At 36.7% G+C, this 59,402-nt stretch overlaps 4 protein-coding genes and 1 long non-coding RNA gene across 5 annotated transcripts; 2 read left to right on the forward strand and 3 right to left on the reverse strand.

The window, feature by feature from the left end:
• Window positions 1-3,240: 3,240 nt before the first annotated feature.
• On the reverse strand, window positions 3,241-6,446 carry LOC147543747 (uncharacterized). The gene is made up of 2 exons (XR_015223873.1): window positions 5,801-6,446; window positions 3,241-5,711 (listed from the first exon to the last, which is right to left on the reverse strand). It is a non-coding gene; the product is annotated as an uncharacterized LOC147543747 (long non-coding RNA).
• LOC147543748 (deoxyhypusine synthase-like) lies at window positions 4,946-13,589 on the forward strand. The gene is made up of 9 exons (XM_086637076.1): window positions 4,946-5,902; window positions 7,836-8,012; window positions 8,782-9,021; window positions 9,112-9,279; window positions 10,758-10,976; window positions 11,438-11,524; window positions 12,228-12,333; window positions 12,419-12,654; window positions 13,185-13,589. Exons 3-9 carry the CDS (start codon window positions 8,815-8,817, stop codon window positions 13,251-13,253), a joined length of 1,092 nt encoding a protein of 363 aa, XP_086493202.1. The 5' UTR covers window positions 4,946-5,902; window positions 7,836-8,012; window positions 8,782-8,814; the 3' UTR covers window positions 13,254-13,589.
• A 27,422-nt stretch (window positions 13,590-41,011) lies between these two features.
• Window positions 41,012-43,966, forward strand: LOC147543749 (putative caffeoyl-CoA O-methyltransferase At4g26220). The gene is made up of 6 exons (XM_086637742.1): window positions 41,012-41,211; window positions 41,367-41,461; window positions 41,550-41,629; window positions 42,453-42,597; window positions 42,688-42,819; window positions 43,471-43,966. Exons 2-6 carry the CDS (start codon window positions 41,378-41,380, stop codon window positions 43,762-43,764), a joined length of 735 nt encoding a protein of 244 aa, XP_086493868.1. The 5' UTR covers window positions 41,012-41,211; window positions 41,367-41,377; the 3' UTR covers window positions 43,765-43,966.
• Window positions 43,967-47,632: 3,666 nt separating this feature from the next.
• Window positions 47,633-49,762, reverse strand: LOC147543750 (protein FAR-RED IMPAIRED RESPONSE 1-like). Its single transcript, XM_086635502.1, has 3 exons — window positions 49,734-49,762; window positions 48,807-49,582; window positions 47,633-48,672 (listed from the first exon to the last, which is right to left on the reverse strand). The coding sequence occupies exons 1-3, from the start codon at window positions 49,760-49,762 to the stop codon at window positions 47,633-47,635; spliced, it is 1,845 nt and encodes a 614-aa protein (XP_086491628.1).
• Window positions 49,763-52,351: 2,589 nt separating this feature from the next.
• On the reverse strand, window positions 52,352-54,588 carry LOC147543751 (putative caffeoyl-CoA O-methyltransferase At4g26220). Its single transcript, XM_086633525.1, has 5 exons — window positions 54,259-54,588; window positions 53,668-53,747; window positions 53,417-53,561; window positions 53,145-53,279; window positions 52,352-52,790 (listed from the first exon to the last, which is right to left on the reverse strand). Exons 1-5 carry the CDS (start codon window positions 54,298-54,300, stop codon window positions 52,494-52,496), a joined length of 699 nt encoding a protein of 232 aa, XP_086489651.1. The 5' UTR covers window positions 54,301-54,588; the 3' UTR covers window positions 52,352-52,493.
• Between the last annotated feature and the right edge of the window lie 4,814 nt (window positions 54,589-59,402).

Raw genomic sequence — 59,402 nt, forward strand, 5'->3', positions numbered from 1 at the left:
GGAAACCATAGAAGAATCCGACCAAACACAAGAAGAAATCCGGCCAAATGGTAAGATCCAGCCAAATGAGGTGGTGTCCCGGCCGGATGCATCCCAGTCCCGAGCATGCGCATCCATCCGTGCACAGTCCGAGCTCGGGAAGCTTCCCGAGAGTGCTCCACAGCTGCTGGTCCGTGCTGATGCTGCTATGCGTGCTATTGCTGCTGGAGCATCCCGTGTTCCGGTCGGAGCTGCTGTGCGCGTCCCGGAGCATGCTGCTGTTGCGCCCGTGAAAGCTTCCTGCAGCCCGTGCTTTTGTTGTTCCAGCCGGTCCTAGCTTTGGCCGGCCGAGCCATGTTGGCCGACCAAGCTAGAACCGGCAGCCTCTTCTCTCTCAAGCTCCCTCTCTTCAAACTCTTGCCTTGAAACCCTAGAACAAGGAAACCCTAGCCTCCTTTCTCTCTCTCCCTTGGTTGTTTGGGGAAGAAGATGATGAATAGTCTCCTCCTTTGATTCCTTTTTCTCACTTGTGTATACACAACCCTAGACTTAGTCAAACTTGACTAAGTCTTAGACCATTTTGACTTGAACCAAAAAGGTGCCCATAGAATCTCTATTATTCTCTTCCTCTTTGGGCTCTTGGGTTGGGCTTCTTTCTAAAGCAAGGGAGTGCCTTCATAGAATCCTTGTTTCAAGACCGAACCTCGGCTTCTTTCATTCACAACTTCTCCGTCCGAACTCCGAATCGACTTCCGTTTTCACCGTCGGACTCGTCATTGACTTTACTTGTTGTTTGACTTCTGATTTTGACCAAAATGACCAAAATACCCCTGGTGCTATTTTCTTCCCTTTTGCCGCATAAGATGAAAATGTGATAATTCGCTCTCTTTATTCTGAATTACACGCCAAATCCCAAATAAACTACCTAGTAATAAAAACACATAAATAATTAGAAATAAAACTCGAAAAGAACTAACTCATCAAAGTTAAGTGACCTAAATGTGGCATTTTCACGCCACATCACAATGACACTTTTCAATCGGCCTGGCTTCACAGTACCAGATCTTTCTCAGAGAAACTAAGTCAGGTTAAAACCATCATCCACTCTTGGAGCAAGACTGCTTTTGGTATTATTAAGAATAGACTTCTTATTCTCAGGAAACGTCTCAGAGATATTTAATCTCTTACTCCTTCTGATGGTTCCCTTAACATAGAGAGTGAATTACAAGAACAGATCATACATTAAGAGGAGGTACAAAGATTGAAGGCTGAACAAAGAGCCAGATCAAAATGGACTCACAATGGTGACCGTAACACAAAAGCTTTCCATATGGCTATGTCGGCAAGACGACACAAAAACAAAATTCAACACGTCACACTAGCTAATGGAGAGAGAAAGATTTGTCAAGATGAAATAGCGGAAGAATTCATTGGCTATTTTCAGAATTTGTTTCAGGCAGATATGGTCGATTTCCCACCTACCGAGATCCTTAATTCGTACAAGATACTAACGGTCGAACAGTTTGGCTACATCTCTAGGGTTCCGTCGTCTGAGGAGATAAAGCAAGTCGTGATGGATATGCCAGCAATTAAAAACCCGGGTCCCGATGGTTTGCCTCATTTCTTTTTTTAACACAATTGAGATATTATTGGAGCAGATCTCACCACTTATATCCAATCGGCATTTCAATCAGGTTGTATTTCTCCTTCTCTGAATTACACGACTATTACTTTAATTCCCAAAATCAGAAACCCGAGTATGGCCGCAGACTATAGACTGATTTCTCTTTGTAACTCGGTTTACAAATTCATCACTAAATTCATCGCCAACCGTCTGGGCCCATTTTTAGATGAATGTGTGATGTGGACCCAAAATGCCTTCGTACCAGGCAGACAGATCATGGAGAATATTATCATTACACAAGAGCTTCTACACTCAATGCATAAGTCTACTACTAAAAATGGTCATTTCTCACTTAAAATGGACATGGCTAAAGCCTATGACCGTGTTAGCTGGAGCTTTTTAGAAGCAGTTCTCCGTGCCACGGGTATCAATGGTACCCTGTTATCCCTAATTATATCATGCATTACTACTACTCACTTCAACATCCTCCTTAATGGTAATCTGGTAGGGGACTTCACGACCTCTAGAGGCCTTAGGCAAGGTTGTTCGCTTTCCCCGTATCTTTTTATTCTAGCCTCCCAGTCTCTCTCCCTCTAAATTTCTCATTATGAACAACAAGGGAAATTTACAGGTTACAAGGTTAACCAGGACGCCCCTAGTATATCTCACTTATTGTTTGCAGATGACCTGATTATATTTGGTAAAACAACAAAAGAAAACTTGGAATCTACTTTACAAATTATGGATGTTTATTCTAAGTTTTCAGGGCAAAGTGTAAACTTCAGCAAATCATCAATTCACTTCAGCAAAGGAGTTCCAGCCACCACTAGGAATGCATATACCTTACAACTCCAAGCTCCTCTTATGAATGATCAATCTAAATATCTTGGCTCCTTCATCCTCAAGCCGAGCAACAGGATCAAAAGTCATCAATGGTTAGAAAAAATTCACAAAATCCCTATGAACTTGGAAAATGAAATATATAACTCAGGCAGGAAGAACGGTACTCATCAAAACAATTTTATCTTCTTTCAGTACATATCCATTTAGTTTCCAAATTTTACCCCAGACTGTCATTCAAAAGCTAGAAAAAGTAGAAAGGAACTTTTGGTGGGGTCATGACAATTCACATAAATTGTCTTTGGCTAATTGGAGATGGTACAAGCATCAAAATTAAGCTAGACCCATGGATCCCTGGTTTTCAAGGACATCAACTACAGTTTAAACAAGAACTTCCAACCAACATTTATTGGGTAGCGGACTTAATTAAGAGTGATTCAACGCCAAATCAGTGGGATACAGAGATTTTAAACACATACTTTGATGCTTCAACAGTACAGGCTATTACTAATATCGTGCTTCCACAACATCCACAAAATGACAAGCTTATTTGGACATGTGTAGAGAGTGGCAAATTCTCAACAAAATCTTATTATCAACAGATCAAATCCACTCCTATACTATCTGATCAAGCATATAACTTTCCATGGCAGAAATTTTGGAAACAGAAAGAAATGGATCCTAATATTCAAGTTTTTATATGGAAGTTAATTCATGATGGTTTACCAAATCGAACTAACATCAGTAGTACGATTTCCAACATACCTAATCTTTGTATCATGTGTGATAGACGGGAGATCGAAACCAGGGACCATTTGTTCAGTTGCTGCAAAAGTTTCAAAGACTTCATTAGTTATACTAATAATCAAGATCTTCACCACTTAACTACAGATTTAGTTGGAACTTTGAGATCTATGCTTCTAGATGATAAATATGGTAATCATACATGGTAAGAAGCTACTTATCTTCTTTGGAACTGGTGGAAGATGAGGAACGAATTAATCTTTAATCAAACTCCATTAGACATAGCTGGATGTTGGCGAAGAACAAAGGATTCTTTGAGGTTTATGATCCCTAACTTTACTCCTAATGATTCTAACATTTTCGTGCAAGAACAACAATGGCACCCACCTCCTGTGGACAAAATAAAGATCAATTGCGATGGATCTTTTAGATCAATCACGGTTGGTTCTTGTGTTGCGGTTGCAAGGAATAGCTTCGGCGACATTATTGGACAACAAACCAAACTCATCTCACCGGCGACTGCTCTTGAAAGTGAAATGCTTGGAATAACTTTAGGGTTAGAGTTGGCCACTCAACTGGAGGTGGATGATTTTATATTGGAAACTGATTTTAGGGTTATGGTAGACCTTCTTACAACCGTGGATCCTTCAATTCCTTGGAGATTATGGACGGCTATTAACGAGCTTCGTGTGGATATCTCTCACTGACGCGTGGATATCTCTCACAGACTCAAAATTCTACGGAAGAGGTTAACTGATATTCAATCTATAAATCCTACGAATGAGTCTCTTATCTTGGAGCAAATTTTAAAAAGAACTTTTGCATTTAGAGAACCTGCAATGCACACGAGCGGAACAGAGAGCTAAATCCAAATGGGTGAAAAACGGGGATAGAAATACAAAGGCATTCCATGTTGCTATGTCGACTCGGCGACAGAAAAACATGGTACATCAACTTACTCTGCAGTCAGGCCAAGCTTCAAGGGACCCGGACCAAATTGCAAATGAATTTATCAGATATTTTCAGAACATATATAGGGCAGAAACGGTTGACCCTACCCCGACTGAGATCATCAATGCTTTTAAGACAATTACGACTGAACAACTGGACCACATCTCAAGGGTACCATCAACAGAGCAGATCAAAGTTGTGGTTATGGAAATGGGATCGACTAAAAGCCCTGGGCCAGATGGATTACCATGTTTTTTCTTCCAGCATCATTGGGTCATTATCAGGGACGAATTGGTGGCCCACATTCAATCAGCTTTTCAATCAAGTTCAATTGGTGGCCCACGGGAAATTATGGATATATATGCTCGGTTTTCAGGTCAATAGGTAAATTTTAGTAAGTCTTCACTGTACTTCAGTAGAGGGGTGGCCTGCAACATCCGGGACTTATATACTTCCCAACTTCGAGCTCCCATGATGACAAACCAATCCAAGTACCTAGGAGCCCTCCTCCTCAAGGCCGGAAATCGAATACAAAGTCATGAATGGTTAGTTGACAAATTTCAAAATTCACTCTCAGGTTGGAAACAAAAATATATAACACAAGCAGGTAAAATAGTACTTATCAAATCTATTCTTTCTTCTTTCTGTACCTATCCTTGTAGTTATCAAATCCTTCCTATTACTATTATAAACCAACTTGAAAAGATTGAAAGGTGTTTTTGGTGGGGTCATGGCAACAGTGAAAAGAAATTGCATTTTATCAAATGGGAGATTATTACTACACCCAAGAACTTAGGGGGCTTAGGTATAAGATCCATCAGAGAGGTTAATGAATCTCTTATTGCCAAGATGGTTTGGAGGTTCATTACACAACCCCAAGACATTTGGGTGCAACTTTTAAAAGCCAAGTATGTCAAATACGATAATTACTGGTCTGATATAAATTCTTATACTACTTCCAATTTTTGGCAAGCCATGAATACAGTTAAGCCTACAATGAGAAACAATATCCTTTGGATTATTGGTGATGGTACTAATATAAAAATCAGATCGGATCATTGGTTGCCTCATCTCCCTAACAAACTACCTATCATGATCAATGAGTTACCTGCTAATGTCATTTGGGTCTCTGAATTATTTAAGCCTAATACCAGAATGTGGAATACTGACTTGATTAACTTATATTTTAATGATGAGACTATACAGGCTATCAATGAGATAACAATCCCTCAAGATAATCATCATCAAGACAGGTGTCCGACTCCATCAGGAAAATTCTCGGCTAAATCAATACTATAAACAGATCAAGGAGACACCACAATTAACTCAACAACCTCAGCTGTTCCCATGGAAAATTTTTTGGAGAATAAAGAACATGAATCCCCAAGTTCAACAGTTCATTTGGAAACTAATCAATAATGGGATACCAGCATTAAACAATATAGGTAAGAGAGTTCCATATGTACCTCAGATTTGCAAGATGTGCAACACTAATAAAGTGGAAACAATAGATCACTTGTTCAGTTCTTGCCCTAAGTTCCAACTTCTAATCCATCATACAAATATACAAGATCTGCAAACACAACACACAAATCTAATTAGCCTCCTTACAAATCTAGTTCAAGACAAAACTAATGGACATAAAAGATGGTTTACATTCACCTATATCATATGGAAATGGTGGAAACTTAGAAACGACTTCATATTCAGAAATCAGCAACCAGATTTGGTGAGATGTTGGTAGAAGATCAAAGAATCTCTCAGGTATATCCCTAACATTATTCAAACTTCATCTTCTAATCTCGTTTTGCAGGAAAACCATGAAGAACGATGGTGTCCTCCACCTCAAAACCAAATCAAAATTAATTTTGATGGATCTTTTCGAGAGAATGAAGCTTCAGCAGCTGCTATTGCTAAGAACCATGAAGGAAACATTATAGGGAGCAAGACATTAACATTTGAACCGATTTCTCCTTTTCATAGTGAGCTGCTAGGGTTTCGTCTCAGTTTGGAATTAGGAGAAGAACTACAGCTGAGAGGTTTTATAGTAGAAGGTGATGCTAGGGTTATTTTAGACCTAATCTCAGCCGTAGAATTTGATGTTCCGTGGAGATATTGGTACGAGATCAACGACCTCCAGGAACTATCGCGGCAGATGGAAGTCACGTGTATGTATTGCCCCAGATTCTCAAATCAGCCAGCTCACAATCTGGCAGCATCCGTGTTAGCCCTCCAATCTGCTTAAATTGAATATTAATCCTCTTGTTGTTAATTTGTTATTCAGTTTAGTCCCTCTTTTAACTTTATGAGTAGAGAGTGATGAACTTTGTAACCCAGTTCTAGTAATGGATGTTTTAGCTAAAAAAAAAAAAAAAACTATGTAATCCCTTTCGTTTATGGTATTTCCATTCAAAAAAAAAAAGATATGGAAACTTTTAATTAGGGTTTTGGAGCAAGTTTCTAACTGCTGATTCTGTAACCAAATTTGAATTGGGTTTTGGAGGAAGTTCCTATCTTTAGGGGGGGTAGTGGAGCAAGACTTTCGCGGACTCTTGAGAGTCCGCGAAAGTCTGAGGCATTCAAATCCAGACATTTGAGAGTCCACGAAAGTCTGAGGCATTCAAATCCAGACATTTGAGAGTCTACGAAAGTCTGAGGCATTCAAATCCAGACATTTGAGAGTCTATGAAAGTCCGAGGCATTCGATTGTAGACAAAATATGTCTCAGACTTTGGTAGACTTCATAGTTTGATGAATTTGTGAAGGATTTGGGACAAATTTGGAAGCCAAAATGTCTTTCAAAAAACAAGAGACGTTTGAAGTCCATCATGTGATAAAAAAACAATAATAATATTAAAATAATAAATGTCTACCAAATGTCCATCAATGTCCACAAATATTCACAGATGTTTACGAAAGTCGAAAAATATATTTTTGAAATGTTAATATAAATATATTATTTCATGTGATTAAACAATAATAATAATATTAAAATAATAAATGTCTACCAAATGTCCATCAATGTCCACAAATATTCACAGATGTCTACGAAAGTCGAAAAATATATTTTTGAAATGTTAGTATAAACATATTATTTCATGTGATTAAACAATAATAATAATATTAAAATAGTAAATGTCTACCAAATGTCCATCAATGTCCACAATATTTACAGATGTCTACGAAAGTCGAAAAATATATTTTTGAAATGTTAGTATAAATATATTATTTCATGTAATTAAAAAATAATAATAATATTAAAATAATAAATATCTACCAAATGTCCATCAATGTCCACAAATATTCACAGATGTTTACGAAAGTCGAAAAATATATTTTTGAAATGTTAGTATTAATATATTATTTCATGTGATTAAATAATAATAATAATATTAAAATAATAAATGTCTACCAAATGTCCATCAATGTCTACAAATATTCACAGATGTCTACAAAAGTCGAAAAATATATTTTTGATTAGCACAAATATAATATGCATTACACATTTTGTCAATGGACTCAAGATCTTAAAATGTCTCCAGGACATTTTGTCTATGTATCAAATGTCTTGAAATGTCTATAAAGACATTTTGTCTACAAACTCTCAATGTCTTGAAAATGTCTATGAACACATGTTGTCTATAATAACTCATCCGAAATGTCTTGAAATGTCTACGGGACATTTTGTCTATGAAAGTCTGTGAAAGTCCCGCTCCACTACCCCCCCTTAATCTCCACTTTCTTTCTCAAATCTCAAATCTTTATGGTGACGATCGTGTTTGAAGTTGACAATAAGATGAGTTGTGTAGCAACTATTAGGGTTTTAGGGTAGAACTTCAATTGAATCAATTCGTTTGGGAGGCTCCTATTTCTGGTGAGTAGTCAATAGTTACTTTGATTCTAACCATTTTGATGAGTCTATCTGATAATTGTAAATATGATTTAGGTTGTAGCACAACTGTTTGATGAAATTCCTCTCATAAGTTTTTATTGCAGATCAATTGAATTGGATATTTATATTCCTATTATCTTTATTGTTTAGTTGTTAAGGTTGTTTACTTGATGTGCCAGACTACATAAGAAAAATCGAGCTTATGTCCATGTTTGTTATTGTTTAGTTTATGTTTGATAATTAGGTTTGAGATTTTATCTCAGGATATATACCTATTGAATTTTTTAATTACAACTGGGATTTTGTGTCCATCCAGGCATCAGATCTGTAAATATTGATCATATAGTGTTTGAATGAATCCCATGTTTCCGTTTATGATACCCTTTTTTATTAGCTCAACTTTATTCCAGGGGGAAAGAAATTTTTGAAAAAACAAAATAAGGGGAAGCGTTCGAGCTTCGACATCTGTGTGCTTTAGATGTTTCCAAACTCACCCAAGTTAGATAATAGATGTGTTTATATTGGTACGTTTTACCTCATATTTCTAACAGAGTTAACATCTTTGGCACGATATGATTTGGCGAATAAGGTCTGACTATCATAGTTGTTCATTAGATTGTTTCATTTGTTAGGTATTATAAACTTATTTATGTAAATCATCCCCCATTAATTATTTCCAAACAGTAATTTCTAAAACCCAAGTTCTTCTCAAAAGACAACTCTTTCTACTCTCTTTCACTTTCTCTCGTAGTTTCGTTGGAGGAGGAAGCAACGAAAAAAAGATATGGGAGAAGCTGGGGAAGATCATATTATCGCGTCCGTGCGATCCACTGTGTTCAAAGAATCGGAAACCTTAGAAGGAAGTTGCAAGAAGATTGAGGGTTATGACTTCAATCGAGGTGTTGATTATTCTGAGATCCTTAAATCGATGATTACAACTGGTTTTCAGGCTTCTAATCTTGGAGAAGCAATCCAAGTTGTCAACCAGATGGTGAGATTTCTTTCCCCATTCAACTTTATTATTAAAGATTGAACCTTTCTTTTTTCTTGTTTTTAAATGATCTTTCTTGATGATTTGAAGCTAGATTGGAGGCTTTCAGATGAGCCTGTAGCTGAAGATTGTAGTGAAGAAGAAAGAGAACTGAGTTTTAGAGAGTCAATAAGATGCAAAGTGTTCTTGGGTTTTACTTCCAATCTTATTTCATCTGGTCTTCGAGAGACTGTTAGATATCTTGTTGAGCATCATATGGTAAGCCCTAATAAGTTCAAAGTTCTCTCTTTTTTACTTCTCATATACTGTTTTTTTGTATAACTCAGTTGCCCTGCTATTATTTGTTAAATTTTGTATATAGAACTGTGAATGTTTGGTTGGTTTGATTAGCTTTACTTTCAACGTTTCACTCTAAGTGCCTAAAGGAAGCTGAAGCAACTAGGTTTGCGTCAAGGCAAAGTTTGTTAGTGAAGTTCCTTGTTATTATCCGATTTTGTAGCTTAGGATCAACAGTCACAAAGAACATTAGTGGTATAAGACTTCATTACCAACGGATGACCCTAGATATAGTATTGGGTAGTCGCAAATGGACATGCTTTTAGCTAGTTGTGGAAACTGTGGAGCACTCAAGTTAGTGGTATGGGTTTCAGAATCTAAAGTATCCTTCTTGCACTTTTTTGGAATTTGAAATTTGGAAGTTTTTAAGAGGATAAGATAAAACTTTTTTGCTATAGTGTTTACCTCTTGTTCAAACCGCCTGAAATTACGACAACAATGTGTCTACAAGGTTTATGAAGACAATCCCTGAAACCTCAAGATGGATTCCAAGTTTTAATTTGTTGGTTGAATTTATACAATTTTTATATGCTCTATAGTGCACCATGATTTTGATTTGACTTGGTAGAGTTTGTAAATGATCAAATATGGCAACACTATATTAAGCTAAAAATAACAATGTGGTCTCTGATAAATACAGTCTTGTACTATTCAAGCCCGAATGCCCGAGTACTGGTTCTGCTCGAGCTACGTAGTCTAAATTACAACGCAGGTTAGTGTTCAACCCGAACCAAATAATTCAAATTAAATATGGCTTAATAAGCTCATCTCAAGGAAACATGTTAATTGGCTGAACAGATGGAGAAGAAATATTACCATTAAATCTTTCATTACATGGTTTCAAGGAACAGCCACAGATAGAAAATTAACTACAACTCTAGTGCCATGAAATGATTGATCTTTCGGCAGATATGACATTTTATGTCCTTATGTTGCATCGAGACAGTTTGTCTACTAGGTGCTTTCTGGATTCTACTTTGTGCTAAGATCAACTTTTCTGACCCCCTTATTCCCCAAAAGTAAAGAGTGAAGCTCTTGGACCTTTTGTTGCCCTCAACCAGGTAGCTGTTTATTTTACTTGAAGACTCTTAGGACAAGCAAATAACACTCTTATCTTGACACTTATTGTTTCATCAATATGCTCCCATGAAGGAGTGTAAAATTCAGATTGCATAAACAAAATCGGATAGGGTTTTCTGTTCATTGTTCACCATCAGAAAAAGGACAAACTACTAGGCGTTTGATGAACAAGTTTTTTCAGAAGGGTATTTTTTTTTCAGGATGGGCGAGAAAAATATCGTAGCCATATCTAGCATCTGCTGAGATTCAGATTATTTAGCTTTTTTATTTCTATAATTGCGCGTGATATAAGACAAGTCCTACTTGTTATGTAATTTCAGGTAGACGTAGTTGTTACGACGACTGGCGGGATCGAAGAGGACCTTATAAAGTGCCTTGCACCTACATATAAAGGTGACTTTTCTCTACGTGGAGCTTACTTGCGCTCAAAAGGATTGAACCGCATTGGTAACCTATTGATGCCAAATGACAACTACTGCAAATTCGAGGATTGGATTATGCCAATTTTTGACCAAATGCTAGCTGAACAGTTTTCGGAGGTATGTCAGTTATAATTTTTTTCCCATAATTAATAACTGTAGTTGTTTTGTAACGGTCATGATTGCTAAGTTTGTTAGTTACACATAATGAGGTTCTGCTAATGATACTCGGTAAAAATATAGGATTTTTCTTGGATCTCATTTATGTTGTTAGGGTTTCTTTTGCTACTTGAAGAAAGAGGACCAAATTGTATTTGGCTAGGCCCAAATGTGTAGACCTGTCAATAGCTAACATATACTCTAATTAATTAATCGTGCATATTTTGTTGCTTATACCACGAAAATCGTAAAAACAATGTTAAATGATGCAAATCTTATCAATGGGTTAATATTGTTAATCGATGCAACTCCCATTTAGGGAAGCATTGTATTGTAACCTGTTTTCGTTTTCTATTTCATAGTCATACTAATACGTTCCTATTATAAGCTAATGACTTAGCACTTCTATCTTTTCTGTACAGAAAGTACTTTGGACACCATCGAAGCTCATTGCTCGCCTAGGAAAAGAAATAAATAATCCCGCCTCTTATCTTCACTGGGCATACAAGGTAAGTGCTTAATTAAGGAAGCATGTAAACTTTAAAATTGATGAGGAAGTCATAATTAAAGCGTAGAGGTATCATGTTATTTATTAGCAGCAACGTACATTGTCATCATCATTGTTCTTACACTTATTCAATATAAAAAAGATTCTTCCACATTTTTTGAATTTAAAAAGCCTTTAGTCTTACTGGAGGTACTAAATGCATTTGTAAATTGGCGAATTCAAGTTTTACGTATATGATGAATGCATAGGGCAGAAATTTTTTGTGATAAAGACAAAACTTTAATTAGCCAGATCATTAATGTTGTTTGTGGAATTTGTCATCACATTGTGGCGTTTGTATGCACATCATTGTGTTTGAGAGTAACTGACATGAATCACAAGGCAATGAAAATGGAAAATCGTGGAGTTCCTTTAGAGCAAATACTTGTAAAAGTTCTCTAATCTATTGACGATGAAGAAGGAAGTTTGTATTTGATTGCCAACTCATAGTCAGTGAAGATTGAAGATCATTGAGTTAGTTACTCTTTCTAATTCAAGCATATTTATGAACCTACAAACCTTAAGAAAAATGATAATTTCAGTTCTTCAAATGTGCAGATTGTTGTGCTAAAAAATATTCATTTGAAATTCATTCATGCATGCTATAACTACTTACTTTCTTTCACTGTGGCTACTCGATAACTCTCTTTGTTTGCTTCATCCAGAATAACATCCCAGTATTCTGCCCGGGCCTTACAGATGGTTCTTTAGGGGACATGCTGTACTTCCATTCCTTCCGCAAACCAGGTTTAGTTATTGATATCGTGCAAGGTAATTTTTTTTCCAAATATTCGAGGTAATATATTATTACCTAGTATTGGCTGATTTATGTTTCTTTTATCGAACCTTTATATAGATATAAGGGCCATGAACGGGGAAGCTGTCCATGCAAATCTTAGGAAGACAGGCATGATAATTCTTGGAGGAGGGCTTCCAAAGCATCACATTTGCAATGCAAATATGATGCGAAATGGTGCAGATTATGCTGTTTTTATTAATACAGCTCAAGAGTTCGATGGGAGTGATTCTGGAGCTCATCCCGATGAGGCTGTATCATGGGGAAAAATACGTGGGTCTGCTAAAACTGTTAAGGTATACTTCAAAATTCAAATCATATATTTCCGTTTCCTTTTAACTTGTGAAACTTAGCATGATTCCTCTTATAGAGATTCAGGCTTCAAAACCTGAATATCTCATAATTGTTTTTCTAACCACTTATAGATGATGATTAACTCGTTGAACTGCCTGTTGCCTCGATCCCCTATCAAATAAGTATATCTGGTTCTTCTTGATAGTTCATTACTGGTTACTCGGACATCTTCCTCTCTGACATTTGGTTTGGAAAAAAAAATATGTTAAAATGTATTTCAAACTGATGGAATGAAGTTTGATTCCAGTTCTGTTTGATACCCAGTATCTAAAACAGAACTGGTTCCCTAAGTGCAAATAATGTTGAATTAAAATTGACAAACCCACATGGTACCTTTGTTCTCCACTCATTGATGCATCCATTCTGCGTCTTAAGCTAAGTTTCAGTCTTGGGATTTTTTTCTCAAGTTCTAGTAATTGATCAATAATATATTTTAATTATTACTGTACTGTCCATTTTTTTGTTTGACAAGGTACATTGTGATGCAACAATTGCTTTTCCGCTACTGGTTGCTGAAACATTCGCCAAAAACACGAAGTAAACCAAGATTGAAGCCTAACTAGCAATGATGGAGACCATCCACGACTAGATGGGTCTCATGAGCAAGGTTAATGGACCACTCGTCCAAGTCCATGTTTAAAGATAAGTTTCTTTTACTTTAGAAGTTTAATTTAGGTGTTCAGTTATTTCGAAAGTTTAGGTACTTTATTTCTTTCCTACTTCGTGAGAATAGGAAACCAAGGGTTTAGTTATTTAGAAGTTATCTTTTTCCTAATTTATGTTTATCTAGAAGTCCTAAGACTCAATAAAATGGAGTCTAGTATTTTTTGTTATTTAGATCTTCGAATACAATCAATCAAGTTTATTATTTATCAAATTTATTGTTTTGTTGTTTTATCTTAATTATTTTATTATAGTTTTAATGGTGCATTCCATTTAATGCTTCCACAAGATCCTATAATACAGATACAGTGTTGTAGTGTCCATCAATAGCCTTTCCTAAGAGACTAAACACCGAGACATGGTGAGTTGGAGAGTCACCTCTTCTTGAAATTCTATGTTATAGTTTGAGTTTCTCATGTTTTTTTTTGTTGTTGAAAGATTTGAGTTTCAAATACTGGGAGATTAAAATATCCTTTTGTTCCATTAAATTTTGAACTAGTTATTATTTACTAAAGGTTCTTGTTCAACCAAAATTGTTAACATTGATAATGACTAAAATCAAAAGATTCAAACTTGTTTTCAGAAAGGCATAGAGACTTAAGGACTAATTGACAAAAGTCACCTTTTCAGAAAGGCATAAAGACTAGTAATCTATTAGGACTCATACTAGTTATGTAGACATATACGTTTACTTGCAGAAGGTAAAGAAAGCTACTTCAACACGTACCCTGACAAACTTCATGAAGTATGATGGGCCTAAAAAGGTTACCCTAAATAGGTCTACACCCGCAAGTATACGGGCGTCAAGTAATAAGTCCGGTAAGACCGGTTCGTTCCTCAGAGACTAAGTTAAACTAAAATCTAACCTTAAAACTATTGAGATTTAAAAATGGTTTGATTGAGGTAAAATAAAAATAAAACTCAAAAATAAATAAATAAGTCGGTATTCAGAAAAAGGGAACCTAGGGTTTTCGAATCCGTCTTTCTAATAATTCTAACGACAATTTAAGGTTGATCTAATTAGAGAGTTCTTTATATAACTCAGGTTTTAGTCCATGAACGGTCTAAAAACCCGGAAGATTTTATCGTTAAAATGGTAAAAACTTTAATAAATTATCGAGAAAACAATTATTATGACTTCATCTAAAACCCTAGATAAGAAATTTAGTTTCTCATGATGATAGATGGAAGTTTAACTAAATAAATGCTTGGAGAAAAGTAGAAAAAGTTGGATTTCTTACTGATTTTGCAGCCAAACAGAACCATAAGGAATTGATTTCCTTCTGTTTTTCCCGGAAATCTGCCAAACGCACCCTCTGGGAAAACGATTTTCTCGTCTTCCCGGAAATGGTTTCCTCTCTGAGAAAATTATTTTCTCACCTTCCTTAACTCTCTTTCTCTCTCTAAACTTTCTGTTTTCTCTCTCTTTTCTTAATCTCTCTGTATAATCCTTTTCTCTGTATAATCCTTCTCTCTCACAAAGAAAGATAATACAAGAATCAAAAGAAACAAATCGAAAACAAATTTCTTTAAATTCCAATATTCATTAATGGTGGTTCTTGTTTTTTCTCTCTCTACAATGTCCTTCTCTCTCTCTGTTAATTCTCTCTCTATCTCTCTCACAAAGACAGACTAATAAGAAGTAGACAATCAAAAAGATAAAATTAAAATCAAAGAAATACCTCTATGGAAGCTCTCGGTTCTCTCCTGTTCTTCTCTGTCCTTGTTCTCTAAAAAACCGATTCCCTCTCTGTTCTCCTCTCTCTCTTTCTCTAATAATTTCTGTTAGGGTTGAGCTCCGGGAAGATGAACCCCCAGCCGAGAGATCCCTCTACCTCCTGTTCAACCTCTCTTTTTATAATCACCAACCGAGTCTCTCTCTCTCTAACTTTCTCTCTCTCTGATTCGAATTAATCTCCCAAAATCTGAACCACCTTATTCTTCAATCCTTCTCTCTCGGTTTTAATTGATCTTCAATATCTCCAACCGAGAGATCCCTCTACCTCCTGGTTTTCTGCTCTCTCTCTCTACCTTCTGTTTAAATCCCCTCCCTCTCTTTCTCGGTCTTATATGAGACAACTTCCATAAGCATTAGATAGAGACGAGAGAGAGAAGGAGATAATCTGTTTTGATTCTCTCTCTCTCGGTTTCTCTATCTAACTGTTCGAAAATAATGGCAGCTCAACTTTCACGTGAGGAGGGATCAAAATGATCCAGTGTATCGCGGAAGAGTTTAGACCGGTACTGTACTACTTTAGATGTCCACACGTGTCACGTACATGAACCCGGCCATTAGATCCTCACGGGTTACTCCTTTATCTTGGACCGCATCATATGGAATCAAAGACACTAGAAAATCCCGAATGCCATCCTTCCGTACCCGAATGTAGCCCGCGTCTCTCCTGGTTCGTGCGATTGTTTCGTGGATGCATGCCATGTGTCCATCTTGTCATTTAGTCCACTAAGTTTGACTCGAACTTTGACCTTCTCTATTTCGTGGATGCAAGCCAGTCTTCCGAATTTTGGATATATTCAAGAAACAGTTGTTTTCTCACGCAACCTACTCCTTCTAAAGCTAAAGCCATGTAAGAGGATTACAAGATGTAAATTAGCAAATCTGACGCAATTTCTTTAGAAGAAAGTTGGGCTTCACCCAACCGATGAAGAGAACAAAGTGTTTGTTGCTCATGATGGTATCCTTCTAATAATTGGTTCCGAAATGATAATTAGTAGGATAAGTGGGAGGAAAAGTCGAATGCTTCGATCAAGAGCAACAAAACTGTTATATAACAATGGGAGGAAAAGGCATAAACACCTACCTCGTAAAGACGAATGGGGATTCGTCAGAGAACTATCAAGTAGTTGAAAGTTACTCAAAAGGATATAGACCTGCGCAGAGACGGAAACCAACTCGATAGTTGGCTAGGAGTCAATATCTTATGGAATCCTTTTTCGTCAAGATCGGAAACTTCATAATTGGTTAATGGAGGAAAACCATTAGACGAAAATTAGTTTTTTCAAGAAAGAAAACTGAGAAGGATGGAAACATTGGTGTTTCCCAAAACTAGACGAAGAAGATTAAGATTGTGGATTCATACCAAGAGACTATGAATGAGATCCTATATCAGTCTATGTTTAAGTTCATAACTAAACATGAGGAAGTAAAAAACCGTAATTGTCGCTGACTTTAGTGATTAGTAAACAAGCATGCCTCGGAAGATCCATTAAGGGATGAAGCAAGCTAGAGTTGGAATTTACGATTCAAAAGAGGAAATCAAAGGCGTTTGATTCCTAAAGAATGAAGAAAACCTTGAATCTCGGGATTTCAAGATGGCTAGTGGGAGAAGAGCTTTTTTGTGTGCAGTGTACATACCAGAATTGAGAACAACATGGGGATGTTCGACCCAAACCTCATGACGCATAGCTAGGCAAGACTCAGAGTCGGGGGACTCTGATGAGTAAGCACACATGAGAAAGATAATTATGCTATAGGCATATAATCTGTCGTGTAAGACATGATTTACCATTTGCCAAGACATCGTGAATACGAGTATTAAGAGATGTTAACATCCGAACTCAGATAAGACAATCTGAAACCACAACTAACATCCTAAAAGGCTTGTAAAATTTCTAGGATAAGTTTGAGTGGAGAACGTTGAACATGTCAATGCAAACTTCCTGACATGGAAGGGCAGTAGGCAGAAAGTGTTTCTAGCCGGGAACTGTTGCAGACTCTACAAAAGAAAGAATAGGAAGCCTTAACACTAGTAAAGAGTTACTAGAAACTATCAATGGAAAATCAAAGAAATCAACTTTCGATTAGTTGATAATAAGCAAGGTTTAAATGGACTACATCCGTAGTCAACTAAACTGTCACCTAAGACAAAAGTATGAGAATCATACTAAATGTCCAGGGCGTAAGATAATTTCGGAAATAACCTTGACTAGTAAAATTGAGTATGTAAAAGGTGTTTTACGAAAGAGACTAAAAAATTTACAAACTTTCGTTATCGGGATTGGAGAGATTCCTCAAAACATGAGTGTTTCACTCATCTTATGTAGGGAATGCCTGACTTTGGTTCAGCCAAAAGCCGTGCCGTGAAAGGAGGTTATAAATGCGGGAAAGACATGATAGGCATGAAGCTGAGTGGGAGCACAAGAATGGATTGTGTCATCTTAATTACAGTAGGAAAACGTGTCTCAAGGCCGCTTGATGAGTAGCAACTGAAAATGCGTGACCGCGTTCAAATGGATTAAAAGTTAATCATTTGTCTTTGACAGTTGTACTTGGTGTCAAGAAAATCTGAAAGACGTGACGTACTCAATGAGATACAAATGGACACGGGAATCTAGCATTACACTTTGTCTAAGTACAAGTGGGAGTCTGAAGGATATTCCTTTGTAAAGGAAATGTCCTTCGATCAAAGATGAAATGTCCTTTGATCAAAGATGAAATGCGAGCAATTTGTCGGATAGGAAAATTGATGAAGAAGATTATCAAGTCCGGTTGATTTAGGTGTCGTAGTGTTTAGCTAGAAACCAACTATGATCGTCGAATTACGAAGTTATTCGTGGCTAACTTCGACCGGATCCTACACCGGGTTACAGATAAGAATGTCTATTTGATCGGATGATATGACTAGTCGGAATGAGACATATAATCATGGGATAGTCCCATAAATATGTCTCATGGGCCTAAAAGAAGTTTAGGCAAAGATAGCACAAAAGACCCAAAAGAAGGGATTTTGGGCAGGGGCACCAAAAGGGTATTTTGGGCCCAAAAGGTGGACCAACCATGATCAATGAGCTGCCATAACAGCCCGGCCAGATCTGGACATTCCCATGTGTATGGGACGGCAACAACTCAGGGGAATTAGAAAATAAAAACTAGTTTTTATTTTCGGGTATTTCCTTAATCTTATTCAAAAGGGACTTTTAGAAAACCTAATTTGAGTGAGACTCTAATTGAATGCTCTATATAATGTCTCTTAGTGTTTTGAATAAGGTGTGAAATTTCTCAATAAGATTTCTTACTCTACCACATCAAGTATAGAAGAGAAAGTGAACTAATTCCCAAGCTATCTAACTAGTCAATAAAGAAGAAAGTGTTCTTCATATCAAACCACCATTGGAGTTCTAGCTAGCTACAAGGTGGGAGATAAATAGATCATTCGGGTGTCTTGAGTAGAGGAGCAACACGTGGAGCTCTTGGTCTTCGCATTCGAATTGGAAAGGTTAGAGGGAAAACTAGCGATTAAGGTAATCTCTAACTCTTAGTTAATCATTAGCTTATGCATGATGATCTTGGGACGTACTAGTGTTTGACATTAGATGTCAAGTTATCCACATACAACACTAGTAGGAGACTCCACAACCCAACAGAAACCCTAACCACGAACAATGAGAAACTTCCCCAAAACGGTGGATCACAACTGCCTCATCTACACCGTCTATCACAGTCGGTCTAATTCAACCTATAAAAGGGCCCCCCATCGTCTTTCCACAAGACACAACCTGAAAACTAGAGAAGATCACTTACACTGAGTTACCACAACTCGTCCCCCCAAAAGGTTCAATTAATATTCAATCTTTTACTGCAAAGAGTAATGTGACTGTCAGGAGCGTCAGAGCGGTTTCCGAACCCTTTGCAGCCCCCTAGGTTATGAAGAGTAAGGAGCACGAGCACGAGGAAGGGATCTCGCCCAATCTAACATAATATTCTATCATAACGGACGTTGTCGTGCATCAAGTTCATATTTATTGTTCCCTTCGTTGTTTCTTGTTTTCGGATAGGGAACAATGGTTACCCTGAAAATATGTTGTTTTTTTATTATTTTAAAATGTTTAGCTCCTTTGATTAGAATATTACTTTTTCTAGATTTCAATCATTCATGTTTAAATGCACAAGACTAGGTAGCCATTGACATGTGTATGAACTATGAAGAACCATAGTTTAATTTGATTGGAAACAATTATGAGTAGTAATTTATTAATCCCATTTAAGTTCATTTATTAATCCCATTTAAGTTCATTACATCTGCTAATATTATTTCATTGATCTGATTATCTGGTTGTAATTCGTGATTCATAATTTTCAAAGCACTAGCTAGTTTTGTTGCTACAATTTAAGCATCTTTACCAGCAAAAGAAGGAATTGGACTAATGCAAGCTCCTAAAACCGATATTTTTGTCACGACGTTCGTTGCAGGAACTGTAGAACTGTTGTTAAAGCTTTTGAATCTTGAAAAATGTTCTGATTATCTGGTTGTTAAAAAAAAAAAAAAAAAAAAAAAGCAATGACTATTGGTTCTGCTGCATTGGTTGCCGCTTACTGATAATAGGAAGATAGTGGCAGGTGTTGTTCTTGGTTTTATCCACAACTGCATATTGTTGTTCCACGTTGGGGCTCTAGGAGGCCATAAGCTAAAAGCTTATTTTTTTGTTGCAAAAGCTAAAAGTATACTTTTTTTTTTGTTAAGAGGGCTAAAAGTATACTTGGAAAGGTTTTGACTTCACTTAAAAGAGAAAAAGTTTCATGTTAAATAGTTAACAATGCGAGAGTTTTAGAATATATAGGGCAGTCACGTGGATGAAAGACGAGATGTCCACCTACTAGAATGAGGGTTTGATTCCCCTCATGATGACGAGATGTCCACCTACTAGAATGAGGGTTTGATTCCCCTCATGATGATGCGTATGAAGAACTCAAACAGAGAGATGATTTATGTGGGTAACGAGGATTTAAGTTTTTGTTTTTTTTTTTTTTTTGTTAAAGAGTGCTATTTCATTAAGTAATAAGAGTGTCATTACAATACAGTTTCGAAATAAAATAAGGAATTCTACTCCAAGTTTCTGATTTGTGTTTTTTCCGTGCCCTCTTAGCTAGCTTGTCCGCTGCGGCATTAGAAGACCTGCAAGAGAAAGTGAAAGAGACTCTATCCAGCTTGCTTTTAATTTCATGGATTTTTTGGATGTGGGTGCAGGATTGCCATTGAATTCCATTTTTACTGTTTTTGATGTTCTGGATGATATTAAGATTATCACTTTCTATGTTTATAAGGTTATAGTTATGTTCGACCGCCCAGAGCAGGCCTTTTAGAATTGCTATAGCCTCACCTTCTTCGCTTGTTCTACTTCTCACAATGGAGGTGTGAGCTTCTATAAATTTAGCGTCCGAGTCATGAATAATCAGACTCGTACCCGTTATTTCGTGAATATTCATGTAAGATGCATCAACATTCATTTTCAACCATCCACGTTTAGGTGGTGTCCATTTAGATTCCTCTGGTTTGTTTTTATTCAGCTTAATGTTATCATTTCTAGGGAAATTTTGTATCATTTTGATTATATGTGTAAGATCATTAATTTCATGTTGAAAACAGTGGTCACATCTGATTTTCCATATGATCCAAAGGATCGTAGCTAAAAGGTTCTGGATCTCATGATCGTTCAGCGGGGTAGTGTTTTCCCAAGAAAAGATCCAATACGCCACATTCGATATATTCTCAGAGATAATATTGAAAACATCACATCGTCATGAGGAGAAACAAAATACGGGAAAGAAGCATATCGTTATTTGATTTTGAAGACATGTACAGTTCTTTCGTTCATATGAGCAGGAAGAATCATGTGATGTTAGGAAGAAAACAAAGTACAAATATGATGTTAGTGACTAGATTATGTACGGAGTGCATACTTTGCACTATGGACTCATGCAATGTAGAAATGAGCAATAACTTTTTTTTTTTTTTCTGAAGAAGAAACTTGCAAATCCGAGGTTACATTCTCCAACCCAAGTTTTCACTTTACATTCTGCAAATCGAGTTTGAAAAAAATTGCAATCAGTTTTCAGAAAAAACGAAAACAAGAATGTCATTTTTTCTAAGTTTTTATTTGAAAACAGTATTGAAAAAGTGAATCTTGTTAGAAAACTAATAAAACATATTTTCTAAATATATAAATTTTATAGAAATTCGACATCTCAAGAGAAAGATATAGATTTAAGCTTAAAGAAAAATATATAAAAAATTAGTTAAACAAAATGACAAGAGAGTATTTTAGTCTTTATATGTTTTTTTATCTGAATAATAATTATAAAATGTTTTATATTTTTTTTACTTATTTTTTATATTATTTTAACCTATCTGATTAAATCTTCTTTCTAAATTAGGGAGAAGTGGAGAACCTTTTGAAAGAATATTCTATTTTTGGAGAAATAACTAACGCTTGGCGATGGCTGAGCAATAACGAAAATATTACTCCTTTAACTTCCAAGCTCTTCATATATTCCGCAGGAGGGTTTCTTTGTCCGGAATTTCCTCTTGTTTTGTACTATACTAGGCATGACCCGTGCCTTCGGCACGTACTATTTCATATGTAAGTCGTAGAGGAAGAGAATAATTTATGCTTTTGACATGTTAACTTCGTCATTTATTGTTATTCTAAAGACACTCCTAACAATTACAAAATATTTGTTAGCCCAAAAGATAACTTAAACACCTAATTGCGGTTACTGTTCGCATGGTTAGATGTTGAATTACCTTGGTTGTTGTTGTCTGATAATTTCATTTTTAAGTAAATAGGAATGAAACATAAAATAACAAATGCATCAGACCATAATTAGAAATAATTTTACCTTTGTTAGACTGAGTCGATTAGTTCAAAATATTACCATCAATTTTCTTATAATACGGTCGACCACAAATGTAAATATACAACTTTCTTTACGACGTTAGTTACATTTGTCAGAATGAATTTCAAGCTGAAAACCGTATGCTAGAATGAAATTATCGAAAGATGGATTTACAAAAACTAAAAAAATCAAACTCAATAGTATTTACAACAAAAATAGAAACTGATCACCAATAAAACTAACTTATTGGTGTAGAAACGACCTCGGACTTTCAGAATACACTCTTGCTCGGACCTTCAGAATCTGGAAGGCCCTCCTCTGTAACTGGAAAATTTTCTCTGCAGCTGTTGTTGATAGTATTATTGGAAGTTGTCACCCACGAAAATTGCAAATTGTGGCCCTGACAGCATTTACCATTCAAAAACGCCCTCTTAGCTGATCGACGAGTTGTAAAAGCAATACGAGGAGAATGGTTTTCAGATGGCTCTGAACTACTTGTAGTAGCATCTGCATCTTCTAGCTCAACAGTAGAGAGATCACCGAATGGCGAAAAATGATTCTTCAACACATTCATATTTCCTCCTACTATAGCAGCAACCAGGTTAAGTTCGATAATATCTACGTCTAAATATAAAAAATGAAAAAAGAAGAGAACTTACATATGCAAGATCAGTAGGTAACGGAGGAAGAATCTGAAATGTAGTAGGACGATTGTCCAACTTGAACCTATTCATTAAAAAGGGTGTTCCAACTGATGCTAACTGATAACCTGATGGCATTAAACTCCTCGGTGCAGTTGATTTAGTTTTAGAATTAGGAGATAAAAGATTTTCCACAGGGGTGCTCTTATCCTGCTTCTTCTCAGTTACTGGATTAGCTGTAATTTTTACAGGACTGATGGACTTGGGCGTCACAAATGTTGCACCATCTGTCACCTTCCATACTTTCTGTTTCTTAACAACTTGTGTGGCACTTACTTCACCCTTCACAGTGACGGCCTGGAAAAAGTGTAAAGTTTTAGGCTTGTATCCCAAAACTATGCAGAAATTTTTATGTTATAATGACTTAACTTATTGCATAACAATTTCTTACCAGAGTCGATTGAGTGATGTGTGGTATTTAATAAATTCTAAGAAACTTATATGCATCAATGACTATGTACACTCTGTAGCTCCATATGGGAACTTAAATTTACGGCGAGAGAAATTAAGGTTTTACAAGTAACTAATAAATAACGAAATTTAAGCAAAATGTTGAAGAAATAAAATGCGGATAAAAGGTACTACCTTTTTCTCAAGCATATCCAGTTGACGACGGAAGTCATTCCGTTTCTGTTCTAGCATTTGCTGCTTTAAACGAATTTCTTCCTTCGGAAGCTCCAAATTATCCAACTTCTTTTTCGAAGGTGGTTCATTGGGAACATTTGTCACCAGATGCCTTACGTTGACCGCTTCAGGGATAGAAGTGTCCGGATCAGAGATTGCAATATTCTTTGGTGCTAAAGAAGGCAGATTTCCTGTTCCATTTTTATACCATTTGAGGGAATACTATCTCGGTTAGTCCACCATAGCTTAATGAAATGGTTACCCATTACAACATCCGGTGAATTTAAGGCAGATTGTGCTTCTTCTCGTGCGGAAAACTGGACAAAGGCTTGCTTATTGTTAAGTGGTACATAAATATCAATTACCTTCTCAAATTTCTTGAAATGTGAAAGAAGAGCCTCCTTCCTGTTACTTTGTGTGGGAATACCATTGACTAAAAGCAAGGAATGAAACTTCGGTTTCGGTGGAAGTTTCGGTGGGTCCAAATGTGGAAACGTTTCGTGGAAACGTTTCGGTCTGTATGGAAGTTTTACATTTTTGCCGAAATGTTAGATTTATGATGAAATTGTACATAACAAGTCTCTTTAACCATAATTAAGCATAAAAGATGTAATCTTCATTTTAACAATAGTTTATAAGGTAGAATCGTAAATTACTTCCATTTTGTTACATAAGATATTAAACCCAAAATGATCTCCTACCCCCTTCATCACCGTCGTTGTTTGGACGTACATGAGATTCATTTACCATAGTATTGCAATATTCATACCATGACATTCGGTTTCGGAACCAAGTCTGATATTGTTCAATGTATGTCATGTATTGCTCTTGACGAATTCCGCATAGTGGTCCAATTAGGGGATATTGATGCCAGCCTATGTCGCCCGATCTCCCTTTACGTGACATTCTTAAGAAAGAAATAACAAAAGTATGTCAATAATAGGGCTAATTGGCAATATAATATGTTAGTTAGAGGGCTAATCTGTGATATATTCAGTTAATTAGAGGGGCAATTTGCAATAATAAAGTTAATCAGCAATAAAATGTTAATTTAAGGACTAATCTGCAATAATATCAGTTATTTCAGGGATTAAAATAAAACAAAAGAAAAATCAGGGGGTCAAAATAAATGAAATATCAATAATAGGGCTAATTGGCAATATAATATGTTAGTTAGAGGGCTAATCTGTGATATATTCAGTTAATTAGAGGGGCAATTTGCAATAATAAAGTTAATCAGCAATAAAATGTTAATTTAAGGACTAATCTGCAATAATATCAGTTATTTCAGGGATTAAAAAAAAAAATCAGGGGGTCAAAATAAATGAAATATCAAGTTTGATATACCTGTTAAACACCAAAAACTCAAATCAAACCTATTCCCTTCGGTATCGTCTTCTTCAACCAGAGAAGAAATCAAACCTATTCCCTTCTCTCTCTCTAGATTTTTGAAAACCAAACTTCTTTCCTCTTTCTCTATAGATTTTCTTCAACCAAACCTATTTCCTCTCTCTAGATTCTCCTCCAAACAATCAATTGAAGAACTAAAGAAGAAATCAAGAACAATTAAAAAGCAAAAACTAGAGAAGTTGAAGAAAAAATCTAAGGTATGAGTTCTTTGCTCTGTTAATTTTATTTTTATAAATAGAACTCATCAATTCCGACATTGAAACTCGAATCTTATCACTTGGCTGTCCCTTCCCTCAATAATTTTTGCTTTTCTTTAAAGGAAACAGTCGAATCCACTAGGGTTTCTGACTTCTTCTCCAATTTTCGAAATTTCGGTCAGATTTCGGTCGAAATCTGACACGAAAGATGTGTAAGTGTGTTTTTCTTTCGGTTGGGTGAAATTACGAAAAATTTCGACCATGTCGGTCGAAATTTTTCGAAGTTTCATTCCTTGGCTATAATGCTTAGGTACCACTTATCCGAATAAACCATATCAAGTATATAGTAAATGCTTTAACGGCTTAGAGACAAAAGAACACACTTTTTCCAAGCTTTTCCTTCTATTGAACTGAAGTGGAAGTGGTAGCTATGGTTTATTCGGATAAGTGGTACCTAAGCATTACAGCCAAGGAATGAAACTTCGAAAAATTTCGACCGACATGGTCGAAATTTTTCGTAATTTCACCCAACCGAAAGAAAAACACACTTACACATCTTTTGTGTCAGATTTCGACCGAAATCTGACCGAAAATTGGAAAAGAAGTCAGAAACCCTAGTGGATTCGACTGTTTCCTTTAAAGAAAAGCAAAAATTATTGAGGGAAGGGACAGCCAAGAGATAAGATTCGAGTTTCAATGTCGGAATTGATGAGTTCTATTTATAAAAATAAAATTAACAGAGCAAAGAACTCATACCTTAGATTTTTTTCTTCAACTTCTCTGGTTTTTGCTTTTTAATTGTTCTTGATTTCTTCTTTAGTTCTTCAATTGATTGTTTGGAGGAGAATCTAGAGAGAGGAAATAGGTTTGGTTGAAGAAAATCTATAGAGAGAGAGGAAAGAAGTTTGGTTTTCAAAAATCTAGAGAGAGAGAATGGAATAGGTTTGATTTCTTCTCTGGTTGAAGAAGACGATACCGAAGGGAATAGGTTTGATTTGAGTTTTTGGTGTTTAACAGGTATATCAAACTTGATATTTCATTTATTTTGACCCCCTGATTTTTTTTTTTAATCCCTGAAATAACTGATATTATTGCAGATTAGTCCTTAAATTAACATTTTATTACTGATTAACTTTATTATTGCAAATTGGCCCTCTAATTAACAGAATATATCACAGATTAGCCCTCTAACTAACAAATTATATTGCCAATTAGCCCTATTATTGATATTTCATTTATTTTGACCACCTGATTTTTCTTTTGTTTTATTTTAATCCCTGAAATAACTGATATTATTGCAGATTAGTCCTTAAATTAACATTTTATTGCTGATTAACTTTATTATTGCAAATTGCCCCTCTAATTAACTGAATATATCACAGATTAGCCCTCTAACTAACATATTATATTGCCAATTAGCCCTATTATTGACATACTTTTGTTATTTCTTTCTTAAGAATGTCACGTAAAGGGAGATCGGAGGACATAGGCTGGCATCAATATCCCCTAATTGGACCACTATGCGGAATTCGTCAAGAGCAATATATGACATACATTGAACAATATCGGACTTGGTTCCGAAACCGAATGTCATGGTATGAATATTGCAATACTATGGTAAATGAATCTCATGTACGTCCAAACAACGACGGTGATGAAGGGGGTAGGAGAACATTTTGGGTTTAATATCTTATGTAACAAAATGGAAGTAATTTACGATTCTACCTTATAAACTATTGTTAAAATGAAGATTACATCTTTTTATGCTTAATTATGGTTAAAGAGACTTGTTATGTACAATTTCATCATAAATCTAACATTTCGGCAAAAATGTAAAACTTCCATACAGACCGAAACGTTTCCACGAAACGTTTCCACATTTGGACCCACCGAAACTTCCACCGAAACCGAAGTTTCATTCCTTGATTATAGCGGCTCAACCTCTGAATGATGATAAACTGTTAATTGACTGGAGTTACCTAACCAATATATAGGTTGGATGTGATGCTGAAAAAATCAAACCCAACACAACCCTTTCTCTGTATCAGATTTCAACCTTTGGAGTAGAAACGAACAAAGAACCTACGAAGTCCATATATGAACTATCCCATGTGATGTTGTTGAGCAACCTTTTGGTGCTCGTTTTCACGAGACATTTTAAACCGTTCATCAAATGTTTAAGCAGAACTAAATATCTCTAGAAGAAGAAAATTAAGGAGCGACCAGAGATCACTTAGATTGTTCTGCACAAATATGATATCAACTATCAAGTACATTGGGTTCCAATAGAAAATTTTCTGACAAATTGATTTCAACCATCACAAAGCTATTGTTAGTTTATAACCACTTAAAGAAACCTAAAAACTCGTCTCGCATAAAAAACCCAATGGTTCCACACCTAAAATAAGAGAAGGATTATATTCTTACTTGAACCAAGAAGGCACAGACAGGAGGGAAGAAGACATTGTAGAAAGGAAAGAAGGTTTTATATGATTTAAACTAAGGTCAGACTTTCATGAAAATCTGAAAGGGGAAATGGAGAAACAAATTGCTTTTTCTTAAAAGAGTACAGTACCGACATGTACTGACCTAGGACGATTGTCTTCCGAATAATCAGAATTCTGCATCTTTTGCATATGTCCACCATGACCTAAACAATCACGCGCTATTGCCGACACGGGTTATGCATTTAAGTAACAAGTATTATGAAATATAAACCGTATCGTGTAGTTTTTAAGGAGATTTACATGAAGATATAGTAGGGTAGGTTTTACAACATAAAATATAGAAGAACAAACTTTATAGAAAGTTACATAACAGTAACAGCTATTGCTCAACTTCTCCATAACTTAGTCTAGACTACTTCTCGACTTTGCCATAACTTAGTCTATACTATTGTTGAAGTTTGCCATATTCAAAGATTCGTATTTGTAGAACCAAGTGTAGTTCATTTCACATAAATGTATTTACAGAAAAACTACGCACTTTTCAGTATAATCTCAATAAACTAAACCATCAGCTAATCAACTAATTATAATCCTTTAAGGATGTAACCATAGGAAGAATCCTCATTCAATTTCTTTCTGGAAAAGACTTTCTTTGAGAACGTTAGAATAAGCAACTATCCTAGATTGTCACCATAACTTTCAGGGTCAACTATAATAATTTGAGAATATACACCACACATTTAACTTTTAAGATATATAAATAATTAGGAATGAAACTTTGATTCAACCACAAGTTCTAGATTCTTTGTATTTTTCTTTATGAAGTTGAATAACACATAAAAAATTTGTGTACGAATGTTAAATAATGATGCTACAAATTTATACAGAGAGAGAGAGAGAATGTAAATTACCTTTCAAGAGGAGGATGAAAGATGTAACTGATCCCAATTTGAAAGATGAGATTAACATAGAAACAGGCATACCCTAATTATGGAGCTTGTTCTTATAAAAGTGATTTGGTATTTTTGGGGAAAATGTAATGATCAGTTGATTTTCAAACTCTGAAAACAAACATAAATTAAGTCACCAACATGAATGCATGATAGGGTTTCCACATCTCATAAAACTAGACAGGCTTGAGAGAGGAAGAGTTGAAGCAAAGTTTTGAAGAGAGAGGGGCAGAGATAACTTGATTGAACTGATCGACTGAAATTGATGATGTTGTATCAGTCTATCAGACGTTGGATATAGAAGTGAGTTTCTGAGATAGAGAAGTAGAAGAAAAAGAAACGGTTGTGGGAGATCAACTGATCGTGGATGAAAAAGAAGAATCGAGTGGGGGAAGAAGAATAGTTTTGGGTGTCTCATTAATTTTGAAATAAAATCTCACATTAAAAGAGGATGGTTGTGAAATAGGTTGCCCAAGTCACTGTCCACCTCAGCAATAAGACCATTAATTTTGTCTCAGTCAGCTTGTCCTAGTCACAACCTTTCTGTTTTGTTATATAGATATTTTTATTTTAATGTATAATAATCATTATTGGAGGTAGAGAGCAATTAGTTTTTCATCATCTCTTCTTCTTCTCTCTATAATGAGATCCCATCTCTCCAAGCTGCCTCCTTCAGTTACCACTCATGTCTATAATGATCTAGGAAATTAGATAAACCAAGCTTGAGGGAATAATTACAGATGTTAGGTTACCGACAGTTTCAAGCAAAAGGGATTCTGGGAGATAAATAGGGAAGAGAATGGCGGAATTAGTTTGTAGTTTTGAGAGATTTTTCAAGAAAAACAGGCAAAGAAATGGGAATTAGTTAGAAGTTTCTATTAATGGCAGAGGCGGCCCAGGCCCAAAGCGGCTGCTTCGGGCCCCAACCGATTCGAGGGCCTGTTTTATGGGTTTACGGGGGTCAGTTCGGTTTTAATAAACAAAAATAACTAAAATTTTGACAAAAATGACACAATATCTCAGCGGTTTAGAAGTTTGATTGTAAGGTGAAATGTAAGGGTTCGATCTCATCCAATAACATTACTAAGAATTTTTTTTCTTCAATTTCTGCTATAGTGAAGAGGCCCATTTCTTCATTTGGCTTTGGGCCTCAAATATGATAGGGGCTGCCTTGATTAATGGAGGAAGGAAGATTATACATAAACAACAAGAAGATAAAGTCAACCTTCATCTTTGAAATCAAATGTCAATGTCTCCAGTGACATACATAAATTCACTCAACCATAATTCGTCTATACTTGGTTCATCCTGATTAAATATATTTAAGTATAATACAGTTCACGACTTTTAGGGTCCTCTTATTTGTGATCTTTAGGATATTTTTATTTTGTGACATCTAGGGTATGTTTATTTTGTTTTTGCAATGTTATACTCCTTTACCTTCATGTTGTCTTTACTTTTGTAGGTTTCGTGTTGTAATTTACAACAGTAAATCCATGTTGTACTTAAAGGAGTCAAAAGTCTTCAAGCCATGTAATGTATTGGATTTAATTCCTACGTGCGAATGAAAGTTCTGGTTTTATAAAAAAAATTAACGAAAATATCTCATGATCCTATACGGCTGTTGTAGCATTAATTTCGAAAGTAACCAGAGCTTCATAGTTGATCATAGGTTAATTCGTACAAGGAAGAGATAAAATTGATTAGTGGGACTGTGGGAGTAGGAGAAGAGGGGTTGAGGAAAGTGCGGAGCCCTAGGAGCAATGAAAACTCTTTCTCTTTGTCTCTTTCCCTCTTATTTTGTGTGGTGAGCACTCAATGCACATCAATATAAGGTTTTCGTTCTCCCTTCCTCCATATCCCTGCAACTATTAATTTTAGAGACAAGTTAACATGGGAATAATTGGGCCACATTTTTTTTTTATTGAAAGACATAAACTATGTTGATAAGGGAGAAACCAAAGGAGTAAACTAGGAGATTAAAAAATATCAGGCATCCAGTAACTTTTAACTTTTTATAACTCGTCGTACCCCATTAAAGACTAGTATATATTTTGATACACATGTTAAATATTATGATTTATTCTGTCATTTGAAATGAATAAATATTTTATTAATATATTAATATTCATAATATTTTTATGACTAATTTTGAAACAATGTTGTGATATTGTAACCCGTGGTGGAGGTTTGGTGTGCGTTCGCATCGGCCCCTACCAAATAGCGGTTCTCTCCAAAGGTTATGTTCTATAATACATTTGTTATTGATATTAGTTTCAATGCGAGATTGAGCAAATTCTCCTCTTTCAGGGACTAATTCTTTTGCATTGTTGTATTCTTTTTGTCGAGGTTCTAAATTTAGAGCGGGGGATTGCTTAACTCCGAATCCTAACAAGTGAGATATTGATGGTAGAATATCATCCTTAATAGGAGTAAATGGTTAAAGATGTGGGAAGCTAAAATTTATATTTTACATTTGATAAATCAAAGAAGCTTTTTCAATATACAAGTATCCAAATCTCCTACTCCCATCCATTCAGACAACTTTTTTTTTTTTGTTGAAGATCCATTCAGACAACTTGTAGATACATACATAGTTACATGCATACATACATGTGTGTATATTGTGTGTGCCTCTGTGGCTCATTAATGTAGAAATAATTACTTCTATTCAACCATCTCTTACTAAATTTTTTTGAACTTTGATATTATTGTATAGGAGACTCAGTTTAAAATTTTAGTATCGGACCTCGAGATTCTCAACCGCACTCTTGTCACTGTATAATTGTAAGGGAAGTTTTATAAGGCCTCCCCAATTTTGTTAAAAGGTCTCGGGGTGGGAATCGGGCGGGTTCGACGGGTTCGGGCTCACGATTTTCGGGCACTGGTGGGTTCGGGCGGGATAGCAAGCCATCCGATCGGGATATCGGGCGGGTTCGGGCAGGTAAATATGAGCATGTGGGAGCCCGCGGTCCGATTATGCCCGAGTGCCCTTTCGGGCTCTAACGGGCTCGGGCGGGTCGGGTTTCGGGTTTCGTTTATATTAAACTAAATTAAAAATAATATACATAAAAAAACATAATTAAAAATATCAAAAATTAAACTAAATTTCATCTATTATATTTGGTGGTTATGAAGTGGTGGTGTTACTGTTACAGGTGTAGTGGTGGTGGTATATGGTGGATCGGTTGTTCGGGAGTGGTGGTCGTCGGCGGTGAGTGACTGTCAGTGTGAGTGAGGCGGTTTTAGTTTAGGTTTAGGAAGAGTGTTCTTTTGAGAGGGTATATATAGGTTAGATATTTTGATCCAACGGTTGATGATTCTCAACCGTTGGATCATAAAGGGATTAAAGAAATGTGTCTCGGGTAGCGGTTGCGGGTATCGGGCGCGGGTATTGGTTGCGGCGATTGGTCGCAGGTAACGGGTTTAAGTCGCGGGCGGGTAAGAGTTTCGGGCGGTCGGGCTTGAATTTCGGTCGGCCGGGTCGGGCTTGAATTTCGGTCGGGCGGATCGGGCTTGAATTTCGGGCGGTCTGTATGGGCCGGACCTCGGGTAAGACCCCCTACCCGATGTCCGCCCACGCCCGCCCGCCCGAAATTTCGGGCCGGGTAAAATCCGCGTCGGATCTCCTTCGGTCTCCGGGTCGCCTCGGATCGGGCGGTTAGGGCCGGGTTTCAGATTCTCGGACTGTTTTCCCGTCCCGGGCCTCCCCATGAACCATTTTACTTGGTAAATTATCATTGAGGGGGGGCCTTTTAACAAAAATGAAGGGGCCCTATAAAATCTCCCTAATTGTAATCGTAAAGTTGAAGATATCAACTTTGAAAATGTGGAAGCGATTTTAGTACCTAAGATCACATAAATCAGTAAAAACTATTAAATTGAAGAGAACAATGAAAAAATTAAAAATAAATTATGTAATATTGGATTCAATAGAGCATTCAAACACAGGTAGATAGTGTAACTAACTAAGGACATCAAAGATTCAAAATAGGTCGTAAGAGGAATACCATTTGAAGTTTGGCACCATATCCCGAATTCTAAACCAGGCCTTTGTACTTAAGTCAGCTAATTGACTTCTAGTTGTGAAGTTTATTTAGAATTTGGTTCCTATCGTTTTATTTATAAGCATCTTATAACAAAGTATATAAATTAGTCATGTATTATCAAATTAACTTTTAAGTTAATTGGTGTTGTCAAAAGGTTCTTCTTGTTTATCTAGCAAAACTTTATTAGATGCTATTTTAGAGAAAAGAAGATTAGGTAGGAGGATACAGGAAGTACCAAACTTCAAACTTGAATTTTTCGTTCATCCGGATTTGAATTCGAGTGATTCTTGGCTCTAAGTTTTAGAGTTCGATGAGACGAACGCAATGTCGCATTCCATTTCTGAGTAATTTACTGAAAATGTCCCTATGGCCTCTATTTCTTTTTTAAGTCTGTTTACGTTAACATTTCTAATTTTATTTTGCCATTATGTGCAGTTAATAACATTTCTAATCCATTTTGTGAAACGATAAATACCTATGTGTGATAGCTCGGATGAAGCCAAGGTATGGAGGAAGCACTCGGGTGGAAACCGAGAGAGATGAAGTGATTGAGTAAGCTCTCGGTTGAAACCCGAGGAGGAAGATGACGACAAGCTCTCGGCTATGACCGAGCTTGACTGCTTGAGGCTCTCGGGTATGACCGAGAGTTGATGATGGCGTCTCTTGGTTATGACCGAGAGAGATGATGATGGTGAGGCTTGAGTGAACCGAGAGATGAAGATGATAGAGAGTTGATAGTGAGAGAGAGATAGGTAAATACCTTGTTTATTAACACTTACAACTTGATGATTACATTGTCTATAGAGATACATATTTATAGGTTTACAACTTAGGAGTCTTGTAAAATCGAAAAACTAAACTCTATCTTTATCTAGTGTAATCCTAATAGAACTAGGACTAATAATCCTAATAGAATTAGGACTTAGTGGAGACCGACCCACTCGGTTGTGACCGAGTGGAATTGACTCTCTAACACTCCCCCTCAAGTTAGAGCGGGAATGGAAGTAACGCCTAACTTGCCAATAATGTTTTTGAACGGTTCTACCCCGAGTGGTTTGGTGAAGATATCTGCAAGCTGAGAGTCTGAACTTGTAAAGCGCGTGGCAATGACGTTATCTTTGATCTTCTCACGAACGATGTGGCAATCTATCTCAATGTGTTTGGTACGTTCGTGAAATACTGGATTATCAGCAATGTGGAGAGCGGCTTTGTTGTCGCAATAAACTGTCATCGAATCTGAGTGATCAATTCCAAAGTCAAGTAATAAATACTTGAGCCATTGTAATTCGCATGTGAGGATGGCTAAAGCTCGATATTCTGCTTCTGCCGAAGACTTGGCAACGGTGGGTTGCTTCTTTGATTTCCATGAAAGTGGACTAGATCCCAACATTGTAAAATATCCTGTAGTTGATCTACGGGTCGAAGGACAACCAGCCCAATCTGAATCACAGTAACCTGTAATATGGAGAGAGCTGTTTGCGGATAAAAATACTCCTTTATCAAGGGTGCCTTTCTAGTATCGTAGTACGCGATGGGCGGCGTCTAGGTGTACTTGACTGGGTGTTTGCATGAATTGACTCAGGTTATTCACAGCAAAAGCGATATCTGGCCGTGTAACCGTTAAGTAGAGAAGCCGGCCAATTAGGCGACGGTAAACCGACGGATCCGTCAAAGGTGTACCGTCAGAGGGACTAAGTCGAAGTTTCTGTTCCATAGGGAACTCAGAGGGACGTGCAGCGGTCAGTCCAGAATCTTTTAAAATATCAAGTGCATATTTCCTTTGACATAAAAATATGCCTTGTGACGAACGAGAAACTTCAATACCAAGAAAGTACTGGAGACGTCCTAAATCCTTTAGTGAGAAAGCATTATTTAGGAATGATTTTAACTTGGAAATAGCATGATCATTATTTCCTGTGATAATGATGTCATCCACATAGACTAGAACATAAATCTGAGTGGAGGAGGAACGAAAGGTAAAAAGCGAATAATCACTCTTAGATTGAGAGAAACCACGTTCAATTAGAACGGAGGAAAATTTGGAAAACCACTGACGGGATGCCTGTTTTAGACCATAAAGAGATTTATGAAGGCGGCATACTTTAGACTCCCCCTTAGATGAAAATCCGGGGGGAAGTTTCATGTAAACCTCCTCATGGAGGTCGCCTTGAAGGAAAGCATTGTTAACGTCCAACTGATGGAGAGACCAGCCTTTAATGGCGGCGAGAGAGAGAAGAACTCGAACGGTTACTAGTTTAGCAACCGGAGCAAAAGTATCATTGTAGTCCAACCCCTCTATTTGAGTATAGCCTTTAGCCACTAAGCGAGCTTTATAGCGTTCTATGGAGCCATCGGGCTTGAACTTTATTTTATACACCCACTTACAACCAATAGGCTTCTTGCCGGGTGGTAAGTTAGTGAGAGTCCATGTTTTGTTTTCTTCCAAGGCCGAAATTTCCTTAGCCATGGCCTCCTTCCAATGAGAAGATTTCATTGCTTGGGTGAAGGAAGTGGGTTCGGTCGAGGACAAGACCGAGGAAAGAAATTTTTGATGAGAAGTTGAAAAGGAATTTATAGAAAAATAGTTTTCAAGTGGGTATTTGACGGTAGTTGTGTTGGAGCAAACATAGTCTTTGAGATGACTAGGAGGTTGGCGAGACCGAACCGGTCTGCCGGAGTCAACGACGGGAGCGCCGGAAGTGGGAACACCGGTCGCGGGCGGTGGAAGAGAAGAGACCGAACCTGGAGTGGTGACAGGGGTTTCTGTCGGCACCTCTGAAGCGGGGTGTGTGTCAGAATAATCTGTCGGCACCCCTGAACCAGGGAGCATGTTAGTAATATCTGTCGGCACCCCCGAAGGGGAAGTAGGGTATTCTGTCGGCACCCCCGAAGGTGTGTGAGCAGGGGTGTCTGGAGGCACCCCTGAAACAGAATCCAAAACCGGGACGACAGGGACAGTGGGTTCTTCGGTGAACCTGCTGCTGTCGGATGGAGAATCGGGAGGAGGCTCGGTATTCACCGGAAAATCAAAGGTTCCGTCATCATCAATAGAGAGGGATGGAGACGGGTCGGCGAGAGGAGCTTGTGCCGGAGGTGGAGAAGCCATTGGAAAGCGGCTTTCGAAGAATGTAACGTCTCGTGAGATGTAAATACGTTGAGTAGAGATGTCGTAGATACGGTAACCCTTTTGTCCACTTGGGTAGCCAAGAAAAATGCCGGCGGAGGACCGGGCGTCCATCTTGGTTTTGACCAAAGGGATACGGGCATAGCAAAGGCATCCGAATACACGTAAGTGTGAAAGATTCGGAGGAGCACCCATGAGGATTTCATGAGGGGATTTCCCATCAAGGATTGGTGTGGGTAATTTATTAATGAGATAGACGGCGGTTAGAACGCATTCTCCCCAAAACGAAAGAGGGAGGTGAGCTTGAAGTCGTAAAGATCTAGCGACTTCAAGAATATGGCGATGTTTTCGCTCTACAACACCGTTTTGTTGAGGGGTATAAGTACAACTTCGTTGGTGGATGATCCCTTTTTCAAGAAACCAACTTTGGAGAGAATGATTTATGAACTCGGAACCATTGTCCGATCTAATCGTTTTTATCACACAATTAAATTGTGTGTGAACATAATTAGAAAAATTCCTAATTTGAATGGTAGAATCCGATTTAGAATTTAGAAGGAATATCCAAGTACAACGAGAAAAATCGTCAGCAAGGGTCAAAAAATAACGACACCCGGAGGTGGAGGGAACCGGAAAAGGACCCCATATATCGGCATGAACTAACTCAAATATATGAGTGGAAGAAGTAGTGCTAGTAGGAAAAGGCAATCGACATTGCTTAGAAAGTGGACAAATATCGCACGGCACTTTATTTGATAAAAATTTAAAATTCATACATGGAAGTCTTGAATTAAAAAATTGAAAACGAGAAAAAGATGGATGGCCTAAACGGCAATGCCATAAAGAAAAAGACTCATGACTAGATTTATCTTGGACTAAATTGGAAACGGAAAAAATTTGACGCTCCGTGCGAAGGAAGTAAAGGTCGTCATGAAGACTACCATGCCCAATCTCCATCTTCGTTGTTCGGTCCTGAAAAAGACATAAGTCATTGTCAAATAAGACGGTACAACGAAGAGATTTAGAAATTTGAGATATAGATATGAGATTAAATTGAAAAGATGGAATATGAAGCACATCTTGTAAATAAAATCTATTGGAAAAATAGACCGAACCAATATGGTGTACTTTAACTCTTGATCCATCGGGTAATCTAACAAATAAATCCGGAGGAGCAAGAGAATAGGAAGAAAAACGGGATAAAACCGAACATATATGTTTAGCGGCACCGGAATCAATAACCCAAGGAGGGTAAGAAGAAGAAGTATACTTACCGGTGAGATTAACGAGTGGATCTTTGTTGAGACGGATAGAGGTTGTGGGCTGTTTGTGTTGATCTAACAATGCCAAAACCGATTGATATTGTTCCGGGGTGAGAGATGTTGCTGTAGGCACCCCCACATCGTTTTGATGTGTGACCGAGTTGGTGGCCGAATCTTGCCGAGAACGTGGTCTTCCACGTTGACCGTAGTTTGGTGGATAACCATGGAGTTTATAGCATGTGGAAATATCATGTCCATGGAGTTTACAATGATCACAAAACAGTTGTTGTCGTTTGGGTCTTTGTTTATCGGAACCATAAGACCGATTTTGATTGTATTCATTGGAACCAACGGCTAGGGCAGCAGCATTGTTATCTATATTCATAGGAGAAACAATGTTTTGTTGAACCTCTTCTTGTTTAATAAGAGAATGAATTCGAAGAATAGAAGGGAATGGTTCAATCAACAAAATTTGACTCCGAATTGAGGAGAATCGATCATTAAGACCTTGGAGAAACTCCATAGCTCTATCTTGATTTGTTCGTTCAACCAAGGAGCGACCATGACCACATGTACAAGGCTCGGTAAGTAGCAAAGAGTTGAGTTCATCTTGAAGAGCCTTGAGTTTGGTAAAGTATGTGGAAACATCGAAATTGTCTTGTTTAAGACAAGAAATTGCTCTCTTGAGTTGGAAAATCTTTGGAGCATTCCGTTGATGAAAACGGTCATAGAGATTATGCCATATATCATAGGCCGTCTCATCATATAATATTGATGATCGAAGAGGTGGATCAACCGAATTAATAAGCCAACTAGAAACAAGGTCGTTACATCGTCCCCATTGTTCTAGTTCGATAGGATCGGTAGGTTTATCGATACTTCCATCAACAAAACCGAGTTTGCCTTTAGCTCGTAAGGCTTTTGACATTCCTCGTGACCATGAGGAATAGTTATCACCGGTTAAAAGCGGTGTGATGATAATAGTAGTGGGAGAATCCGAGTGATGAACTTAAAACGGTCCACTATTAGTGATTGCATGAATTTGAGAAGTTTCGGAGACTTCGGGAGTAGTCATGATTCAAGAGAAAAAAAAATTGAAGGCTCTTATACCATGTGAAACGATAAATACCTATGTGTGATAGCTCGGATGAAGCCAATGTATGGAGGAAGCACTCGGGTGGAAACCGAGAGAGATGAAGTGATTGAGTAAGCTCTCGGTTGAAACCCGAGGAGGAAGATGACGACAAGCTCTCGGCTATGACCGAGCTTGACTGCTTGAGGCTCTCGGGTATGACCGAGAGTTGATGATGGCGTCTCTCGGTTATGACCGAGAGAGATGATGATGGTGAGGCTTGAGTGAACCGAGAGATGAAGATGATAGAGAGTTGATAGTGAGAGAGAGATAGGTAAATACCTTGTTTATTAACACTTACAACTTGATGATTACATTGTCTATAGAGATACATATTTATAGGTTTACAACTTAGGAGTCTTGTAAAATCGAAAAACTAAACTCTATCTTTATCTAGTGTAATCCTAATAGAACTAGGACTAATAATCCTAATAGAATTAGGGCTTAGTGGAGACCGACCCACTCGGTTGTGACCGAGTGGAATTGACTCTCTAACACATTTCCCATTATTTCCTACATTTTCATTCTTTCTCTCTCTACAAATTAATTAACTTTGACTTTCTTTTTCTACGTCTCCTTCTGAAAAGAGAGAATTGTACAAAAACAGCTGTTAGTAAAGATAAGACTTCTTGAATTTACCTAGGAATGTGGCATCAATTTGTTGGTGAATCTCAAGAAAATGTTGAGTTGGTCGTCTATGGAGAAATTGTGCAATGGTTGCTTGAAGAATTTGATCCAGCTTTACCCGCCGACTGCAATGGCGAATCCGGAGGTGGTGGTGATGGTGCCTAAGTATAATGGGAGTGTAAGTTAAGTATCATGAAGTTTGATCATCTCTAACCACATCTGGTTCTCTTTCAGACTCAATCTGGACATCAATTGGATCCAACACCACCACATCTGTTTCTATTGCAACCCTTCTGCATGTGGTTCATCCGTATCAAGAAGATTGATCACTTCACCATCTCTCCTATAGGTTAATCTCTTCACGACAACCTGTTTAGGATACATCACTAGCTTTCCAGTCCACCGACAATTTTGCCTCGTCATGGCCTTTGATATTTTCCCGAGTTCTCTTTCTGGTGGAGGGTTTTCAGGCTAGTCTATGCAAAAACATATATATGACAGATATTTTGGTAGTCCCAACTTCAAACAAGGTGTTAGGATTGTATCATCCATAATCTGAAGTAGTTCTGTCTCGGATACACCAACCTGATTCTCACAAGCGACCAGAGGTCGATAATAACACTTTCTTCTAGCCTAATTTTTTCACTGATTATATCCATCAGACGAAGCAATGTCAATTTCTTTGAAAGAGCAACTTGAATGTCTGTAATCATGAATATCAATCCACTTATGTAATCGGATGGACTCACGACAAGCATATCTAGATTTGTCCTTCCACTAGCCATCAAAATGAATGATAATGTTGACAAAATTTGGCATTTTAAACTCACAGAAACCCTCAAGATAGACGCAAACTTCTCCAATACACAACAAAAAACCCTATAAACAGTGAACATGAGTTGGCCGGTTGAACGTACAAGAAAAAAAAAACTGAACAGAAGAAGTAGTTGCCTTGATTGAACCAACTTCGGCTAAAAAACGTTACCCCGGTTTTAGAAGAAGAAGCAGTGGCGTCGCTTGATAGAAGAAAGAAAAGCTTAATAGAAGAAGATGAGCATAAAAATTGAAAAAATAAGTTTAGACTGATGATGAAGAAGTGTCTCGGGATGGGAAGGAATAGAGGTAATAATTAGACGGTTTGATTTGAGAACTCGAGATTAAAAGACGATTTTATCAGAGGGGTAGACTGGGTATAGAAAAATAAGAATTTTGACTTGTTGATGTGTTCACTACCCGAAAAGTGCTCATGGGGACCAAATCAAACTCCCGAACACCTACGGAGACTAAAATAGTGAGTTGGTCACAAATTGAGGGTCAAAATGAAATTAACACTTATTGGCGTTACGTTCTTATACTTATATTATTTTGATCTATATAGAAATTACCCCCATCATTAATTCCTTAGCCTTCACGACATCAAATGTGTTCGGGTTCTTTTGAAGTCATGTCTCTCTCTTTTTTTTTTCTTCTTTTTTTGTTGAAAGAAGTCATGTCTCTCTTTATATTGAAAAGAATAGAAACCTCCCAAACAAGATTTTTACTTTATTAACCCATCGACAAAAATTGTGCTACTATTGAATGTCACCCACATTTTTTTCTAATGAAATTGGATAACCTAGATTTGTGGTCTAGTAAAAGATACGAAAATAAGGGTTAATAAAAAGTAGGGTCAAACCCTCAAAGTATCTTACTTTAGTTTTGCGTCCCTAAAAGTTGTCAACTTTGATGCATAAACCCCATTAATTCCAACATAAATTTTGTTGTGTACTAAATTTTTCATTTGTATATCACATAATGTCACATGCATAACATTGTTATACATTTCACACGGTTGGTTTATCATTAATAAAAATGTAATTGATGTCTTTTATTTTTTGTTTTATCAAATCGAACGTCTGTACATAAATGCCATTGTACAAACGATTATCGTTGTATCAAATACAAATATGATTGCTACGTTATTGAAGAAGTGTTGAGTCATTTGACATAGACTTACGTTTGCGTAACATTAACACATCAGTGTTATGATGTATTTTAGTTTTTAGCCGCGGAATATGACATTCTACACGTGATTAACCACCTCACCATAATTTATTTATTTTTTGTTGCAAACCTCGACATAACTTTTTTTTTTTGTTGAAGGAACCTCGACATAACTTACCAGCCCAACTAGAACTTTTGGACTAATTATTTATGTGTTTTTCATTTTGACTAACAAGTAGAAAGAAGAAGTTCTTTCAACAAAAAAAAAATAGAAGAGAAGTTCTATCTGCGCCCCCGTATAAGTACTATTGGCGCCCCTATGCAAGCAAGGTTTGTGTGGAAACGGGGTGTACATACCAGAAAGGTGGGGCACCTATAGAACTCCCCCATTAGAATAGTAATTTGTGGACAGATTTCCCCTCAAGTTTTCTTTGAGGATTCTTATGTCCTTTCCCCTATCTATCATCTATTAACACCTTCTTTTGAAGGGTAGTGACCGACAGTGTAACACCTACCATGAAAATTGACAGTTGGTCTATTATTACTTTTTCTGCCTTCAATATAAATTCAGACAACTTGTCTCTCTCTCTCTCTCTCTCTCTCTATAACACTCACTCATATAAGTTAAGTGGGTTGATCATCTCACCTTCCCAAAATCAAAACAGATCAAAGAAAGTGAAGAAGAAGAATACTTGAAGGTATGTCTTGAACCAGCTCTGTGCTTGATTATGTGATTTTGAGCAGCTAGCTCATTTTGGTTTAAATGGGTTTTGTCAGATCTTGCCATGCATGATTCTTCTCTTTCATTTGTTTCAAAGAAATCTCATATTTTTTTTTTGGGATTTAATGATAGTGGAGAAGATAATGGAAGGAGAAACAAAGAAACTTTCTGTTTCAGATATGACAAAAAGTGAAATGGGATTATTGCAGAGCCAAGAACTCTGCCAGGTTGATTGATTCTTGTTTTACTTTTTTTTTTTTTAGATGATTCTATAAATTATGGGTTTTAATGATTTTTTTTTTTAAATTTTTTTAGTATATATTGGAAACCAGTGTGTACCCAAATGAGCAAGAGGTTCTAAAGGAGCTAAGACATGCTACTTTATCCCATCCCAGGTATATACTATAAAATGCTACAGTCACTTCGAGTTTTAACTTCGAGTTTTAATCAAAGCGTGAATTGAATTGCCATTTTTTTCTAAAACACTAAGATTTGAAATCTGATCTATTTGCGACTTATTTATTCTTACACTCTACTTCCAACCCTGCCATGAGACACTTTTAATTTATAAAAAGCTGAATTTGAAAATGTTAACTCATGTCATTAATATAAGGGAGATGCTAGGTTCACAAAAAAAAAATTTGATAAAATTTTTGGCGAAATGACATGGGAAGATTCTTTTCAAATTTTGACTGAATCTAGACCGTTCTCTTTTTGTCAAATTATGTTTTAATTGTCAGGATTCCGTGAAACTTTGAAAAAGAGACTTGCCACATCCATGGGGGTGTTCTTTTTGACAAAATTTCCCATAATATAATCCCACCACATGAGCAATCAAATGCATTGTGATGTTCTTTTTTAACTTTAGATTTCTCTTATGTGAGATCTATATTCACTCGAGTCAAATGTCAGGAATAAAATTTTATCTGAATCTCTGATTGTGGCATTCTTTGAGCTTAAGACGTTTTTTTTCTTTAGCTTTGTGATACCATATTAAGTTTGTGGTCGTCCAACTCATAACCAATTGACAATGAGTGTAGAGGACCTAAACATTATATTTTTGGTTGTTGGAGTCACCATTCCAACTCTGAGACTATTCTCACAGATCACTCACCGATAAACCAGATTGAGACCATAGAAAAAAAAACTAGTAACTTAGTATTAATATTTATATTAAATGCCATTTGAACACAAATACTTCTCTCTCGGCCCTGGCAGGAGTTATATGCTTTGTGCAGCAGATGAAGGACCATTAATGGCCATACTTCTAAAACTTGTCAATGCAAAGAAGACAATTGAAATTGGAGTTTTCACAGGATACTCCCTTCTCGTCACAGCTCTTAACCTTCCAAAGGATGGCAAGGTTTTCACATGACACCCCCTATCTCTTTATAAGTTTTCTTTTTGCATATTGTAGTTCTAATCATTTAGATGATAAAAATAAAACACACAGATTGTAGCTATCGACCCAAGTCGAGAAATGTTTGAGGTAGGATTGCCGTTCATCAAGAAAGCCGGGGTAGAACATAAAGTGGAGTTCATCGAGTCAATTGCCCTCCCTGTTCTTGACAAGCTACTTGAAGATGTAAGTATAATTTGTATATTTATATTTTTATATACACAAACATCTCAAAACTTCATCACCTACATAACGTTACGTCTCAACTAGCTTAGCACACTAACAAGTGAAGTCTAGATATGTCATGTCTGTATTTAACTTAGGGTTGGGGTAGTCGTTTTCAAAGGGGTGTGGCTACTAAAAAAACGGGCCACAATGACTTGCTTATTGGTCAAATGGAAACTGCACAACCTGTTTCCAAATAAGCAGTGGTGTTCCAGAGGGTTTTCTCTATCACACTCGCCTGGAATGGCTCAACGTCTATGACCCTGTATGCGTGAAGGGCACACGTCAAGACACTACGACATGTTTCAAAACACTTGTTTGGCAAACTTGGGCCTAAACTCCTTGGGCATGCAAAATAAAGATCTAAGCTAATTACAACTATATGTCTTATATAGACGAGCTTAAGTACAACGTAATGTTTCTGTATTAGGTGTGGGCTTCACTATGTAACGTGCTGGCTAAATAAATATTTTGTTCTCGGAGACTTCAAAACAGAGGGGTGGAACCGACATTTGAAAATCGGACTCAATTTTGTTGCTAGACATAGTACTTGATTTACATATAATGTTGGATTAGCTTAACTTTTTTGTGTTTTTGTGTCCAAAATTGCAGCCTAGCAATGAAGGTTCGTTTGATTATGCATTTGTTGATGCGGATAAGCCTAACTACAAGTATTACCATGAAAGGCTAATGAAATTGGTTCGAGTGGGCGGTGTTATTCTTTACGATAATACCCTTTGGTCAGGAACAGTTGCTTGGAAAGATGATTCATTACTTGATGACCATATGAAACATTTAAGAAGTGTAATGGTTGATCTGAACAAGTGCTTAGCAGCTGATTCAAGAATTCAAATTTCGCAGCTTCCTGTTGGAGATGGGGTCACTATATGTATGCGCCTATCTTGATTGTGAGTTATTTTGTTCGGGGTTTTCAATTTCTTTCCTGTTGGAATAAATGACATCGCAGACATGGGTTAATAAGATTCAACGGCTTACAACGAGCTAGTTGTTTCTCCTCTTCGTCCACTTGTAAGGGTCTAGTTTGTTTCTCCGTATGAATGGCAATGTTATTTTCGTTTCTAATGAAAATATTTTACATTTCTAAGAAGTTGCTTATTGTATTTTAGGAAATAGTGTTTATGGTCAAGTCAACCGACTGAAAAAAATATTTGCACGAATTTGTTTCTTGGCGTGTCCTATATATTTAAGAGGGAATGGATGAAAGGCCCAAAGTTAAGCCCAAAATAAGGGCCCGGTCCAAAGTTGGGAAAAAATGTAAAAGAGGTCCTCTGTGTCAGATTTGAATTTGGAGAAACCAAATACCCTTACTTTATTAACAAATTACAATTCGTGCCACTCAAAAATTACGATTCGTACCACTCAATATTTACGATAGTTGCCACTCAAATTGCCCGGGAAACGCGAAAAAAACTGAAAAATTCGGCCCGATGTGACAGTTGCAGGTGGAGGCGTCCCATCTCCATCACTCTCTCTCTCTCCCACGCCTTTACTCCAGCAAAACGTTCACTCTTCTTCTATTAACTTCTCCATCACTCAGAAACCGTTCCCTCTCTCAAAATCCCTCTTCTTCTATTAACTTCTCCACCACCAGCCATTAAAGAACTAGAAGCCATAAAATCCCTCTAAAATCAGACCTCTTTCACCTGATTTCAGTTCATAAACAGAAGCTAAGAAGGAACGGTTTTCTCTCTCTCGTCTCAGCCCTCTTTCACTCGATTCAAGTTCAGCCCTCTTTCACCTGATTTCATTTCAAAGGTAGTTTTTCTCTCTCTCTCTCTCTGTCTCTCTCACTCTATATCATGAACATACATTATTGTTATTTTCTCTGGTAATTTATCATTCAAAAAAGCCCTAATGTTCTCTCTCTCTCTCTATCTATCTCTATATCATGAACAACTAAGAGATTTCGTTACTGTGTGATATTACTTTGTTTTGGACAGATGGTAAAGCCTACTTCATCAAAACAATCAAGTAAGAAAGTATCCATTGATGAACCTCGGTCTAGCAGATCGAAGACAGTTATTGAAGAACAAGTAAGTAGAAGAATGAGCCCTAGAAAAAAGGTATGTAACTGAAAACTTTAACAATTTTCTGTTTCATAAACTTATTCCGAGTACATAATAATGTTTCCTGTAGATTGATCTGTTTCATAAAGTTGTGTACTGGTACAACCAAATAGTTCCAGTAAACCAGTTGATTTCTTGTACACTGGATAGTTTCAAAAAAATTCAACTCTTTCTTACGTAACTATCTAAGAAACAGATAAATTTTTCAAAAAATTCAACTCTTTCTTATGTGAGTGGTTTGTAGTTTTCTTTTTTATAAAGCTGTATATTTTACATAGAGGAATTCGCAAAAAATTTTACTACGTACTAGTACAACAAAATAGTTGCAGTAAACCAGTTGATTTCCTGTACACTGAATGGTTACCATAGTTAAGTTTTATTTATGAAACACACAGATGATTGCCCGAAATTCAATTCTTTCTAATGACAATGGTTTGTAATTTTTTCAGGTCTCACAAGATGATACCTTAACAGTGGTGCCACAAACAAAAGGAAAGAGAAAAATGGCAAATGTAAAACCTGAAGGAAGGCCAAAAAAGAAGACACAACAAGATGTACCTGAAGGTGACTCTGCAAGGGCCTGGGTTGGCTCTCCAAGTGAGCCAAAAAATAGACCCGAAAAATTGGTAACCAAGTTGTCCAAGGTGTACAAGATTTCTCTTAAAAACACATGGACCCAGTTGAAAGTAACATATCCAAAATTGACAAGCAGGCAGAAGGAGTTGCTTGCAGAGTCTCCCTTCAACAACTTGGTGAACGCGTTTCTAAATGACAGGATTGGCCTAGACAGCACAAGCAGACCAAACAAGGCGATATTTGAACTACTCTGCTTGTATTCCTCTTCCACAAAAACCTTCAACCTAGCTGGCAAAATGTTAGAGCTGAAGCCTCAGGATGTTTCTTTGATTCTGGGCATGCCATTGAGAGGGGAGGTGACAGAGCTTTTCTCGTCCACCAAAGCACTGAAGAAACCACAACAAGATTTCTGTGTAAAGTACTTTGGAGAGGTGCCTCCAAAAGTAACATGCATTATGATGGCTAATGCACTGAGGATGGCGGTTGATGAAGAGGATGAGTTGGATGCCATCAGGTTGATAATCATATTCATTGCTGCCAATGTTTTGTTTCCTTCAACAACCGGGTACTCGATTCCACCACATATTCTGCTGTACCTGGAATCGATGGAAACAATTCAGAGTTATAATTGGCCAGTGGTGGTGCACCAATTCATGATAAACTACATGAACAAGCACCCGAACGACCCGATTAAAGCTTCAGGCTGCCTACTACTCCTGCCTGTGAGTATGTTTAAGTTCATTTCAATTATATATTAGAATTGAAGTGCCTTATTGAATTTACAAATGTGTTTGTCTTATTTAAAGGTATGGTTCTGTGAGCATACTCTATGCTATGAAAGAGAGGAGAGGTATAAAGATGAAATCCCAAGGATTGTAAGGTGGTCTCTTGTGAAAATAACGGATACGTTTGACGAGAAACTGGCCAGCCTGACATCTGAACAGGTATAAAATAACATTTACATACCACTAAACTTGTGGGTTGAATGTAAACTAACTTATGTACTGGAAACTGTTTGGTTTACTGGAAATTTATTGGTTTACTGGAAATTTATTGGTTTACTGCTATGGTTATTACTGAAATGTTTTTCATTTTCTTTCAGGTAACTGAAGATTTTGTTTTCCCCCTCAACGAAGAAGAAACCAAGTTGGTGCAAACAATAGAGACCAAGTCCAACGTAAGTGACTTGATTCTTGAGATTGACCAACTTAAGCTAAGAAATGACCAACTGGAGAAAGAGAATGAAAAGCTTAGGAAAGAAAATGAGGAACTTCAGGCAGAACTGGCAGAAGCTATTGAAGAGAGGGACGATGCATTCAAAGGTTATTCAGATCTTCTGGCAGAGGGAATGATTCCAGTAGCCACTTATGTTCGATCTGCGGATGGCATTTTAGTGCCTGTAATGGAAATGAATACAGAGAATGCACCAGAACAATAACAGGACGCTCAGGAGAAAGAGGAGAAAGTAGAGGAAAAGGGTAAAGAGAGAAAAGAAGTAAAGGAAGTAAAGGAAAAGGAAAAAGAGGAGAAAGTAAAGGAAGATAAGGGAAAAGGTAAAGAAGTTGCAGGAAAAGGTAAGGAAGTTGAAGGAAAAGGTAAGGAAGAAGGTAAAGAAGTTGCAGGAAAAGGTAAGGAGAAAGCAAAAGGTAAAGAAGTTGAAGGAAAGGAAGATAAGGGAAAAGGTAAAGAAGTTGCAGGAAAGGAAGTAAAGAAAATTGCAGGAAAGGAAGATAAGAAAAAAGGTAAAGTGAGTAAGGAGGAAGATTCCGAAAGTGGAGAAGAAGATACGGATGATGAAGAAGGTGAGACAGTACATTTACAAGCTTCACTTTAGTACATTTACCAGATTCACTAGAAACAATGAAGGAAACCTAGAGACATAGAGACAGTACATTTACAAAATTCCAGGAAACAGTTCAATGTCCAACACATTACTAAATTTACTAACTTATGTGGCACATAAGTTACACAAAAAAAGAACAGCAGAATGTTAACAAAAACACAGACTCTCTTCATAATCTGAAAAACTTCAACACTGTAGAAGCTATTCAAAATTGTAGAATGTCCGGTGCACACTCTTCCCCAGCTCAAATGAAGAACATTTACAACCACTAAATAGGTTGGTTGCACGAAGCACTGTTGTGATAACAAAGTTGTTTACATCGACCACATACCCTCTGTCTTTTCCGAAAGTTCCCGGCACTTTCAATCCTAACAGTTCGCGGTCTCCCGGGACGCTTCTTGGTTAAGGGAGGAAGTATCATGTTGGCTTTATCGAAAGACTTTGGTGCATCAAAAGTAGGGACAGGGTTGATTGAAAGACTGTAGGTTTTACAATAAGCATCCGTTGTGACAGCAAGATCAAAAAACTTTGAGGAATCACCTCCATGCACTTTAATACACAAGATAGCATGTTCACATGGAATACCTTGAACTTGCCACTTACGACATGAGTGAGTCAGATTAGCAAGATCAACGAAGTGGCTGGGGTTCGACATAACTTCATATTTGAATTCAGAAGACTGAAGACATTTCCAACTGCAAGCAACATTAAATCTGGACTTCATTGTCTCATTGACTTTTGGGCATAGGAATGAGTTCCAGGAGGCCGATTCAATCCTTCGATCGTTCATCATGTTCATTATTTTTACCCGCAACATATCGAGCATGACCGAAATGGGAAGAACTCTCTCGTCCTTTATCCAAGAATTGAAAGACTCCGATAGAGAAGAACAAATCAAACCATACCTATTACCTGGAAAATATACATCGGCCCAGTTTTTAGGATTGACAGAGTACAAAAATGACTGCACTCCAATGCCGCCCATGACAACAAGTTCAGTAGTGTACTTTTGAAAGTCTGGAACAGTTAGCGCCCGAGCAGCTTTAAATATTAGTGACTGGAAGTAGTCGGACTTCTTGGCACCATTTTTGACACGTAAATTCATATTGTTGCGTAAATGCCATACACAATATGAATGGTGGGCCTCTGGGAATATGTTGGAAACTGCATTTATAATACCATGGTGCCGATCAGACATAAACGTCAACTCTGGACTACTAGCGACAACTCGTCCCAAATTGCAGAAAAACCATGTCCAGTTTGGATCGTTCTCTACATCAACAACAGCGTAGGCAACAACAAACAATCCTGCAATGAATCAGTAATGAATCAGTGTAGGCAACAAACATTTATTTTATTTTCTTACCAGAAAGTTTTCAAAAAACTGGGTAGTGGTCAGAAAATCAGGTAGTTTTCCGAAAACTATACTAGGCCGTACGTACCATCGTTTCCATTCTTTGCTACCGTTGCAAGTATGCATCCATTGTATTTGGTTTTGGCAAAGGTACCATCAACAAATATTAACGGTCGGCAGTGCTTGTAGCCTTCGATACTCGCTCCAAGAGCAATAAAAATTCTAACAAAACGACGAGAAACTGGATCGACTTGAAGATCAATATGACTATTTGGGTTAGATCGAGATAGTGCATCCACATACCACTGGAGCTTCGCATATGAATCCTCTTCTTCACCATATGTTAAAGAAATAGCAGCATTCCGAGCTTTATATGAATAGTAGTAGCTAAGAGCTATACCATAATCCTTTTTAAATGATGTTATAATGTCTTTCGTACTCTTTGTAGGATTCTCTCGGATGTCATCAGCTATTAACTGGCTGACAGCTTCTGTAGACAGCCTAGGCTTACGAGTAGACAATACAAAATCATCACACGTATGGACAGGGTTGAAAGCTTTAAGAACAAACATGGAACGGGACTTTAGAGGAGCAACAGCATGAATGGTCCAACCACAGCTGGGGGTTTTGCATATACAAGTTATCCGGGATAGATCATTCTTAAGAAATTTATAATTGTATCCATGTTTTATGGAATATCGACTAAGAGCTTGTCGAAACGCAGGAGCACCTCCGGGAAATTCCTGCCCAATGGATGTAAAAATTTCTGGCCAACTATCTGATCGTAGAGGTTCACTCCTAACGAGCGCAGTAGATGCCTCAGCATGAGTTGTTGAAGAGGGAGATATAAAATCTTGTGGGAAACTGCATGAAACATAACAATTGTCAATAGCCAGAAAATCTAGTTCACATAAAAACTTTCTGGTTTCCAGAAACCTGTTAGTGCACCGGAAACCAATGAGTTTATTGTAAACAAGACTACGAACATATATGAATAGGGTAATTCTTATTTTACAGGAAACTGAGTTTATTGTAAAAAACCATTAGATGTCCAGTGAAAAGTGGATAAGTTCTAATCTAATGGGAAATAATATGAATAGAAACTATCAAGTTTACTAGAAACCAGGTAGTTTACTCGAAACAGACTAGTTTTACGGGAAACATCGACTTTACTAAAACAAACACAGCTTACGCAGGTATATGATTAGAGAACTATGTAGTTGACAGAAAATCATCTTGTTTACTAAAAACCAGTTGGTTTACTGAAAATCAAAGAGTTAACTGTAAATAAGACAATTTACGCATTTATCTAAATAGGGTAATTACTACTTTATAGGAAACCAGATTGTACAATGGAAATCAATGAGTTTACTATGAATTATTATGAAATATGAGGAGTATTAAAGTAGACTACCGCTGTCGTTCCTGTTGAGCATATCTAGCGTATGCTACAGCTACAGGAGGAGGGGTAGAACAAAAAAAGTCGCGCTCCACCCTGAGTAGTTCAAGTAAACATTCATTCAAGTAATCGATGTAAAAGCAAAAGAGAAGTATTAAAGAAAGTAACATAAACATCCATTCACCAGAGAGGACCGGTTGATCCAACATTCAAAAGCATTTGACTGAAAGGAAAACAGAAAAGAAAATGAGAATACGAATCTTGTTATCAACAAGGATTCAGTTTTTACATAACAATATCAATTTACTTCCATACGTGAATGAAACTGTGTTTGACAGGTTGGTTATTTCTTCAAGGCCATCCATTATGTAACGCCAACAAATAAACCTGGAATATAAGAAAGTTTGAAAAAAACCAGAAACATTCAGGGTGAAACCTTGAAGGTAATGGTTTAGGAGAGCATTAAAGATTAGTTAAGAAAGTCAGAAATATTCAGGTGACATATTTAGGATAACATTGAAGACAAAGAAGATAATGGTCTCATGGTTTCGGCTGAAATATTTAGGATAGCATTGAAGAAAAAAATCAGAAGCATTGAAGACAAAGGAATAACAAATAAGAAAGTTTCACCTGAAAGAAGAAAACAAAGTCAGAGGAAGAGCAGAGGTTGGAAAGATAATGACCAAAATCTCGGTATAAATAAGCTTCTCAGACTCAATCTTTCTAACTTATGGGCGGGCTTTCAAATTTTAGCTGAAAATTTGGCTGAAAATTTAAACTTTGAATGAAATAGAGAGAGATGAAACTGTTTTGAGAAGGATTTAGAGAGAGAAATAAGCAGAAAATAAGGAGATTTGGAGATATTTAGGTGTGATTGCCAGAGTTTAGAGAGATTTTTGGAACAATTAACGTCAAATCTCCATCCCTCATTAAATGGTATTAATTGCTCCCTCTCCATCAGCTGACAAAGGCGTCAGGAAGTAAGAGGAAGGGTAATAGAGGGATTTTTAAAAATCTGTCACAAAAAAGTGTGAGCTGTCACAGAAAAGTGTGAGCTGTCTTCCCTCTTTGGACTGGAAATGCATATTTGGCTGAGAAGGGACAAAACGCCAATTTCCCCCCAAAATTTTGGACCAAACGCTCATTTTTTGTATATTTAAATAGGTCAGTTGGTTATTTTGGAGATAATAAGTATGGTTGTCTCTTGTAATTTATTTTGTTGGGTGTTTGATAAAGCTCAAATCTAAGGTAGAAAGTGTGAGAATAGTCTCACATGGGAGAAGTTAGTAACTATCAATCCTCTTCACTCATTGCCAAATTGGTTATGAGTTGGATGACCACAAACTTAACATAGTATAAGAGCTAGGCCCACACGTGACAGGCTTAAAAGCCACACGTGCTCCACGCCACCCGACGAAAAAAAAACACGTGTTAGGCTAATCACGCCACACGTGAGGGGGCGTGTGAGAATAGTCTCACATGAGAGAAGTTGGTAACTAGCAAACAGGAATATAATGTATAGGTCGTGTCCACTCATTGCCGATTGGTTATAAGTTGGATGGCCACAAACTTAACAAAAAGATTTTTTAATTTGGGAAATTTGGTCAGAATGCATGAGAAAGTCGGTTCGAGCATACCCAAATTCAACTCCAGTACCCAATCTTTGGCATTGGAGTTAAATTTGGTGCCCTCGAGCCAAATTGGTGAATACAAATTTGACTTTTGAAGTGGGCATACCAAATTCGACCCCTAAACTCAACTAGTTACTAGAGTTGAATTCGGTCGCGTTAAGATGAATTTGAGTAGCTTCGTCTACACGAGTTCACCGGGTTCACTCCTGAAAGCTTAAAATAGAAGCACGAATTAAGTTCGGCCTGACCATGTCGAACCAAAGTTCGACTATCGGTCTGGTTCGATCGAGCTTAAACTCTAACTATCAAAAAATATAACCCTAAAAGTGTACAAATTGGTTTTCTTCCTTACGAAGTTATCGGTTATGGATTGATGCTACCGGCTACAGGTGAATCGATGAATGAGAAGGAAGAAGCAAGAAGAAAGTGAATCAGAGATGAAGAAGAAGATGAATGAGAAGGAAGGAGGTGACACTCAAAAGTTTTAAAGATTGAGGGTTGAATGGGAGATGCTCTAACAGGTAGTTCAAATCTTGAAACAAGTCTTTTCAATTTTAAGACCTAATTACATTACTAGAAAGGCATAGTATAGCAAACATCACCTTCAACAACTACATAAATTTATAAACAGAGGTTGATACATAGATACATTGATACACAGGAACAAGTAAATAACTTAAATAACCGCCACAAACAATTAACTTAAAGGAAACAATTGAAGAAGAGGTTTTTTCTTTTCTTTCCATTAATGGAGACGAATGCAAATAGTTGAACCATCACTTACAGGAATATGGGCTATTTGAATACGAGTATCAGTTGCCAAGAACTTGTTCAACTCAATAGCAAAAGGCGTATTATATATGTAGTATGGTTCTGTAATAGTAGACTTATCTTCTATGGCAACTGTTCCTCCACATAGTGTGTTATCATAGAGAATGACCCCCCCAACCCTAACCAGTTTCAATAGCTTCTCATGATAATTTATGTAGTTATCTTTATCTGCATCCACGTAAGCAAAATCGAAACTCCCTTCGTTTTCAGTCTGCAAAAGAATTCAAATAGTAAACGAATTAAGTCTTTTTTGAATTGTTCAACGTGTGCCTCGAACCCTTGACCTCTAAGGTGGAAGATTATACCTCTTACCACTCCAACCAAGGGTTGTTGGCGTAAACAAATTAAGTTTCTCAACACTGCCCAAGTATTTGTGCTATGAGTATTATAGATAGATGTATTATAACACACTATGACTTAGGGATGTGTTATTTGATTTTTTTCGAATTCAAATCCAAAATCTAAATTTGCTTGAGCAAGATTTCGGTCGTATGCAATAATCTAAAATGACAATTGTGCCCTTCATTGAAGTTGTTTTTAAGAGGAAGTGGTAGTCAAAACATACATTTTCTAGGAGTTTGTCTAGAACAGGATGAGCAGGAGATACAATGAAGTCAATTTTGTGTTCAACACCAGCTTTTCGAACAATGGGCGCCCCAACCGTTTCATATGCTTCTCCATTTATATCGATCGCTGTAATCTGCATCATTGTGAAAAAATTTATCGGGAGAGTTAGGAACTATAAAGTTTGTAGATATCTTACTAGCACAAATTTCTTGACGGACGATGAGACATGAAACGAACAAAATGATGCAGATCACAGAGGAAGAAGTGAACCTTGCCGTCTTTAGGCAATGAAAGAGCGGTGAGGAGTAGAGAGTATCCTGTGAAAACACCGATTTCGATCGTCTTCTTCGCATTGATTAGCTTCAACAACAATGTCATCAATTGTCCTGCATCTGGTCCAGTACCCATACAAGCCCTGTAAAGATGAGAAGGTAAGAAAAATATAAAAGAAACATGGTTAGGGACTTAGGGCTAGTACTTTTCTATTAGGTTTATGTCATAATGTGGTGAGAAAAAATTACTCAGGGTGTTTTGCAGTAGCTTCTCTTAGCTCTTTCACAAACTCTTGTTCTGTTGGGTATACACTGGTTTTCAAGAGATACTGTAATTATAATTCAAACATAGAATTAGTAAAAGAAAACAAGCAAATTTTATGAGTAAAGAGAACTAGACTTTCATATTGCGTCATATAACCCAACGAATACAGTAGAAATAGCTTGTGACACTACCATAGTAAATATTGGTACGGTGGGGACGTGGGGTATTACACGATTAGTTGTGGCACTTGCTATAACAACCTGGTCAATGTTAGCATCTACTGATGCATTCCTTTGTCGTTCTAATCTGAAGTCCAAGTGAGAATAGTCTCACTTTTGAAATGGATATTCTAATAACCAAGAATATAATGTCTAGGTCATCTCCACTCATTTTAAATTAGTTTTGATTTGGATAATCATAAACTTAACAGCCCACTTACGCTTAAGCTTACATAAGATATTCCATGCCAACAATGGTTATTTGCCTAATGAAATTGTGGGTTTTCAATAACACGATAGATGGTTGTGTCGATTATGGACCTCTATCAAACGAAGAAAAGAGAAAGAAAAAAATACCTGATAGAGCTCCTTGCTTTGCAAAAGTCCTGCTTCCTCCATGGCTTGTCAACTATATTTCTTACACAACTTAGAACTTTTAAGCTTCAAGAAAGGCTTGGAAAGAAGTGCTCAATTCCATTAAATTGGACTTATACTTATAATGATCCAATCTTACAATAATTACATAAATGAAACTATATAATATTCTCTTAAACTACGATTAATAATGTTTTATATAAAGCTAAACAACAACCATCTCCCGCCAATGAATCTTGATTCTCGACATAGTCATAATAATATGAGTAGATACCTCCTATTTTAACCTTGATTGTGTACTTGGTCGTAATCTGAAGTAGGTATATTCATATATTTTATGTATACTTGCATATAATTGTGTTACAATATAATTATTGTGTTTAAGTCTAAACTTTAAAGCTTCTACCAACTACGATGTTCAACTACACCTATTCGTTTAAAATAAAATATCATCACTACTTGTCTTTGTGGTTGGAAGTCATGGAATAATACTACTTCGAAATAATTTATATTTAGATTACAATTTTCTCCGTCAAAGCCTTTATGATTGGAAAATGATATCATCACTAAACGCAACAGTCAATTTGAAAAAACTCAAATTGATACATAGGATTACTTGAATTTTTACCAAAAAAAACACTGTCCAATGCAACAATCAACTTGAATCTCAATATGATGTGACAACAATAAATGTTGTGATACTCAAAAGTGTGAAACTAGGGTTTTGAGTAAGACTACAATAAGGAACTAGGGCACAACTTTGCCTTTTATACGTAGGTCATTTCTGATTAAGTATGACCAGTCAAAGAGATACTCTTCTCCGTCAAGCACATGAATAAAGTCAAGCCCAACAGAAACAACTAAAGACCAGCACAACTATGAGTTGAGATGAGTTGGGCACTCCAGTCAACCTGTAACAACAAAAATTAGTTAAAGTCAGTTTACTAACTAATTTTTCTGTTTCATAACAGTTTTTTCTGTTTTACTTTCTTCTTTTCTAATTGTATAAATATAGACAATCTGTAATAGAAGAAAGTTTGATTGAAATAAAATCAAGTTCTTGAAGAAGGATTTCTTACAAAAAAGAAAACCCAATTGGCCACATCATCATTTAATATGTTAAAATAAAAAATAAGAGTAAATCTAAAGTAAGTGTTGAGTTTTTTAAATGTTGCATTACGGAAGTATTTTGAATTGGGGGTCTCAATAGTGCTACCTAGAAAAGAGAATTTCAATTCATACTTAGATAAATTAGATCATTAGTTGAATTTTTCTTCCGTGTTAGCGTTGGAGATGTTCTAAAAAAAAAAAATTAACCTTCCCCATGCTTTTATGTATATATATATATATATATGTGTGTGTGTGCAGGGTCACCAATTACCACCTTCCTTCGAACCAGTCAGACGTGGTGGTATTTAATGGAGCCCCCTATTATAGGGTCAACTCATTGAACGGAGAAACTATAGTTTCGATGTTGTGCAGTAAAAGGTGTGTGGGTTGTGGGACACTGGCACCCAATCCAAGGATCTTTCATCTTTCTTACCTCAAAGATCAAATACAACTTTTATTATACTAGAAAAGCTAAACCATTGACATCACAACAACAACACGTCACTTGGCACGATGGATGGAGTCCCAAACAGATATTCATGCTTCATCATTGCTTTTAATCTGTTATCTTTTTTTTTTTTTTTTTTTTTTTTTTTTTTGTTAAAGCTTTTAATCTGTTATCTAGCATGTTCATTTTTATAATCTAATTTTGAAACTTTAATAGCTCAATTTTGGTGTAGTATTTGCATAGAAAATAAGCCACTAGGAGTCCATAAAATTCTTTCCTTATTTAACTCCCGCGAATGAGGGACTGAGAGACCTTCGCTGAGAGAGAGAGAGGGACTGAGAGAGAAAAATGTTCTCCGAGAGAGAAACATAGGGACTAAGAGAGCAGGGCCGGCCCTGGGCCTAGGCGACCCAAGCGGACGCCTAGGGCCTCCAAATTTAGAGGGCCCCCCATTTATGTTACATAGATGGTATTATTATATGTGTTATTTTATGTACATTTACATCACTTTTGTTTGGGTAGTAGAGTTGGTGGAGTGGTTTTTTCCTAAACCTAAGGTCATGGGTTCGACTCCCACGACTTGCATTATATTTTTGATAATTTTTTCCTACTAAAAACAACCTAATTAATATGAAATTTAAGAGACAAGTCATAACATTTAAACTTAATCAAAGAAAAAAAAATCAATTTAGACACATTCTCATAATTTAGTTTCTTCTCTAATCTAATTTTTCTTCAAACTCCAATATAACATGTCAACTTTTATATTGTTTTAAACTTTAAGTGTAGGGATCCCGTCGTTACGTTCGCCTAGGACCCCCAAAAGTCGGGACCGGTACTGTAAGAGAGGATAAAGATTCAACCCTTGCCGGATCTTCGCCTGATTTTTCCGAGCGAGAGATAGAGATTGGGAGAAAGAGATACAATATGTAGAGAGAAGGAGAAGAGAGTGAGAATGAAGAGCTTAGGTTTTTTTTCTTTTATTCCCAAGAGAAGAGAATGAGAAATAGGTTTAAAAATATCATATAGGGGTATGTATGTTAAAATATAAATTCAGACCTACTAATTCAGATTAAGAAAACAAACATCCAACTTGTAAAACAATTAAGTCAATTCAAAATCAATAAATTCAGATTCAGCCAATTCCGATTCAACAAATTCAGATTCAGACGTACAAAAAACAAACAACATCTTAGATGCATTCTCGGTTTAATAGGAACAGTAATTGAAGTTCGACACCGGATCTCTAAATTGTCTGTCACAATCATGTGCAATTCAATATATATATATATATATATATATATATATATATATATATATATATATATGTATATTTCTACGCACACATTAAGTGTCCACCGCATCCTACGGACGCGGTAGATCTCTTTTGGCTAACGCCGGTGTAAATTGATTAAAGATTAACAAGTTAAAATAGATCTAGCATAACAGTAGTTGATTAAAGAACACCATTAGGAATAAAAACAAAAAATATAAATACAACATAAAGAACCCATGAATGCAACACGATAATTAGTTTAGGGGGAGAGAGAGTTGTGTGAAGAGTGGAGAGAATAAAGAAGAAAAATATGCTTGAGTATTTACATACACGATAGGTAGTTTTGGGAGAGATATTGTTTTTGGTCGTGGGTAAGTGAAGATAATTACGTGGGTGTGGGTAGTTTTGGGTGAGGTAGTTTCAACCGAATTTGATAGAGATAAATTTTAGGGAGAAAGTTAGGATTATTGATTGTGGCTAGTTTTTTTTAGTAAGTATAAACTTTCGTACAAGATCAAACAGTTGTCTTTGATACAAGAAGTAGAAATAAACAAAACCAAAGACAAAGTAACGACAGTTAACTGAAAGGACTAAATCAGAAACGATTAGTCTTGAGGGGCTAGAGCAAATTGCGCCAAATTATGTGCCTCACTATTGCAAATACGCGGTCAGTAGATGATCTCCACCTGTTTTGATCTTAGTCGTTCACGTATAATCTCTACTTCTGAACTTAGGCGCCACGAGACAGATTGAAGTCCATCGCATAGAAATCCAGCGATCGTAGAGGAATCTCCCTCCAATATAAACTCCTCGAAACCTAGGATTTCCGCTAGATTTAACCCAAACGAGAAACCCTTGACTTCAATGTGTAGCGGCGAGAAAGTCTCTGAGATCTATCCCACCACCACTCCGTTAACGATTAGTTTTTAGTTGTTTTAGAATCGTTGGATCAAGAAATTTAGATGATAATCGGATGAACACCAAACAGAAAAACAGGAGTAATATACTAATATGTTTACTTAGTTTAGCTCCTTGATTTTGATTGAAGAGAATAATTCTTCTTTCAATAATACAACGTACCAAACAGTTGACATTATTGGTAGTTTTTTTTTGTTCTTTGAAGTTCTTGGTAGGTAGTAGGTGAGCTCACAAAAGAATAAAGTAAAGTCGGTACGTGAGATTTAAGAATCAAACAACTTGGTAATGTTGTAATTAGACCCTTACCCTGGGTTCGTTTTTCATCTATTTGGAGGGACTTAAAAGGCATCAAAATTAGAATCTCTCCGGCCCCTTAGATTCTTGTTTTCGAGCTTTTGAATTTAGATCTAAAGTTCACCTAATTCCGGTTTCAAATATTGACGTTTCGTTTTAGATATAAATATTGAACACGCAAGTATTACTTAAAATTGAAAAGTAGTGAACTTTAGTTTAGTACCCCATCTATGGGCGTTCTACATCACTTTGGCCATGCAGGGAAATCGGTGTTTTGGTTGAATTACGAATTAGGACATTGTCGAATTAAGATGTACTTCACATGTTTTCGTTGAACTACCAATCACTTGTTCTACTATTTAATGGACTTTGGATCTGAATCAAACATCCTGAAACCTTAAATATCTTTTTGAACAGTTGTTTATATGTTTTTTTCGTTTCAATTTATGATGTGTTTAGACGAAGGAATCAAGAGTTCAAATGTTTTTTTTGTTTACTTGGTAATTAATTTCTTCCATTTATAATTAATTGGTTTTCTTTAAACGCATCTTTTAAAGCAACAAGTTGAAGAAACCGTTTTTTTAGGAAATCGTAAGAAAAAGAAAATATTTTTTCCTTAAAAAACGCTGTGTTTTAACTTTTTTTTAATGGTTTCCTGAAACTGTTCTCTCGAACGAGGGTTTTCAGAAAAACAATTTCCACAAAAATATTTTCAACAAAGCGGATTTCAACAAACAAAAAAAAGATGTTTGGGAAACCAAATAAATAAAAAAGATTTCAGAGAAGTGCTTGAAGAAAATGGTTTCCAAAAAATCGGTTTCTGGAAACAGTTTTCAGAAATGTGGTTTTGGGAAGAAGATGGACGGTTTTTTTGAAAAAAGTATAGTTTCCCAAAAAACTAACGGTTTTGGAATAAACTATATTTTCAAAACAATTATTTGTGAAAAAATTTGTTTTAAGAAAAGATATTATGGAGTATTTGGGGTTGATCTTTGAAATTTAGGTCTAATAATTCAAAATCTTCTCGGACTTTAAGGGGTAGAGTGAGATATTGGTCCAATACAAATTTAGAACGAATTT

Source organism: Eschscholzia californica, unplaced genomic scaffold, assembly GCF_041429995.1.
Source record: "Eschscholzia californica isolate CP2 unplaced genomic scaffold, dmEscCali1.0.p SCAF_4, whole genome shotgun sequence".
Taxonomy (NCBI): domain Eukaryota; kingdom Viridiplantae; phylum Streptophyta; class Magnoliopsida; order Ranunculales; family Papaveraceae; genus Eschscholzia; species Eschscholzia californica.

Coding starts and splice junctions, on each gene's coding strand:
- LOC147543751 (XM_086633525.1), bottom strand. CDS start 54,300: ATGGAGGAAGCAGGACTTTTGCAAAGCAAGGAGCTCTATCAG. Junction 53,748..54,258: donor AAAGCAAGGAGCTCTATCAG/GTATTTTTTTCT, acceptor TTATAATTACAG/TATCTCTTGAAAACCAGTGT. Junction 52,791..53,144: donor TAGACAAACTCCTAGAAAAT/GTATGTTTTGAC, acceptor ATTCTTTTGCAG/ACTGAAAACGAAGGGAGTTT.
- LOC147543748 (XM_086637076.1), top strand. CDS start 8,815: ATGGGAGAAGCTGGGGAAGATCATATTATCGCGTCCGTGCGATCCACT. Junction 10,977..11,437: donor TAGCTGAACAGTTTTCGGAG/GTATGTCAGTTA, acceptor TTTTCTGTACAG/AAAGTACTTTGGACACCATC. Junction 12,655..13,184: donor GGTCTGCTAAAACTGTTAAG/GTATACTTCAAA, acceptor TTGTTTGACAAG/GTACATTGTGATGCAACAAT.
- LOC147543749 (XM_086637742.1), top strand. CDS start 41,378: ATGGAAGGAGAAACAAAGAAACTTTCTGTTTCAGATATGACAAAAAGT. Junction 42,598..42,687: donor ACCTTCCAAAGGATGGCAAG/GTTTTCACATGA, acceptor TAAAACACACAG/ATTGTAGCTATCGACCCAAG. Junction 42,820..43,470: donor TTGACAAGCTACTTGAAGAT/GTAAGTATAATT, acceptor CCAAAATTGCAG/CCTAGCAATGAAGGTTCGTT.
- LOC147543750 (XM_086635502.1), bottom strand. CDS start 49,762: ATGGTTTTTTACAATAAACTCAGTTTCCT. Junction 49,583..49,733: donor TACAATAAACTCAGTTTCCT/GTAAAATAAGAA, acceptor TGTTTCATGCAG/TTTCCCACAAGATTTTATAT. Junction 48,673..48,806: donor AGCAAAGAATGGAAACGATG/GTACGTACGGCC, acceptor GATTCATTGCAG/GATTGTTTGTTGTTGCCTAC.